The sequence below is a fragment of the Liolophura sinensis genome, chromosome 5, assembly GCF_032854445.1.
Source record: "Liolophura sinensis isolate JHLJ2023 chromosome 5, CUHK_Ljap_v2, whole genome shotgun sequence".
In the NCBI taxonomy this organism is placed as follows: domain Eukaryota; kingdom Metazoa; phylum Mollusca; class Polyplacophora; order Chitonida; family Chitonidae; genus Liolophura; species Liolophura sinensis.
This window is the reverse complement of record NC_088299.1, coordinates 14055185-14127273: the sequence shown is the minus strand read 5'-3', so window position 1 is coordinate 14127273 and position 72089 is coordinate 14055185. Positions and strand designations below refer to the sequence as shown.

The 72089-nt window shown below is 39.1% G+C and overlaps 2 protein-coding genes and 1 long non-coding RNA gene across 3 annotated transcripts in view; 1 reads left to right on the top strand and 2 right to left on the bottom strand.

The window, feature by feature from the left end:
* The window catches only part of LOC135465597 (uncharacterized), a 26207-nt gene extending 12545 nt beyond the window's left edge, over window positions 1-13662 (top strand). Inside the window, exons 2-4 of the long non-coding RNA XR_010444046.1 lie at window positions 6026-6112; window positions 7608-7742; window positions 13630-13662. This is a non-coding gene — a long non-coding RNA (uncharacterized LOC135465597). The remainder of the gene's footprint in view (window positions 1-6025; window positions 6113-7607; window positions 7743-13629) is intronic.
* A 2305-nt stretch (window positions 13663-15967) lies between these two features.
* On the bottom strand, window positions 15968-29978 carry LOC135466011 (cysteine proteinase 1-like). Its single transcript, XM_064743398.1, has 11 exons — window positions 29900-29978; window positions 27891-27938; window positions 27083-27196; window positions 26725-26832; window positions 26020-26108; window positions 25502-25529; window positions 24717-24821; window positions 21191-21257; window positions 20043-20255; window positions 18562-18694; window positions 15968-16297 (listed from the first exon to the last, which is right to left on the bottom strand). Exons 1-11 carry the CDS (start codon window positions 29950-29952, stop codon window positions 16122-16124), a joined length of 1134 nt encoding a protein of 377 aa, XP_064599468.1. The 5' UTR covers window positions 29953-29978; the 3' UTR covers window positions 15968-16121.
* Window positions 29979-32935: 2957 nt separating this feature from the next.
* LOC135465484 (uncharacterized) lies at window positions 32936-52735 on the bottom strand. The gene is made up of 10 exons (XM_064742725.1): window positions 52679-52735; window positions 45156-45563; window positions 43934-44075; window positions 43385-43481; window positions 42933-43080; window positions 36082-36238; window positions 35391-35561; window positions 34491-34613; window positions 33850-33963; window positions 32936-33240 (listed from the first exon to the last, which is right to left on the bottom strand). The coding sequence occupies exons 1-10, from the start codon at window positions 52733-52735 to the stop codon at window positions 32936-32938; spliced, it is 1722 nt and encodes a 573-aa protein (XP_064598795.1).
* Between the last annotated feature and the right edge of the window lie 19354 nt (window positions 52736-72089).

Here is a 72089-nt window from a genome sequence, read left to right as displayed (position 1 = left end):
AGTGGTTTACTGCTCCTGTTAAACCGACGGCCGTCGTTCGTATATCTGAAATGAATTAACGGAATTCCGTGCCAAACATCAAACCACGAATCAATCCACCAGCAACTTTGATAAATACCTAGGGGAAATCACCAGCTTTATTTATTATTTAAGTATTATTTCCTGCACATTACTTCGGCAAATGGTGATTTCGTTTGTTTTGAAAATAGGCCTTGCGTATCTCGACTTGGAACGCCCATTCACATTTACTAGTGGTTTACAAAACGTCTGACTTGACGCTTATATTCTCTTGAGTTAGAACTTCTATAGGTAATAAGCAGAATACGAATTGTTATTCTTACTGTAACCCATTGACTCGAGTTCGAATCCAGTTTCGTTGTTCCGGTGTCGGCTTTAAGTCAACATGCACGCTTGAAGAGTTTTTAAGGTCACATTGTAAGTAATTTAACATATATCGTCGTATAACGATTGTTTTTTACATAGATGTGACCTGCTTTCGTATAATAAAGCCGTGGTCAGATTTATATCCTACACTGTAGATAACTCGTGATTGTAAACAAGTGGTACAAATAACTGTCTACCCACTAGCTATAAAGGATTAGTAAAACTGTAGGTTTCAAAGTGTTGATCATTTCATTTAGATCACAGTACAGCGTTGTCTGGTATTAAACTGCCCGGGCATCACACAGAATCCGGCTCTGAAATGAGGCTCAGACTGCATATTTGTGGGAGAGGTGTTAGCCAAACCGTCTAGATCAGTTCGGATCTGTTCAGATGCGAGACTGGCGGGCGATTAGAGGCCTGACTTTGAGGCCACTTACAACCCTGTGGGTTATCAGTCAATTTTCAGCACTGGAATTTATATATTCAAGTTTAATTTCAAATAACAGTATTATTTTATATGGTAAAGATGGTCGCGCTAGTCAATAACAGTGACGTAACAATTCCATGTCCAAGGCCTGGATTGAAATCATGCCTCGTGTGTCCTGATGCACTTTTATTGTACGAGTTCGGCTGTACTCTACGGATAGATTTATTACTGTCCAGAATACGAGAGGAGATGACCATGTGATTTCCCGCATGTCTACTATAGTCCAGTCTTTAATACCGGCAAAAAGACAATTTGTGCTGAATGTCACTCTTATGAAATGATAAATTACCTGGTTTGTTTTCTTAAATAATAGTCCTACTCGCCGACCTAGCACCAGGTTATTGTTTTTAATAACCCGATGCTTGCGAACTTGTTGATACAAGGTCACGTTGAGTCGCTCGGAAGTGATGTCTGAACAGTTCAATTAACTTCCGGACACTGCCAGATCCTTTTATTAACACGCGAAACATCAAACAGGGCAGGGAAAAGCCATTTACGGAAGCTGTTTTCATAGTACACTGTGGTTGTTATTTTATTGATTATTTGCGTCATAAGAACATGTATTTTTCGCTGTACAGCATGATGTACGTAGGTGTATGAGGACAAACAGCCAGGTATCTGGATATATCAAAGTGTTGTGCTCACTACAGCCTTTCGGGCCGTGGTCAAACAGGTCACTGAATTCCACGTCTTGTTAGTTCGCTTTTGTCTCCAGAAAGTGTTAATTTTAACAGAAATCTTGTTATCCACTAAGTGATGCTAGAATGCATTTTCTTATACTATAATATAATACTCTGTCATATTCAACAGAATTTTCTGCGAGTTTAATACAATCTTTGTGGTAAATTAATATAATATGTAACAAAATAATCTGCTGCAATGACAGTACAATCTGCTACAGTAACAGAATATATTCTGCATTTTATTAACTGGTACCGTTACGTCCTTAAGCTTTCCGCACATTTGCGCCTGTAAATTGAAATTATTACATTAATACATAATTAACGAACAAACAGATTTAGTTTATCCAGAAAAAAGTAGGTATGTATATTATGGTTGGTTTCTTTTGACTTTCGCCTATATTATAGTTGGTTTCTTTCGCCTATATTCAACTGTTAAACATACAGTCTTCACTATTATTTATTTATTTATTTATTTGATAGGTGTTTTACGCCGTACTCAAGAATATTTCATTTATACGACGCCGGCCAGCATTATGGTAGGGGGAAACCGGGCAGAGCCCGGGGGAAACCCACGATCATCCGCAGGTTGCTGAAAGACCCTTCCACGTATGGCCGGAGAGGAAGCCAGCATGAGCTGGACGAACTCACAGCGACCGCACTAGTGGGAGCCTCTTGGGTCATTACGCTGCGCTCGCGCGCTGACCTTATTCACTCTTAAAATTGCCTTTTGTTTGTGACACGTAACTCCGCAAGCTCTACAAATTGGCATGTTGGACTTCCATATTATTGAAAGGAAAATGCAGCTATAGTACTATTTTTCTAATTCATAATGTTTGTTTCTGAATAATTATGATGGCACCCGACGCAATGAGTTTTCCAGACCAATTCTATGGAGTTTGGCATTATGAATCAGAAAAATGTACTTAAACTGCATTTTTCTTGCAATAACATCAACGTGCAGAGCCTATCGTTTTACTTGTCACCAAGTAAATACAATTTTGGTAGCGGGTATCGGGGTGGCAGGAGGGCTTCGTGCCAAGGGTGGTTAGCGTGCGAGCAGGGCGCAATGACCTAAGGGCCTCTCATCAATGTGGTCGTTGTGAGTTTAAGTGCAGCTCATGCTGGCCTCCTCTACGTCGGGATATCTGCCAGCAACCTGCATATGGTCGTGGGTTTCCATGGGACTTAGCCCGGTGTTCTTTCACCGTAATGCTGACCTCCGCCGTATAAGTGAAATATTCTTGAGTGCGACGTAAAACACCAATCAAATAATAAGTAGTGAGTACGAGTGAATTTACATAGCCGAATATAGGCGACAAGTTAAAAGACTTGTTTGGAATTGTTGTGCTATATGAATAGTTATACTTCCGTTGCGCTTGCTGGCATTTGTCATGCGGTCGACATATCCTTTTTTCAAGGATTTTGATAGTTCAATGAAAAATCAGGAAACCTATTGCGAATCCGCTCTGTTAGACTTGTTATCATCTAGTTTTAACTCCATCTGTTCACGATCGACTGGGGGCGTTGAATATACCAGTGTAACTAGGAAATATAATTTTGTGGAAACGTTTTGCTCTAAGGTATTCAACGTTCGGCTTAACGTAGAACGGAACTAGAAAATGTAGTACGTCACCCGATGTTATATGACCTACCCCTTCAGCACATACGTATATCTGTGCAATCTAAACCATCAATTAGTAAATGAATAGTGCAATCAATTATCCAACTTTGTGTTTAATGGTTAACTCCTTCTTTAATATAAGCTGAACAGCCAATCAAGCAAATCTAAGGGTCTACTTACCAAAATGTTTACCAATTCATTTACCAGTCAATGAAAGCAAATAACCAGTCAATTTATACTGGCCAAGAAAGCAAATAACCAGTCAATTTATACTGGGCAAGAAAGCAAATAACCAGTCAAGTTATACCAGCCAATAAAACCAAATAACCAGTTGACCAAATAAACAGTCGAATGACTAGACTACCATAACGAGCAGTCCACAAAATAATCTGTCAATTTACTAGCTGATTAACTGGCCATTCATAATCATTAACCAACCCGTCTAATAGGCCGACCGAAAAGGCTGCCTCTTCGTCGCATTGATGAGACAAACTTATCGGCCAAAGGTAAACAATGAAATACATTACCGTCAGTCTTTAGCCTTCTATGGGTACAGTTTTAACAGGTCATTTACTACAGCTGAGTTACTGTACAAGGGGACAGCAAAGCAAAGTGAGTAAAATTATTTTAAAAACTCGATGTTTTAAATAAGCCTTTAACCCAACAGAAACACGTCGCAAAAGGTGACGTCGAGTTTCTGGCCTCGAGGTCACGAAGCGATTTTAGACTAGTCAAATTTTTAATGATTCAATTTGGCACATTCCTTTCCGTTATTTTTGCTGAAATTTGTTGTACAATCACTTACCTAGAATATACGTTGCAATTTTTTGACTTGTTACATCTGTTACGACCCAAACTGTCTGTATTATAAAGAGATGGCTTGTTCGAAATACACGACAGTTTAGCCGTACAAAAAAGTAACCAAAACCAGCAGATTTTATTTTTCAACAATTTATTAGGTTTAACAAGAACAGATAACAAGACTTATACAAATACTAAAGTACTTACATGTACAACGGTGTCAAGTCCAAACGGACGCATATATTCCACAATGCTTAAAAATGCACAGAAGCAATATTTACAAGAGGGAAAATCCACAGTATAACTAAGTGTATGACGGAATATACACAAAATTCCACAGACAGGGTCCGTGTACTAATAAGCACTGTGTACACAAGAGCACAAATTAAATATACAAGTTCAAACTGAAACAAGTGCTCGGTGGAGGTAGGATATAACAAAGCCAGAGGCTATAAAGACACCAAAATTCAGCACAAAAGGCCCACTAAAGTAACACACAGCGAAAGCATCCAAAACTCTCAATAATTCTCCTTTCTCCTTCTTTGACCTGCTTTCGTAGGTCTTATATAGACTGGTGGAGTTTTCTAGAATAAGAAAATTCTTGAACACTTGTTGTAAACAAACAGGCCCGAACTGAGCGTATTCTGGAACATTCTAAGGCAGAGGCAGACAGCAGGCCCTGAACTCAGCATATGTAAACAGTGGCAAGCTAAATTTAGAAGCTGACGGCAGTTGTCCACATAACACATCAGAAATAAAAATGGTATAATGATCTGAAATTTGGACTTAAGTTTAAGATCGCTTCTTGATCCCGGGGCCAGGTCCGTCGAATTTGTTGGGTAGATACAAGTGCTTTTAGCCTACGATCAGTGCAGGAGTTTGGAGCTAGAATTCTTTTATCGCTAAAGATAAAAAAATCCTACTGTATCATGTAACCTGTGACAATGTTAAGTAACTATTTACGTTAACATTTACTATAACAAGAGCGTATGAAAAAGTTTCGCAAGAAGTAATTTATAAAGATGAAGAGGAGCTGAACATTTGTCAAATCGATAAGTTCCTAAAAGAAAGACCTGTGTCATTTTTTCCTCTGAAACACAATGAGGCAGGTAAGAGGTAAATCAGTGTCAACAAAGCTTATCTAACACTTTTCAAAGTCACATGTTACAGTTGGGCGGTTTTCACCTTTAACTACGAAAGAGTTCGAACTCGAAACGCACATATTGCCAATTTATCATGAGGTATTTCTGTTATCAGGCGAATGACCCTGGCTTTGGCCTATCTCAAACACTCTGGGTTTCACTCATCCCTAAACCAGACTGTCGTCGACTGGCATAAATGAAAACTTACTGAGAACGGCGTTAAACATAAATCAATCAAATAAATAAAGGCAGCGATGACACTCATGCAGTTTCGATGAATCATGCTTACAGTGAGCAGGTTTTAAAATACATGTACCTTCCTTCAATGTATTGAATTAAGTCACGTTGATTCGATCTGGTTTAATGTCTAGTTTGGCCTTTACAAGGAACTAGATGAGACTAAGCTTAAACAGGGGGTTCCAGTGAATGCATAGGCCTACTGCTTGATACTTACTCCACAAATATACAATGAAATGGGGAAAAAGTGAAATCATTCCACATAGAAAAACAATTTCAAACTGTTTGTTTTAGAGGTAAAGCACGGTTATTCGGAGAATTATCTTCAATTTATTTAATTATTTGATTGTTGTTTTACGCCGTACTCCAGAATATTTCACTTGTGCGACGCCGGCCAGCATTATGGTGGGAGGAGATTATCTCCAAAGTCAACTCTTGTAATGTTAGATAGAGAATACGAATTAAAGGGTATTTTCAGGAACGCCATGTACGCAGAAGACTGTCTCTGTTCTGATAGTTTCTTGGAACAATCCGTGGACATTGGACATCGTGCGTGTCTTGTCAAGAGCCGCAGATCACGTCGGTTCGCAAACGTATGATCTGATGCCCACAAGAACACGCCGTGAATTAATAATGAAATACCCACAGCTCATCTGTTATCAAATTTCAGAGTTTTTGAGAGAGAATGGTTCATTGGAAGGAAGTGGGTTGTATTCTGCTGGTTGGAATACTAGGGATCTCCTTAGCTGATGACCAGGTAAGTTTATATGATTATCTGATTGAATATCCAATGGTAGATTCTCCAGGCAAGTTTCAACATTTCGACGTGGTCCTGGGTATCTTTGGCTTGAATTTGGGGGGGGGGAGGGGGATGAATAGTGACACCAAATCTGCTTATCTTTCCTAAGGTCTCATTGTGCATTGCTACCATATACTCCGTAAACGTCTAACTGGCCTGGACATTTTATACTTGTCCACTTACGTGTCCATTTACGATCGTCATGGGGGGATATTTATTTATTGACTGATTGGAAACCCACGACCATCTGCCAACGTACTGCCAGAAAGGAAGTCAGCGTGACTTAGGCGCATACATTTTTACCATAAAATATACCCCAATCAAATGTATTGTACTTTTTCAGCCAATAGCAGGTTCCCAAAACACTTACAGAATTCCAAAGTTCCAGTTTTAAGTGATTTCGTTCCTGAAAATCAGGAATCCTGGCACGACTAATGAACTGCCTTGCCCTATTCATTTGAACCTACTGCATCATGTCATTCGAACACTTGCAGTCACCGCATGCATTGGACAGACAAAATGGCAGTTGTACATTACGACCTTGATCTATCAGGAGTCCTCGTTTCCGGAATCATTTTCCCCATCATAAATTCAGGTAAAATCTTACTTTGCTGAGCAAATGTTTGAATCTGTCATACCCGATGCTTGCTTTGCAGAGACACCTTGAACAAAAGATAAAGAGGACATGATAACGTATAATAATTTACAATTTTTATAAATACTGATTTATTCATTTGATTAATACCGTCCACAAGAATATTTCACTTATACGCCAACAGTCAAGATTATAGATAGAGGAAACCATTCACCAGCAGCGCGTGAGAAACCTTCTGTCTACAAGGTTAAAAAAAAATGGTCGAACCGGCGAGAGAGAGATTTGAACCTGCGGACCACTTGAAAATCTGCTGCGGCAAGGCCAACGTGACACACAAATAGCAGCCTTGACAAATATAATTGGTCAAACCATGAACTCTCCAGACGAATCCGGATTCCTACATACATACACAAACCTCACCAGCGCGATTTACTAAGTGAAAAATTCGGGAAGATGGCCTGAGAATTCATTAATTCATTAATTAAAATTTTTCATTCGTCTGTCGTTATAAAATGATGAATTACATTTGGGTCTGTATTTTGTTCAAGTACGGTTTATATATAGCTTGACAAACTTCCAAAAATATGTATATGTGTATGTGTAAAAAAAATGTATGTGTACATGCACAGATTCTTATACATTAAAACTCCTCTCAATTCACTAGTAAAGTTTCATTTCCAGTGCTTGTCTTTAAACGGCACTGTCATAATGTTAGAATGTTATAACGAGGCAATGTTTACGATAAAAACATAGATTTATAAAAGCTCATTAAAGAGAATCTATTCTGTGATGTAATTGTTAAATGCATATATGAACAGTCAAAGTAAAGATGACTTTTTGCCGACTTCCGTTGTGTAGTTTACGTGCTGTATGAAGGGCATCAAAGTCGTACGAGGAGAGGCATTATGCCCCGCCCCATGTTGTCCAGGTTACAGAGAACATCTGGCCACGCCTCCTTTTCTAGGAGAGGTCGTGTATTGTAAGAAAAAACAGGTAACTGTTTTATTTTAAAAATGTGTACAAATGGCGGCACAGTGCTATCACAGATCTCGTGGTAAATACATCAATGATTTTAAAATTTTATTGAGAGAAAATAATGATTTTAACTGCATCTTGCAATAATTCGGATCTATGCACTATATTCTTTAGACAAGTATCAGGAATTCGAAATGTAGATGGAAGTTAAATGGAATTTCATGTTGAACACATGGTATTGAAAACAAATGAAGATTGATTTCATATTGGTTACCACGGGACCTGAGCAAAGTGTGCGCATGCTCATATTATAATCTCAAAATGTGCCTTCATGTGCCATGCTAATATATAGTTAATAGATTATGTGTGAGGCATCCAGTCAAACTGATAAATCTACATCTCCCCCCCCACACCACTATGGCAGCGTTTGAACTGACTTATACTGTCGAAATTCTATATCGTTGGAAGCTTAATGTAAAAATGCAAAAGCTTAACAAAAGAAAAAATCAGAGTCAGATGCTACTTTTTGGATATAGCCAAATATTGAAAGAAAAGGTGATTCAGATTTGCAATTTGACTGGATTTTTACAACGCATGCGCACATAAGTCAGCTGTTGTTGCCATTTGTGTTACCACTTTTAACTCTCACTTATTCTCACCTTTTTTGTTCCTTGCCAGTTTTTGTGTTGTATGAAAGGCTGGAAAAGAGTTCGCGACATCATGTTGTGTCCTGCACCCTGTTGTCCAGGTTATGTAGAGAAGGTAGCTTTCCCTCCCAATCTACAGCCTATTGTTTATTGCATCAAGGTACAAAGTACTTCACATTATCAGTGTTATTTATGTTTGTGTACTACCCTGTCTTAGAATGTAATCGTTTGATGGTGTTCATTTCCGTGAAAAAGATACTAAAGTGTCTCGTACCATAGCATTTAATACTCGTATGGCGGTACGTCATTTGAGTCTCATTCACCTTCAAGCACTGCAGTCTTCTTGTGGAGGCTCTTATATTTCCTTCATTCTGTAAATATTTTTCTTTGTGTATCAACGCACAGCGAGATAATATGTCACTGACATCCCAGTCTCTGGTCGAGTACTTCCGCAATTGTCAGATTTTTAAACATACATTCTAACTATACTGTGTTGTGACTAACGAAGAAAATTTTGTAAAATACGTTCAATCCTGCGTTGTCAGGAAGGCACAGTCGACTTACTAAGCACACTAGCTGTTTCATTAGTTACATAACGAAGGCACATGATGTCGAGACCTCACAACTATACGCCCTTTAGGTAACATCATCCAGCAAATGTTTGTTCTGTTTTGCGTTACCCCACTTCTAGTGGATACTCCTTTTATAGTTTGAACGCATTTCGAAAACCACAGCAACAACACGGACACGATATCAATGAATTTTATCTCCACTTGCACATCTTGCAACCAGACGTTTTCTTGGGTTCCACTGTAAACAATATCACCTGAAGAAGCTAATCATAATCCATCAATTCCATCATTATTTTGATTTTTGGCCTCTTTACCTTTTCAAGTAGTCATATTTCTTGTGTAATAATCTTGAAAATATTTCCCTGAAATCCGTGTTTTTAGCCGATTAACTAAATTTAACAACTACAGCTTGTTTCCAGGCTGCATTTTTGGTACATCTCTTCGGATTTTGGTATACATTAAAGCTATGTCACTGCTGTCTTGGAAACACCATTGCCGGAAAAGTCAAGCTAACAGATACAGTCAAAAGAATCCGTTTCGTCTTGTTTATACCTCATCTCAAAATTTGTCTTACTGTGTCAGTATTTGATGATTGGGCATATGATTACTGTATAGCCCTAAACAACTGATGTCAATATATGGCCCGGAATAACATTTGAAAGCATGATTGTGGATACCGCCTTAGGGAATTACTTGATTCATAGATGTATAGATCCCCTGCATCGTTCAATCTAAACAAACACCCCCACCTCCCGAAGGCGAGAGTCGTAATTAAAGCCTAACATATATCACTTCTAGACATGACAAATATTAATACCTCTTTCCTTAGTCCAACGAGTGCTCGGAGGTAAAACGAGGTAGAGTTTCCTCAATATACCAAAGAGCGATATTAAATTTCCTGGTAGAATTGCTTCGAAACTGGAGGTACAATCAAGTGATATCTGTCCCACGCTTTCTTCTGGCAATTGGACACGTGTGCGACATAATGTACTGCTATGACAGTCATCATAGAATCTTCCAATTTTTATATACATAGCTATTATTAAATTTAATACTTGTTCAGTAAAGTAAAGTGATGACCCGTGTCATACACATGTGTCGCTCTGTGGAATCCTACCCATTAATTAAGATTTGTACAACAGCCTTCGAAGAAAGTTTGTAGAGAAACTATTTCTTTTGTACTTATTCTTTCATGTCCACTCCACGTTATTTTGTCATAGATACTACGAATTAACCTTTTGTTAATGTTTCTCGATAAAAACGAAACAAAGAACTCCTCAATAAAGTGTAGAGTTTTCCCAGGATAAAGAAATATCGACGCCGATTCGACTAATACTTTTTAAGGTTCTACATTTCTCACAAGCAACATGCTTGTTTTCTTGACAAAATGTACTCACAGCCTATAATACTTAATAGTTGCGCGCTAGACAAGGTGCGAGCTATTTGTCGAAGTTCGATAAAAACACTGAAGAAATCTGTAAAAACACTTTGGGACGCGGTCTTTTGGGACGCAGAGAGAATCAGTGACGTCACGGCAATATTTTGGCCTGAAATAGTTCGTTTCAAGGTCCATTTGTTGAATGCATTCATTGCTCTAAATGAAGATGCATTTTGAATGATGAAATATAGCAATTAATCTGTTGTCAAGTGGCAAAAAAGCTGAAGTGACATCACTGGCTCTAGTATGGTCAGAAAAGGCCATAGCACAATTCAAAGTTTTAAATGCATTTTACTAGGGGGAAAAATATTCTAAAAAAAATAAATCAAACTATTTTCCCGGACAATATTTAATGGTCTTTTATCTGATAGGTATCTCATGTTTTGCCTTTTAATTTCAAATGGCGTGTAATGTCCTTATGCAACTGAGTTCATAAACCAGCACAGTTCATATAGCATACAAGAAAGAAATGTACGAGTGCGGTAGCCATTATTAACATTAGTATAATTATTATTATTGCCCGTATTATGAAAGTTACTCGCGCAATGTTGAGCACGGCATTAAGGAAATATAATCGGTCAAGAGGGACACTGTATCGTTTCCCCTTTCTACCTGCTTTTATTAATTCGCATGTCATATGATATATGATCCGTTTTAACCCTTGATTTAAGCTTTGGTCTTTTTTAAATCAACAAATGATTTTTAACTACATTTATGTTGCATGTTGTATGTTGTATATTACGCCAATGTATACGGCTAGCTGTTTCCTGTGTGCGAACGTTGTCTGTCTTTCGTGTCAGTTCCAAGCCATGTACATATATAGCTCACAGTTTGCATTTGTCTTAACTAAGATTACATGTGTCCCATTCCACGCCTTCAAGATGTGTTAGTGTCGCAGCGTTTTGTATTGAATATCTGTGTCACATACCAATAGCGGCAGATGTATTTGTACCACAGCGTTTGTATTTGTCTCAGTTGTACTTAGATTTGTTTTGATTGGCGAGTTTTGTGCCACATAATATACCATTTAGATATTGTTTGCGGATTTATTTGTCTTAAGTGATGTCATATGTGTCAAATACCATGTTTCCATGAAGTACCTGTACTTTGTAGCCTTTGGTTTTGTCTTAATTGAAGACTTAATGTTCCAAATTCCAGGATTTACAGATATATCTGTTGTCCGAGTGATGCAAGAAAGTATTCTGATATTATAGCACAATATTATGTCAACTTCAGTATATTATTCCGTTAGTCTAATAGAATCGTTAGGTTCAATCAATAGGATATATGTGACTTATTCAATCTGCTGCAATAACAGAATACATTCTGCTTGTGTTATGTGAAATAGTTTCTTTTCTCGCAAGCAAACATTAAGCAAATGTTAATCGTCACCTTTTTTTTTGCACAACAAATTTAGATTTTCTAATACACGCATATAGAAAAGTAAACTTTATCTCGCATTAACTCTTTGAAAGATCTAATCCTTATTTAACGAAGTTTTCTCAACCAGTCAAACTGTCAGTCACCCATATTGAGCAGATATTGGGTAGCGCTATATCTGTGACAAAATACGGTTACATAGACATCTAACCGATCCATGTGGATATCGTATTTCTAATTAATTAAGTGATCAATGAAGCGACAATACGGCCCTGGGATATTTGACCGTTCCCACATTGTTGCAGGAATTTGCTTCGGATAATCTGTTCATTGCATTACAAATTTCCTTACGGTGTAGCCCAGATGCATATTGAACATTATAGCGAATAACTTGAATTATACATGCAATTCATACCCACACGCACAACGGTACGTGTTAGTGGAGATGCAGTGCTCAAATTTTATCTTCACAGCTTGTCACGAACCTGAGGAAGGTGGCTGGTTTGCTCCGGCACTTTGGTTTCCTCCACACATGCACAAAACCCTGATGGCCGTCATATGTAAGCGAATCAATAAAGTCACGTCAGTCTGCCCTGTATAAAGCGCCAACATTGCCATTATCATTTTTTTCCTTCACCATCTTTTCCTGGGCCAGACACCTGATTGTGACTGTGTAACTAATGACAGCATACACTTAGCAGTTTGATGGTCAAAACCAATAGTCACAGGTGGGGTGCAATCACATTTTAGATTTACATGTATCTCCAGTCTCATACAAGGCAATTGCCAGCGGTTCTGGATGCGATTATGAGGGCTTTATAAGAAGTTAGCCTATTTATGGCTGTCTTCACCATGCACATCTCCGAATAATTTCCAGAATATCGAACAATGAATTGCATAATCAGCTGCTACCCGTGATCATCAGAAAACATGTACAATGACTCAAAATCAACTGCAAGGCTTTCAAAGTTCGCATAATTTGTTGTCAAAGGTCTTAATGTCCTCCTGTTGTATAGGATTGTGGAAGTTTTTTTGTGAAAATAAATCATTAAGTGTTTTTAATATAAATCTTTATAATTGCAATGTAACGTTGTACGGAAATGTGTATCGCTTATCTGCCCTTGTTTTTCGAACGTCGTGGTGCGCGTCATTGTTGTTTTGCAAAATGTAGCTTTTTTTACGTCATTAACGGCTAGGAGACCATATTAGGGAAAGGGTGTAACTTACGTCATTAACGGCCAGAAGACCCTATTAGGGAAAGGGTGTAACTTACGTCAAGCATTACAGCCATGACGACACACAGGCCCATTGTAGATATATATCGCCATTTTAGGTACGCTTGACGTAACGTTTACGGCACTTTGTAAATGAACTAGGGCTACCGGTACTTTGACACGATGACGTTCCAAAATCCAACCAGAACATACCATGACGTTTTGAGCAAATTATGTACCGCCCAGGTTTGTGCGGTTTATTTCTGGCCAGTCGTACGTTACAAATCGGATCCAGGAATACAAAATGGCAGAGCAGTGTAACAAAATCGTCATTTCGTTACACTGACAATTTTTAATTTAAAAAAAAAACCTTTGCACTTCATCTTAAAGTATGTATCCAAGGCGCAACCGCACTAGGTCACAACTGAACATTCATCTAGCATCCAGGTGTTAACCTCACCTGCCTTTTATTCGTCTCCATTTTGTTAGAAGTAATTATCTTGTTGATCTTCTGTGTTAAGTACTACACAAGTCGAACCATATACCGGCACATTCATGATTTTGTAACAACACCACGCTGTTCTGTTATCTTGTGATATAAATGTGTGATAGTGTGACAGAAGTTCACAGAAACTTTCGTTCTACCTTTTGCAGGAAAATCCCATTGAGCCCCCACTTATCGTGTACGAGTAATGGCGGATGAATTGCGATCACCTAAAATTGTCGATAATTTATTATTTCTGTATTGCAGTCTAGATGAAAAATAAATCATTTATATTGAAATGATTTCGTCAACTGTTTTTGAGTTCTCTTTTTAGTATTTCTAGTCTCATGAATTGCAATTAACATGACTGCATTTTTTTACCCAATTCTGCTTAAGTCATGGTGTTAGATGACGTTTAATTGCTACTATTTATGCATTTACATGAACACTTAGAATAAAAGCCTAACTGAGGTAAACTGACAAGAGACCGTTTTTCACCGGTTACCATGTGACCGTTTGCCAGCTATCACACTGTCGTGACCGCCCTGGTTTTACTCTTTACGCTGTGCGTCTTTAATTAAACTATATCTGTGTGGGACTTTGTGTGCACGGGTGTGTGCTTCAGTGGTGAACGATATTAAACTGGGTCACGTGTTCGAATCCAGATTACATGACTTAAACGTGGCTCATTGTGTACTTACTTGTAGAAAAGATTCCCACTTATCCGGAACGCATCATGGGATAGAGTTGCCCTTATTTCCTGCTTGGAGGTCGCGACCATGTCATTTAACATGGGAATTTTGAGTCCCCGTGAATTCACGCCATGTGCTCAATGATTTCATGTTTAAATTGAACATGGGGTCGCTGTGAGTTCAAGTACAGCTCATGGTAGCTTCCTTCCCGGCCGTAAGTGGGAAGGTCTGACAGCCACCTGCGGATGGTCGTGGGTTTTCCCCGGGCTCTGTCCGGTTTCGTCCCACCATAAAGTTGGCCGCCGTCGTATAACTGAAATATTCTTGAGTACGGCGTAAAACACAAATCAAATAAATAAATTAATAAATCGAGCGATCCTGGATTTCAGTGGTGAGTTTCGGACGCTAAGACATCTTGAAACCAACATTGTGTATTTTCTATTATCGTTGATTTCTCTCTATAACATTCTAAAGCAAAGCTGTAATAAATTTGTGACGTACAAATAAAAAGAAAATACGGTGCATTCTAAGGTTCGATGAAGTCCACATGTCTCCCACCAGTAACGTGTGCAATCTGTATGTCAAATGTGAGAAGTTTGTCGACAACTTGCGAACGTCGGTGGTAAGTTTATCCCTAGCACTTCGCTTTCCTGCACCCATGCAACCGACCGCCAACGTACATGTGAAAAATTCGTGATCATGGGACAATCAATTAAATAAAAGTGTCAGCAAATAAATTATGATGGCCACAAAAAACTGCTCAGGAATTGTAGTGAAACCTCGATCTTTCCCGAAGGCTATACATGTACTGTGGTCGTGTAGGACTGATGACTAGAAAAGGTGCCAATGTTTTAGCCTGGGGTTCAGGGCGTAATCGTCATGGCAGCCTTAATGTCATAGTCAACTAGCAATTATCAAACAGAGTCATGCACGATCTGCAGGAAGACTTTTACAAAATAATGACCTTTTTATTTAAAAACTAAAAATTTTAGTTCATTGAGAATGTGTAGTAAAAACGAAAAGAATTCTGTTAACCTGACCTACATATAAAATTAACGCTACTTCCCGTATTTAAAATATTTAAGACTACTTTCTCTGCTACAGTTCAGTGACGCCGTAAATTAGTCTTGCATATCCCAGTATATTTTCAACAAATGAAAGTACTTATTTATTTATTTAATTCCTGTTTAACACAGTACTAAAAACTAACACAGATTGCCGAAGGTGGTCAGTTTAATGGGTGGAGGATGCCAGTGTCGGGAGTAAATAGTCTTTCTTTGACAAGAGAATGGTTAACCATCCTAAGTGTGACATATTCAAAGTGAACGCTATATTTGTGGAAGGTCGCTGCCTGGAATGAAGTCATGAGGTTTTATCCTCTACAAATGATCCTGACTGCCCTCAATGTAAGCAAAAAAAGTCATGAGCACGCCGCTGTAGCCACCAATGAAATAAATAAGGAGACCATTGGTGTAAGTCATTTAAAGTAAGTCTATGCCTGGTTTACCGGAAAATACTGCCCTCTCTCTCAACAGTCTGTTCGAAAGGCTGACAACAAAGGCAGGGTATGCCTACTTTAGCAAATGATATATTACAAGAAATGTGAAAGCCAATAAAGGTAATTGTTATATATGTGCCGTATATAAGAAGAGACTTTCGTCACACGCTAAAATCTGCTGTGTGTGTGTACTTCATTTTCCCATAAGATGTCATCGTTAGAAAATGTGGGAAATTCCGCACTAGAACACACGGGGTAAATTACAGAACTGAAATAACAAGTATCGAATAATTTTTATCATACATAAAACGTGCCACTTGATGACTTTAAAAAATACATAAAACATATTTTTCAATTAACTACACCTGGATTTAAAGCGTTTTAGATGCATGTATTGTTAAACATTACATCAAATATATCTGCTTTCAATCTGAATGTTGCGCAGATCGAGTCACAGCGGTTTTTTCATTGGTCAAGCCTTAAGAATAGCTGTAGTGACCTGCGTATTGATACCACACGTGCCGCCTCCACGCTTGATGAAGAAGTATCCGTCCTGGCCCCATTTTGGGCCCCATGAATTCTTGATGATCCAGTAGGGTTTCTTTTCAAACAGTCCTTTTTCAACCCCGAAACCAACCAATAGGACAGCTGCAAGAAAGACAAAAAGGCGACACAAATCGCTTGGTAGAACTAGACATTCGGAGGTAAATAGTGTCTATCGGACTTTGCACGGAAATCAACACTAACTAGACACGAAAAGGATGGTTACTTATCTACAGTAGTCTTGGTTGATTAAAGCTAGGTAACAGAAGCTGCGTGATCATTCTCATCAGATAGCTCTTCCAACAACCGAGGTCTCTACATAGCAGGGTTAATGAGTTGACGAATTAGTTGTGATATGTATGTGATCACGCAACTATCACTAAATCTAAATCTAAATATTAAATCCCCGTGGTACCCACGCAAAGTTCACAGGGAACGGCTCTTCCGATTTCCTCCCTGCGATAAAATGGCTAAAAATACTCGGCACGTGTATGACAACTCGTGACGTCACTGAAGGAAGCGTGTAGTGACTTAACTCTGGTGTGATAATCCAACACCCGCCCCAGATCCAAACAGACCACCTGCTATCTTCACATCCCCACAGTGCCGAAACAATACATAATTATGATAAGTTTATTACGTTATGTGACAAACCACAAGTCTTTGAAAACATTTATACTCAAATCAAATATGGATAAATTTGTCAGAAACACCATCAACATTCATGAATATGACCAGGTTATAATTGTGTTCTGTGCAAAATTCTTTTCCAAATTACCGACGGGAAACGCAACAGTAGTTATTATTTAGCTTTTAACAGCAAAATGCTGTTATACTAGGTGCAATCGATTTAAGGGTGGCATTTCGAGCACAAATCTAAGATATTTCGAGCAGGCCGCTAAGACATTTCGAGCACAACGCTAACACGTTTCAAGCCCAATGTTAACAAATTTCCAGCACAACGCTAACACGTTTCGAGCACAACGCTAATATGTTTCGAGCACAGCGCTAACACATTTCAATCACAAGGCTAACACATTTCCAGCACAACGCTAAAACATTTCGATTTCAACACTAAGACATTTCAAGCACAACGCTAAAACATTTCCATCACAACGCTAGCATATTTAGCTCACAACGCTAACACGTTTCGAGCACAACGCTAACACGTCTCCAGCACAAGGCTAGCACGTTTCCAGCACAACGCTAACACGTTTCCAGCACAACGCTAACGCATTTCAAGCAGAATGCTAAAACATTTCGAGCACAACGCTAAAGCATTTCGATCACAACGCTAAGACATTTCGGGCACAGACCTAAAACATTTCGAGCACAATGCTAACACGTTTCGAGAGGAATAAAACATGATGGAATTTCCGCTATTACTTGAAGATGTAATAATTATCCTGAGAATTGTATAAAACATAAACACAAAATAGATATAAATGCATTACGAAATAAAGGGATCTAACAGAATGAACGCTTGGGCGTGATCTAATATACAGAACACGACTTTGCCACAATTTCTATCCATTGTCCATGAATGCTCTCTACCAGAACAAAAAGGGTTAGTTCATTCTATATTGATTTTGGCTTCTTTCACATGTCCCACGAGGGTTTCCTTAATTCAGTACGTGATCAGGAAGAAGTTAATCTGAATTTATAACCAGAATAAATTTCATGTTTAGAGAATCGGTATACTTTCCCTCAATTACACACATAATTGTTTCGAATGGGTTTTCATAACGAGAGACTGTAAATTTACAGCATCAAATTGTAATATAAATATTGTTTGTTTGATTTAATACACAGTTAAGACACTATGTACACTTGTCAGACTTTAGGAGAGATTATCCTTAGTTCAGTCGTTGTGCTTAGATTTCTCGCGGTCTACCACAATGTTTGGTCATTGGAGCTCTTTCTTCAATGACTCTTCCGGTGTTGGGAGGTGAAAGTCAGTCTTTCCCTAACGCGAATCCCCAGTAAAAGGCTATGCTCCGTGACGTAAGACAGAAATATGCTTTACACATTTTCCGACATTCAGTTTGTGCAGAAAACATCTGTTTCCGATGTGTGTGATTAGACGAGATATTGCTTTGGACAGTTGTATGCTAATTTTGTTCCTCGGAATAGACATTTCAGATCATTAATGGCACGGCAAAATTCTAAAAGAAAAGCTATCGGAAGAACTTTAGAAAGCGGTCACAAGCTGCGGCACGTGCGCATTTCTAAAACGCAACTCACAAGAAAAATACCATGTCCAACAACAACAACTCCGTTCTCCAACAGGGTTGTTTCTCACGGCAAAACATTTTCAAGGGTTCGGAGAATAAAGTGACGCTTAGAAAAGTAAAATGTAAAGCTCTCACCATGGTCAAGTGATTTTGGGTCACAGAATGGCGGATTAAACACTCCTCGGTGATAGAACTGTAAGAGAGTGGCGTCCAGAGCAACGGACAGGGGACCAATTTTCATCAGTTGATCCGCAATCACAGTCTCATTCTACAAGAGAACATGCATAAAGATGTTTCAAGATATTTAATACATTTGTGTAGATAAAACAGAATCAAGGCTGTAGTTTTTCGTGGTTTAAAGAATCTGTCACAAATATATAAGAGGGTTTACCTAAAATATAGAAAACAGTGAAGAGAGGAAAGACTCAGATATGGAAGTGGGTTTGGATCATATCCAGAAACAAAATGGTAAAGTGAGGAAACAAACAGATTTAGAAACGGAATCATCCAAAATCAAGAGGAGCACTCGATAGTGTGGAAACACACAGATACAGAAAGGGTGGTACCCGATATCTATAAAAAAGCTTAAAGTGAGAAAACGAAATTACATAGAATAGAGAAAAGTAAACGGTAATGAGGATACACACTAACATGGACCCAAAGGGAGTTCACACAGATCTGGAAAAATAAACAGCGATAAAGAGATCAGGTGGATAATGGCCACAGGTACATTAACTACGCGATCCAGAGATTCTGGTTAGTTGGAACCGATGACAATATAAACAGGGGACAAACTGCGTTTTATTATTTTGGTGACTTACGCGAGATTATATAAGGTTTCAATGGATAATGTAACATAATGGTAAATGTAACATATTTGGATACTACATAACTTACAGCGTTGTAAAGGCAGGTCTTAATATGAGGCCATGCAGGCCAAAGGCAGCAAGGTGACAGTATGGTTCAATGAAGAAACGCTGTATTAAATGATGTACCTCTGGAAATGTTGCTGTATAAATTGGACCTTCGGGTATAATTTGGCCAATGCGACGTTCTTTTGATCTCATTTTAGCTATCAATGTTTTCATCAGATCGAAGCCATTCACTTCCCTCTTTTTTTACATATTCTCGCCAGGATATGGCTGAAATATTGCCGATCTGGCGTGAAAACCTAATCATTCATTCATACATTGATTAAAGTTATCAACTCATATAACTGCACCATAAAATTTATTATTTATATAAAAGATTTCCAGAACAGATAAACAAAGCTTCTATTTCACGTTATTATATACGATACTAATTACAACATTAGCTCTATTCCATCTTCAGGTAACTGCACCTAATTAAATTGCCATTTGACACTTTCGCGTCTCGTTTATTTTGTTTTTTGTTTTTTTCTTTTTGTTTTTTTTTCTCTTTTAATTTACCTTTCACGTTGATAAAAATGTTCATTTCAATAAAAAGTGCGCTTACAATGGAGAAAGTTTCAAAATAAAGCTTGATTATAAAGCTTCACTGCGCAATATCATCTTACCAAAAGAGGTGAACGAGGCGTGAAATAAACTTCTGACGCTTTTTTCGCACGGTTCATGAAAGAACAGAATGATGCACACCTGGCTGATGGCCTTCCAGTCAACCACCTGAAGACCCGCCACAAACTTGGACCGGTCCACCTTCGCCTCACAGCTCTCGTTCTTCAGGCACCACGTGACCGGGGGCCCACACAGAGTCTTATTGTAGCCAGGGGCCGGGCAGATGTAACAGGTCCCCTTAGCCCCACCTCCACCGGAGCAATATGGGTAGTCCTCCTCGGTTTCAAGTCCACCCTGACGAAAAATGCTGATTAATTCATTGGTTGATTGGTTGCTTAGGTTATTCATTGGTTCAGATTTAAAAGTTAACTTTACTGAATGAATAAATGAATCATTATGACAAAACGTCGGCAATATTTCATCCATACCGTTGCAAGATAGCTGCTGACATGCCTGCATACTAAGTGAATGGAACGAATGATTGATGGATGGATTGATAGACATATCTGTTACACTGATGCCCTATTGATAACTTAGTTCGTTAATTTACGGGGTTACAGCTGTAAGTTGGTGAATTTATTTGTCCATTTATCCAAGACCGTCAAGACCATCAAGACTATCAAGGCAATCAAGACAATCAAGACCATCAAGACAAATGACTTTCCACAACCTAGATCATGTTTTGTGAGCGAGGAAAACTGGAAAGAAGCTGGCACTCGTTTTACAAAGCTGTCGAAACACAACACCAAGCGTGTTTGCCATGGCGACGTATCTCTTTGCTATATGTTGTCATGGAAATTCGCCAGGAACAATTTTAGGAATGCTTCGTAAAACAGCCCCTGAAGGAAGCAACCATACATCTGGTTTCTCACTAGCCGTGTATCGAAATACAGGCCTCCAATCTGTACTGTTCAGTCACATTTATTTATGAACACTTGTAAAGTGTGTTGTTTATATGTTTGTGAGTTGAAAGGGTAATTACCCAGTTTAGCCTATAAACCGAGTGAACGGCAGAAGGAATTGTTCTTGGATTGCCCCGATGTATTGATTGTCCAGATGGATTGATAATGTTGAAGAAAAGCAAAGGTGTATATATATAATCTGACAAGTATAGTATATAGTGAACAACAGCACAAAAAGCCTATAAGTTGACAAGTGTGCATCCGTGTGTAGCGGACAAAAGCCTACATGTATTTGGCGTAATTTAGTCCTTGGTAGCAGTTACATACCGTTTTCTTCACATATTCGTACGCCAGATAGGGCCACCCTCCAAACACGCCACAGTCTGCCTTGTTACTAGCAGAAATATACAAGATATCAGTCAGAATCATCTAAACAAGGATTGTTACGTCTCTACCTCGAATCTACGTGGGTAGTGGGTCGTGGCAGCTCTGTTAGATAGTGGTCTTCCAGTCCCTCGGACACACAAGGTTTACATTTTCCTAAATTGGACAGAGAATTTCTAAATTCCGCATTCTCCCATGTTATCAGACAAGTCTGTACGCCACACATGGTAAAGTTCGTCAGTAATTTGTCATAAGACGGGTGTTTATTCCGGTTAGTACGGTAAAAAAAATGGCACGTAAAAAATTCTTGAGCAGCGGTATTGATATGTTTATGCCAAAGCAGAAACAGTGTTTAAAGGATTAGTGTCCAGATTTATTATTTATTCATAATTGACTACCCCTGTATATATTATTAAAATGAATGTAAAAAAAATATTGCAAAAGGGTACATTAGTCTGAGTAATATGGCACTTAAAATCATTAGATGATGGGTATGGTATTATGCACTTTTTCCACCAACACTCGGACTCAGTCTGCGAATTTACGTCATACAAGTCCAACCTTGACCAGCTGTCAGAGCTTACCAATTTAGTTCAGTGTTAAAAAAGCTACAAGAGTGACAACAAGCATATCGAATTTCTTCACGAAATGGTTCGCTGTTCTGCCTACGTTTGTAAAAACGGGTCATTGAAGAACCCTGCAGTTATTTTTTTTCAAGTTTCCAGACGATTTGGCTCTAAGAAAGGTGTGGATTACAGCACAAACATGAAGGATTTTGTACCCGCCGCAAGCAGCCGTATCTGCCCTCGCCATTTTACAGCTGAAAGCTGATATGGTAGTATATTTGCTTCTGAGTAGCTAGAATCCATGTCGAAAATGAGATCGTGTTGATACGAATCCCCAGGTCATTTAGGCCACCTGATCTTGCGTGGGCCATCTATGACATCACCCGCTGGGCAGTACCAGGCGGCCTGCTGTAGATCGGCTAGGACAATTAATCTATTGTTTTTGGTAGAGTTAAAGTCATTCTTACGCTTCCCAGAAGCCCTCTTCGTAAGATACTGTTTAAACAGGTTATAATCTTTATAATTAGGGCCAGTAGCTAAATCTGGACAATAATCCTTTAAGGTGAACTTGATTCATCAAAAAGGTACCAAAAGTTACGTCACAGCATATTACATGGTCACCAAGGGTTACCTAAACAGCCTAATCCAAGGTGCTGAGAAGCGGGGGGTGGGGGAGAGGGGGCTGGGGGGGGGGGGAGGGTTGAGGCGTATAAGTTACTATATTTTAAGCAATGACATCAACAGTTAGAATAAGTAACTGAAGTTTCACCTGTTACGTGTGACGATTTGCCAACTGGTTTTATTCTGCATGCTGTTGTATATTATATAACAAACACTCAATAATGAAACATTTACATGGCGTAATCATGACTGGTCAGGTCCGGACCGCACAGGCAATTGAATAGATAGCTCTCCCATTACTAGCAAAGTGACCGGATCAATATATAGGCTTTCCCATTAGATCGCGCAGTTCCTCTATATGCTTTTCCATTTAACATTTTTCTCCTGTTACTTCTTTGTAGACCACAGACTTATACCAGAATTCTACTGGTGGACTAAAACTCCCCTAGGCCTGGTCCCTTTGCATTATTTTAATCGTAGTGCATGATAAATGTGATGACAACACATCATTTTGAGGTATTCTGGACCAGTAACGTCTAATAAATAGCAATTAACATCATTCCATTTTTTACCTAATTCTGCTCAAGCCATTTTTCTACGGGGGAGTGCAATTTGCTACTATTTGTACACTTACATAAATAGTTAGAATAAAACCCTAAGTGAGGTAAATTGACAAGAGGCCGTATTTCAACGGTTACGTGTAACCATTTGCCAGCTGTCGTAGCTGCTCTGGGTTTTCCCTCTATGTTAAACGTCTGATCATATTATATGTACTTTGCCTACATGTTCAGAAATTTTGTCGTGAAAGTTCATTCGGACACTAATTCTACGTTGTACTAAAAGCACCAACTGCCGTGCTTTGCCACAAAATGACTTATTCTTTACACTAACTACGTGTTTATCCCCTCTGGTATCAGCACAGGAAAATACTGACCTTATTTTTCGCATCCTTCTGGTGCTAACATGCCTATAACCAGCGATCGTCAAGGATCGGAGGTGATTTCATACAGGTATGCCTCGTTTGTGCTTTGCCACCAGACCGATGTTTCAATTTCCGCCGTAGCTGCGGCTTGACTTCCTCTTTGGAACAGGCACTTAATATCTGTTCAGTGATCTTTACTAATTTGTAGCTAAGTAAACCAAGTAGGCGAAGTGATTTCCGAACTCCATTAAGCTCGCCATTTAAGAACCAGTGACCATATTGCTGGCTATTTTAAATGGCATAAGGTTGAGCACATTTGCAGTTGGCCATTTGTTTCTCGAGACCTACAGAAATATGCTATAATATATACCATCGCCGTGACACTGCCACTGTGTCACTCACAACCACAGTCAGAAACAGTAAACTATAAATATATTCCTAAGAACATAAAACTGTGGAGGCTGATAGCGGCCATGCGTGCTTTCGTAATATCTGTTGACTATTTAGACCAGGAAAAAATGCGACAGGAGGAAAGATCGAAAGAACCAGGCAAAAGTGCGAGGCAAAACTGTGAAAGCAGAAGAACGAAAGGACGAAACAAAAGTACAAAAGAGCGAAGCAAAAGCAACGAGGTCTTGTCTCCTTTTCCTTTTGTACTTTCGCTTCGCCCTTTCGTGCTTTTCTTTCGTCCGTTTGTTTTTTCGAGTTTTCATCCACATAAAGACATATGAAAGAGCGAAACAACCCTAGAAAGAGGTTCTACCAAACCTCGCTCTTTCGTACTTTCGCCTGCCGCTTATAAATCGCTGTGTGCTTGGCAAATTGGAAGGCAAAAGTACAGAAGTGTGAGGTTTTATCCCTTTGAGTCGTCTCGTGAGAGTCTCGTCCCTTTGACCTTTTGCCTTTGCAAAAACAGAACACATTTTAGCATCACTCCGACAACAGACATTCTGGTAAAATTAACAGACTTTTGGCGGGGTACGGATACTGAGAGGCTTTAAAAGGGCACCAACCAGATTCACGTGGATGTAATTCTAAACGTCTGAACCGTGTTGGAGTGCTCATATGTTATCATTACACAGTGGGAGTTATCGTGAATAGTTGAAGTTATCGTGAACAGTTGAAGTGCATTCTAAAATCTTACATCTATGCAATCGTATTTACGAGAAATATCATCACGAGCTGATAAATTACGACAGTGTGATTATTGGGAAATTGTCATACATTCATTGGGAAACCGGTGAAATACAACCTCTTATCAGTTTACCTCAGTTAGAGTTTTAAACAGTAGTAAATTATACACCTCACTTTTTTACCAAATCCCTTATAACTAATTTTAATGTAGGTATCAGGAACTCACTTTTTGGTATCCTGGAAGCCATCACATTCGACAATTTGCTCCACGGAGAAGCTAGTGAGTGGTTTGCCCATCATTGCCCACTGACCTTCAATGTTTCCTACCGTACTGGAATAAAGAAGTATATAAAGACATGGGTAAGACAGCGAAAGGAAGAGCCCTCTGATGTTAGCATACGTACATGCAGTTTATAAATCATAAATCTGTACATCCTAAACAGTCACGCTGGTTGCATTTTTATTCCTTTTTTTCTCTGTCTTTTTTGATTTTTACAGATATGTTAGAACATCAAGAAATTAATTTTCTGGCCATTGCCAACGGCAAGTTTATCTGTGTCTTCTACATACTTCACAGTTCGTCTCCAAATTATCAAATGAAGAAGAATCTATCGGAAGACCCCAATAATCATATATATCCAGAACTACTTTTACCTGTTTTTTTTTTTTGTTTTAGATTTTATTTCACTTTTGCCACTCAAAATATCCTATCAGCTATTTTTGCTTCCTTTATTTCGATGAGTATACATTAAATGGATAAATTTCACAAGAATTAATGCCAAAAAGGAAAAGTAATGTACCACAAATTCTTGGTTTCACGCCACAGGCATCTGTAACATTATCGATATATTGTATAAAGCTCACTACAGGGTCCAAGCATTGGACTTTCGGGAATTCACTCGGTAAAATCTAACACTAAGGGGCAAAGATGTTTCTCCTGTAGTTTTCAATGGGTTTCAGTGGTCGCTGACACTATTTATCTTTTTATTTATTTTTTTCACTACATCGTACCTGAACGCCCAGCATGTCCCGGCGCTTCCTACAATGGACACAAAGCATTAATTTATGCATGGAATCTGCCCCTGATTGACAAGCATGTATGTACACAGTTTACACCAAGAATCCCGACTACATCCCAGGAATGAAAACTGTAACCCTGTTGGAGCAGTGGTTAAGAGCAAAGTACTTTTGCTCACTCAAGCAGTGATAAAAACTTCCCAGCGTATAAAGTACAATAAATACTGGTGAACTATTTCTGATCCGGTCAAGATCCCGACTGCCGTCATCTAAGACACATGTATAGTGAGTATGGAGGAAACCAGCAGCCACAAAATAAAGAGTTCACTCGACAAGAAGAAAAAAAAGAGAGAGAGACTATCTCCCTTAGTTACAGTACTCTCCTTTACACATCTACCTATTATTATCACTGCACTTCATAGCGTTGAGAAATCTATGAAGTAGTCGTTTGCAGTCCAATCCTGCATCATCTTTTTATTGATTGTTTAATTTCATTGTTGTTTAACATGTACCTTGATTCTTCACAGAAGTGATGACTTTCTTTTCTTGTCTCCAGTCGAAAGCTTCCGGAAGGGGGTCAGTGACGTGCTCCTCAACATACCTCAAAAGGTAAGAGTAGAAAGGGATCATGAAATGAATATCTCACAAGCTCTGTGTGTCCAAGGCTTCAAGATATAAGATAGCAATCACTTTGTTTTGAACAACTCACTGAGAGAGTCAGTGTCGAAAAAACGTGGGGTGATAATATGTTAATGCACTGATAAGTTGGCACCTCCGATCAAACGACGTGCATCGATCGAAGTGTGACGGTCAAAAAAATTTAAAAGCGGCGGTGAAGTTCCTGAGCGGAGAAACCTACAATGACCAGAGTAAATCACTGACCTTTAATGAATATAGCTGTTACACATTTTCCACAAGTGACGTACAAATTTATTTAATACTGGTGGCAGGCAACTGATCTACAACGAAATTTATGTAAGACCAACCTAATAGCCAAGCGAGAGCCACTGACATTTTGTTAACTGAATTTGAAAAGCTTCCCATTATCTGACAGATTGACAAAATCTTCAATTCCAAGAGGAGCTTCAGTGATCCAATGAGGTGAAGTGACACTACTGTAAGTATCACACACAAGACGATACCGCTATCTTGTTACAAAATATAGTATTTATCATAAAAAGGTACAATTCCATGGAAAGGCTTCATACGTATATTACCTATGAGATTTAAACTTTGGTGGTGTTTTTTTCGGCATTAGAATCATCGTTCGGAATTCTGTGGTGCTCAGATCAGCAAACTGATTCAGGGCGAACTCAGTTTCTCCACTAAAATAAAGTATAATTCATTACAATTATCAATTGGTCATTTGTTTACCTTTGCTCGTTCAATAAACAGATATTTAACGATGTATTGGCTTTTTTCTAGTGGTGAGAAATTTTATCACCAACTAATATCTTTTCAAGATACCATGGACTGCGGAAGAATCAAGTATTATGGTTAACTGGGCCTTCATCACAACACAATTTTTTAAAAAATTAAATTAAGAAGCAACATAAAAAAATACAAGAATCAAACCTGTGCATTCTGTTGAGCGCATTGATGATCTCAAGGTTCGCCTTGAATTTACGGAACTTTCCTTCTGTCTCATATGCCGTGCGGTATGCCTTACCATTTTCGATCTGCCAAATTCTGTGCAAAAACACAAACAAAAAATGACCTATGTGTGCTAAGAATCTAGCCCAGTTCAAATGCACCCCATAATTAAATACAAGAACCACGTCATCCCCTGAAACAAGAACAACTTCGAATCCATTTCTCGCTGTTTTGATAGCGTTAGGAGGTTTGCCAGGTTCCTGGTGAAAGTTGGTCGATTAATCCGGGCACTCCGTTTACCTTCATCATGGGCATGTCCCTTTCCATTTGAATGGAAAATTCTCGAACATGTCGGTAAAAACCAATTAAATATAGAAATCAATCAATTGTATCAATAAATCTTTTTTTTTTTTAAACTGTCTATTTTTGTATATTTAAAGGTGGTTTAAAAACAGCCGAGAAATTCATGCCGCAAATTCGATGATTAGACGTCTGCATTGAGTAAAAAGAAAGTATTTATTTATTTTATTTGATTGGTGCTTTATGCGGATTTTAAAGATATTTCACCTGTGGATTGGCGGCCAGCAGTATGGTGCGAAGAAAACGGAAACCCACGACCATCCGTAGATTGCTGACAGACGTTCCCACATACGACCGGAGTGGAAGCCAGCAAGAACTGGACTTGAACTCATAGCGACCACCTTGGTCTGTCTAGGCTCTCTAGCTATGCCGGAACACTAGCATGCTAGCCACTCGGCCATAAATTGGATGTACAAAAGAGTTCTCTTACCTGAACAGGCCACGTGCGGCTGTGTCTTCTGTAGAATATTCGACAAGCCTGTTTTACAAAAAAGACAGATTTCATCCCTGTAGTTTTCATTAAAACTCAAACTGCTTTAAAGGGCTTATGATTTGATTCACCCGCCTTCTAGAGTAAAAGTAAAATATGCGTATTGCCTCAAAGTCATGGGCATGCTTATAGCATTGTGTTTACTCGCGTGGTTTGCACGTGCTTCATGGTGTGTTGAATAATCAAAATGGTACTGATATCGTAATGAGATATGACTCATTTTGCTTAAAACGCTTAGTGAAATCTTTTATACACTGTTATGAAGAGAAAAACCCACGGCTGAAACATAAACACACATTGATTCGCACGCTTTTATGTGGTCATGTACCAGTTATCACACAGTCGGTGCTGCTGCGTGGTATTGAGTTCTGTTTGTTGTTGGGGTTTATAAGGTAACGATTTTCATTCAACATTGAGGGCACTGACGTCTCCTAGAGATGACGCAGCAAAGAAATAGATTTTATTTTACGACACTTCGACAAATGGAAATATTGTGTTTCAGAATAAACTCTAGATTTATTTATTTATTTATTTACTTATTTATTTATCTGTTTATTTATTTATTTATTTGATTGAAGTTTTACTCCTTACCCAAGAATATTTCACATATATGAAGTATAGGAAACCAGGCTCGGATGCCAGAGAGGAAGTTAACATGAGCTGGGCTCTGGTTCACAGTGATCGCATTGGTGAGAGGTTACTGGCTCATTGTGCCACGCTAGCACGCTAATCACTAGGTCGCAGGGGGATACAGCAACCTACTTTTGTGTTGCGCAATAAATTCTCTTCTCTTGGTCTTGTCTAAAGATGTATATTTATACCTAATGAGCTGCATTGCCTCACGCTTTTTCGACTGTGGGTTTAAGTCAAGACATTTTTCACTTATAACTGGGAAAAGTCGGGGCACTGTGGTTTCTTGCACCCATAAATGTTACCAAATTTTTATATTTTATTTATTTGATTGGTGTTTAACATCGTTTATTAGGGACTTTTTTCTATTATTTGACGGCGGTCGGCTTTATGGGAGGGGCAAATCGGAATGCCCGAAGAAAACCACCGCCCAAAAACCTCCTGACGCAAAGCCGCAAATGTGGCATTTTTTCCACTGTGAAAGAAATCGAATATTTTGTGTAATTAATGTCGTTGTAGAGAGAGCAGATTGTTTATCAGTTTTAAAATACTGCCTAATAGCACTACCTACATACCTCTATATACTACCTACATACCTCTAAACTATATATGCCTATTTTTACCCTCATTTGAGCAAAGCTGTCTCTCTCCAAGTGAATAAAAGGGTTAGGGCATTGTGCTACAAATCAAGTGAGCTGACCACATATTTCGAAAAGGACTAGTTTTAATAATTGTGATGCTTTCTTTACATTCGGACTACCAGGTCTTTGACCAGTAGGATCGTGTGTTCAAATCAAGCTCTCGCTCTATCGGATGAGGCTTTAAGCAAGCAGGTTTGTTAGGTATCTCTGTGGCTCACTCCGGACACACGGGACACCCCTGACACACCGTATACTCCGACATTCCACTTTCCTCCACTCCTAAACCTGACCGTCGTGAGGACACACCTGTTTCCTCCTGTCCTCAACCTGACCATCGTGAGGACACACCGGTTTCCTCCACTCCTAATTAAACCTGACGGCCGTGAGGACAAACTGTTTTCGTCCACTCCTCAACCTGACCGCCGTGAGGTTAGTGAAAATATTCTGGAGCACAGCTTTAAACACCTATCAAATAGATAATAAATTTAGTTGCGATATATGGTAGCCAAGGCTGCGCTTCGTGAAGCACTGGTACATTTATATGCTGACGCTCCTCGACAGCATAGCTTTATATCTTACTTAGACAGCAGATTTTCCAGATCTATTTAATTCATATATTCATGTACATATTGAGTCCTACCGGTTGTTACACTCTCTGCGCATGTCAAACCAACTCACCCATCCACACAGTAAATAGTTAAAACCGTCAGGAACAGAATTCGGTAATCCATGTTGAGATGTTCAACAGAAGAGCATAAAACTAGAGCAGAGCAGGGTAAATGTATATCCCAGTTTTATATCTGCACGCCTGCAACCTGTACTGTTACTGACTGCGTATCTTGGTCAAGAGAGAAATCAGGTCAATGTCCACAACTGTATAAGCTGATAACACTTTCAATATCTGGTGATATGATATAGTGTGATGTGTATAATGACAGGTGCGTTGAAGGAGAGCGGTCAGAATAAAATATACATACAAGGTTTTTTTGATAATGAACGGTAATGAGCCATATACGTAGATGTAAGAAGAGTGGTTCATCCTTCATTGGAAGTTATACTGTATACGCCGTACTTTTAAAAAAGTGGGAGCGAGACGTGGCCGAGTTGTAAAGGTGCTCGCCTTTCAGCTGTTAGAGTCTTTCGGATTCAGTTCTTGGACAGGGATCAGTGTAGGAGTCGTCCGCGGTGTCTTCGTGAAAGTAAGTGGTCGACTACGCTCGTGTGGCTGTTTGCACTGTCTAACGTTCGTTGAAGACCACTTGTCATCCATCAATATTCTGCGAGAGGGTTAACCAGTAATTACCAATACGTCAGTAATTTATTCTGGGCACACCAGTGTCCTGACTAACTGTACCAAAGAACTGATCGCTATCGTGAAAGTGAAAAATTAGTATGGCGTTGGCAAACAATTAGATCAACAAAAACAAAATCACTTGAAAGTTAACCAAGAGCCTACCAATGATTTGTTTTAGTTATTTTTTCTTGAGCAGTGACATCGCTATTAACAATATTTCAGTCTAAACATGACAATGTCTCCTTGCACGGGCCGGTCCCGTTACCGATGTTCTGTCATGCCTAAGACACAGCAATGGGAAACAATACTAAATTATGGCTTATGAGCAAGATAGCCATAGAGCCATCTGGATGTTGTCTAGGGGACGAAAACCCAGCGGTATAATTCGGTGGGGGTATATCACGCAGTAAAGGGTTGTATCACTGAGTTATCTTCCCTTAGACAATATAATGATGGCGTTATGCCTGTCTTGGTCATGCGCCATAACCGAGTAATGTTTCCGATTGACAGCCCACATGATGGTCGCACTCATACCAGGCAGACTAGTGCTCAGACTATCTATTAAAGTCCGATTTCTAGGTCTTAGATGTGACGTGACGCAGGATAGAAGTGTATAAATACTGTAACAAAGAAATCACACAATCGCTATAATAAAGTAAAAAAAATCAGAACACTTCGGAAACTTCATGCAATTCTTTCTTTATATTCTGACGCCGAACTGTACATAAACATAGCGAATACTAATGTGTTGCCATTTTCTTAACAGCCCAGTGTGTATTCTTCTATCATCAGATGATACCTGAGTGTGGGGTATAAAGTGATTACATACTACCCAAGGGAGGGGGATACGACCAGAGGATAAATGCGAAGGTACGGGTCCTGGGGATAAGATCAGGGAATACTACCAGACGGAGGCCGTACTCCGGAGGGTGCCGTCAAGGGATACTACCAGATGACAGGGGATACACCAGGGGAAGAGGTCAGGGGCTAATACAAGACGGCGGGGATACGCCGAGGATGAGCTCAACGGATACTACCAGGCTGCGAGGTACACGTCAGGGGATGAGGTGTGGAGATAATACCAGAGGGTGGAGGAAAGGATTTATGAGCAGGGGATGAGGTCAGGGAATAATACCAGAGGGTGGAGGAAAGGTTGTAAGGGCAGGGGATGAGGTCAGGGAATAATACCAGAGGGTGGAGGAAAGGTTGTAAGGGCAGGGTATGAGGTCAGGGAATAATACCAGAGGGTGGAGGAAAGGTTGTAAGGGCAGGGGATGAGGTCAGGGAATAATGCCAGAGGGTGGAGGAAAGGTTGTAAGGGCAGGGGATAAGTGGATGATACCCTCAGGGAATATACGCTTGATTACTAGAATAACTGATATTGTGATACAACCACAGACCTGCCAATCTCAATTTGAACTGGAAATACTAGATATGGCTCACATGCATATAAAAGCTATACTTTCACAGAGAATACTGATTTACAATTTGTAAAAGTTACAAAATTTGATCCTTGTCATATATACATATTTACAATTACAAAGATTCTGGATAAGCATAAAATGTTTTTCAGTCAGAGTAAGGCATTGTTGTATTTTACTTAGCGATAATAAGTCGCAGCCCATGGCAAAAGTCTGCAGTCTTTAGCAGAAAAACTATTTCTGCGAAAATAAACTAAAAAGAAAAACTACACTTTCTTAAGAAAGATATTCACGCTGATTTGGCTAATGTACCTATCTGGTCCGTTTATGTTCGTATATAACGCTGACTTAACATAAAAGATTATAGCTTGGCAAACTAACATTTTGCTCTGAACAAATACCACGTATCATGTACATGTACTTTTTACCACTGCATAAAAAAGGGGTTGTGCCACATTTCGTCAATTCATTTGTAATACCTTTTCGCGCAATGATTGACAAATTCCATTTTGATCTAACAAGGCCGCACAGAATTCGAAACTTTGGGAAAGCGTTTTTTTTTTTGATAAAGGCAAGTGTGGTGGACGTATTAGGCGTTCCGAAAGACGACCCCAAATTTCGGAGGGAAACAACAGTTATGCCCCTTGATCTTGACCAGTTAAAGAATCTTAAGACAGTTGGAATTCAACAAGAAGCCTCGGAGTAGAATGGATCAAAACCACATGCCACCCTGTGAAAAGGGAAAGGCTGGTTATCAGGGGTTGTCCAACAGGGTGAAGGGGTTATATTTACCGTCACTGTACAGAAATGCTTTTTATGTTTTGTAAAGTTCGGGAGGATGTCAACTTAAAAAGAAAGAAAAATTCAAAATCACTGAACAATTATGACCTCAAAAGCAATGGCCCTGTAAGGTATTTGTACTGTCTCCTAAAGCCATGTGTTAATTACTATAGGCCAGGAACACGAGAAACATCTCACGCGAGAATACGAGAACATCGATCAGACGATCTTATGCTCTAGGTGTGGGTGATGACCCACTTCGTAATCGAGGTGAACGAAGGCTCTCTCCACATCCGGTAAGCGTTCCAGTTTTTGTTGCAGTGGTTCGCCAATGTCATGCGCCTTCTTCAGGGTCAGTTTTTCCGGAAGTACCACATCAACCTCGACCAGAAAGTTGTTGCCGAAGTGGAAAGCTCGTACGGTTTCCACCTGTTTTATCTTGGGGTGATGATTCATGCAGATCCAGGTAATCTTACTCAGAAACTCCGGAGAGGCCGTGTAACCCGTTAACATCTTGATTTGATCTGCAACGAGACACAAGAAGATTTATTTATTTATCTGATAGGTGTTTTACGCCGTACTCAAGAATATTTCACTTATACAACGGTGACCAGCATTATGGTGGGAGGAAACCGGGCACAGCCCGGGGGAAACCCACAACCATCCCTTGGTTGCTGCAGACCTTCCCACTTATGGCCGGAGCATGAGGTGGACTTGAATTCACAGCGACCGCAAAGGTGAAAGGCTTATGGATCAATACGCTGCGCTAGTGCTCTAACCAACTGAGCCACGGAGGCCCCCAGAAACAAAAAAGGAAAGACTGACATGGGATCACATGCTGCGACGCATGCTCATTTCAAAAGCTCATCACAGGCTCAAGAAATAGAAGAAATCTCTAAAAAAAACAAGAACAACAACAGCAACGCCGTCTTCAACATAGAACTAGTCGACGTAGCCAAAAATACAAAAAGCTAAATTGGTTTTGTATTAAATATTTCATGACAGAACGATAAAATACACACGCTGTGGAGCGGACTAGCTCAGGGACCAACATCAAGAGATACGTAACGACAAATTGGTTTAATATATCCTATATTGTGTACCTTAAACCAACTGAGAAATATCAAACTTACCATAAGCCGTATTACCCCAGTTAATGATAATGTAGAGGGAAATTAAAATGGCACCAATGGGGTCAAGGTGCGCTAACTGCAGAATCCCCGACTTTTCTCGAAGTTCAGCGGAACCTGTTTATCAAAACGGTTAGATGATTACAAATTAAAATACGTTGAAAACACACTCACAGTAGTTCATATACCTATCAAATGGATCACCAAAGATGCTAGGTTAATTAAAACTGGATACTGACACGACTGCCTTCACTCACATGCAGAAACCGACGGTTACACTTTTCTTTTGTTGGCTTTTTTAAGGCTTGGTTCTATTTTGACGAATAATACCGTAGACACCTAATTATAGCAAAAAAAGATTTAAGTATTTGTTGTTCTGCCCAGCTGTTCCTGACGGCGGGCATCATTATGGTGGGGGGAAACCGCTATGTCTGTTGTAACTATGTCTGTTGTAACTGTGCATATTGTAAATATGTCTATTGTAACTATATCGTGACAGCATGTCGTGTATCCAACCCAGTCATGATGGTTACAATCAAATAGACGACCACTTTGAGAAAAAGGACCAGGGAAAATTTCACCTAAGGTCACTACTTAAGGACATATAAGTACAATTTATACTCTAGGTATGGTTATATACCTACCTATATAACCGAAAATCAGGGCGATGGTGTTAGAGAGAACATCGTTTCTGTGATCCAGAGCTAAAGCTTGTATGCTAGGACTGTCCACTTTACGACAAACCATGTACAGGATAAACTTGACCACTGGCGACAACAGAACAGAAATACAATGATTGAAATGTTATAATTTATTTATTAATGACTTATAGATGCCGTTGAGCAAACAAGAGTAGGATTCGAAACTGCGCCTGACGGACAAAGGTGGGTATTATATGTTTACAGAAAATCCAGATGTTGATTTTTGACCAATCCTGGAATTACTTTCATCTGGGCAAGCTTATCCGCATTTGTTTTTCTTTTTGAGATTGTATGTAATTATGAATTAGTTTCAATATGAAATATATGACCACGACATCTCAGCAAAAAGAGGTGTTTCAAATTTGAACATGGCATAACTTAAAGTTCTACATCCAAAATAGCTCATCGATACGATAAGCGGTATTACACTTCCACGGAAATCACGCGAGATCATGTGATTTTGCCAGTAGAGGATAAGGGATATAGCTGGAAGATCTGTCACTTCACACTGGATTTGAAGTGATCGTTCTTACCAGTTATGAACTCGCATCGAAAGGTAAATCATAGGTCTTCAGGCTGTATGTGTCTTGACGAATTTTTAGGAAAGAACGCATTCGTAAGTGTCGAAATAAATCATTAGGAAAAGGTGCAACTGTCGTTCATGTAAAGTAACATGCCTTTATGTTATTTCTGTTTCTTTACAGCTCCTTTTAATTCTGTCACAGGTAACTTATGATACACTCTAGCAGCTCTTATAGAAACATCCGTATTTAATTCATGTAATCCGGGCGAAAACCAAATATATATAATATGTGTAGAAATATCTATGCAAACTAGACTAACCCACGGTTGACAGAGCAATAGCGATCGTGGCAATGTCCATGTTTGGCAATGAATCCGCGCCTCCCGCCAACGAGATCATCTTAGTCACGGATTCCTTGATAATCTGCAGAGATGCTACCGCCATCACCACCGCCAGGATAATGATTCCTACAGGTTCCAGACGAGTACGACCTACAATTGATAGTTCATGGAAATGTGAAACCATCGAAAATTCCCAAAAATTTTCAAAGCTTTATGGGAATCTCTCATATTTTGTGGAAATGCTGGTGGTATTTAACGATACAAAATGTCGTTGGAGTTTTTAACGCTAGCCTTCGCAAGGGAGCATCAAGTGATATAATGTAAATTCAGGTGTTATCTTTAAACCCAAACGGAACTCTACAGAAGATTAAAAAAGAACGTGCTTTATCTCCTTACCATTTTATTTGTGTAACGCGAAACAACCAGTAACGAGCTTTACGCCGTAATACTTAAAATTAGATTAATGTAGAAGTGTAGTGACTAAATGCACAGCCAGTGTTGTCAAACATACACTGTATCTGACATCTCAGCTCACGTTGTAGAATAAACCTCTGTGTCCTGTTGATCAAAATCATATACCGAGTTAAGCCGGGTATTACATTTTAAGTTTTTCATAAGAATTAGACAGGTTAGTTCACTTTTGAAAACTCGGTACCATGCAGGGCCTGACCTTGAGGGTATGAGTATGGGTTCCTCTTGCGAACGGCCCGGGAGGTCCACCAGATGACTGCCCCAGATACAAGGTCCATGGCACTGTCAAGGAGACTGGAGATGATAGAGATTGAGCCTGATAGAGCCACGGCCACGCTCTTAGCAATCAGAAGCATCTGTAAACAACAAGGTGGTAAGATGAGCGCAGTGTGGACTAGTCATTCCTTGAAAACTGTGTATCACGCTGATGTATACAGCGTTGTAAACAGATTGACTCTAAACCCGCTTCCGTATACCATTTGTGAGTCGCGGCCACGGTGACAAGGGGTTTAGCACGCCAGCGTGGCGCCACGACCCAGGAGCCTCCCACTAATGCGGTCGCTCATGCTGGCTTCCTCTCCGGCCGTAAGTAGGAAGGTTTTCCAGCAGCCTGCGGATGGTCGTGTGTTTGCCCCAGGCTCTGTCCGGTTTTTTCCCACCATAATGCTGGCCGACGTCGTATAAGTGAAATATTCTTGAGAAAAACACCTATCAAACAAAACGAACAAACCAATCGTCAGTCATAAAGACCGTTCCAGCTTAATAAGCGCAAGAGCAAATTTTTACAAGAACGTCAAAGATACACTATAAAATAACTAAGGTATATAAATAAATCAGGACGAAATCATGTAAATAGATGCTGTCAACAGTTTTTAGTTAGCAAAGAGGCATGGGATGTTCTAAAACACGCGTACATTTCATCAGTATCGAAATCAGACACAATGCTGTTGTCATTTAACCAAAATATACATTTAAATATTGCCCTTTGAGAGCAGTTGTTTGTATATCCAACGTGGCTATATTATTCAACTTGATGCAGACCCTAGAATCGCGTTAAGCGAAATTATGCACCATTATAAATGAATGAATGAATGCATAAATGGATGATTGGCGTTTAACGTCACACTTAACAATTTTTCTGTCATGTGACGACGAGGAGTGTGTGTACACATACTGTGTCTTCTTGTGGCAGGGCGAGTGCTGCCCTCACTGAAGTATCATGCCGAAGACACTAAGCATGACACCCCCCACCCAGTCACATTATACTGAAGCATCCAACTAGTCATGTTTCCTTGCTCTAACTTCTCAGCGCTGAGCGCCAAGCGAAGTAGTAACAAGAACAATCTTTAAAATCCTTGGTATGAGCCGACCCGGGGTTAATCCCGAGTCTCCTGACTTTGAGGCTGGAGGCTCTAACCAACAGAACACGAAGCGGTCCCACTCAATTATGAAACAGAGCGCTAGAGATTCTGGACACCATGAAAAAAAAAAAACGATTTTTTTAAAGCTAAACGCTTGTGAACATAGAATGCACAATTAAAATTATCTCCCTCAATGCAGTCGATACGTTTCAAGACAAAATGTCCCACGCTGGCTGAATGACTTCTGCGGGAAATTCCCTAGACCTTAGCCAGAGAGGTCGCATGTTCGAATCCAGTGCTCGTTGACATCCTAAGCCAAAAGGTTTGTCAGGTTAATGCGTGTGGGGAATGCTTTCCAACTGGCTCTGTCAGGTTGACTGGCCACAGACCTGACTGCTGTAGTGTTATAACAGTGACAGATTCTTGATTAGGGCGTTACACTTCAATCAAATAAACTGACTTGACTGATATTAAGCGCTACAACAATTACGCCTACATTGTTTTATTTCAAACATAGATCGAATACACTGATGAAAATAACTGATCCATTCATTAATTGGGTCGATGCACACGTTTAGCATGAAGATTAGGCCATTATAATTTAATATATGGTTGCATGAACTTCTAATTAAAAGTATAATAGCTTGACGAATATTATAACCTCCGATATAACTGATAAGAGAAGAACCCTTTCCGCCATTATTTAGACCCGTGAATAATATACAATCTAAACTATCGAAGAAAAGAATTGTAGTTATTCATATCATTGGATGGATATTTATGACAGTTTATAACAGAATAACAGTACAAATCACTCAGCCTTCCTTAAGATATCTAGGTAAATTAAACCCAAGAACGTGCAGCCATCAACGTGACTTCCGGAAAAGACTGTCCGCCATTGTTCGGTTCGGCCTAGTGACCTACTAAACGTGATTTTGCGAGAAAATGGATTGGTATAAGTGTGTGAATATTGCCATATAACTGACACGTGGCAAAAAAGACACTTACCTCAAATGATTGGGTGTTCTCTGACCAGACATATTAACAAGAGCCTCATTGTCTCTTGAACCTCTTTAAATTAAAACTTCAGTGAAAAGTTTTTTTGCTTTTTCAACAGAATCCCACAGCCGTCAAATGTAGGGTGACATGAGAACCCAAGGTACAACAATGAAACGTTTGTGATGTATTGAGAGTATGTATGTATGTTTCAGAAAGTTGTGAAACTGTTATTAACGGTTTAACTGCGTACAGTTTTGTCTGCGTATGAATATCTCACTGAGAAACAATGCTGTTCTTCTGTTTTCCCAGATGACAATTATTATTTCACCTGAAGAAAATGGCTTATATTAAACTCACAGTAGCTAATGTAGATGGAAATAAAGCCCCAAAGATGGACTTCCATCGTAAAGTTTACTGAAGTGTTTTGCAGCGGATAACCCAGTAAATACTACTGTAACTGGATAATACAGATAATGTTTTGGGGAAATCTTTCCGTTATTTGCAAATGGTATGTGAGAGTTAATAATGGCTTTGTTTAATCGGCGATTCAGCTATTCTTGTAATACAACAAATGTTTCTGAGCGCAAAACATAGAACTTTCTATTACGTTTTCAGCATAATCCTCATCGAATAAAGCAATACAAGAACATTCATTGACACCAGTTGATGACCTACACCTTGACTTACATGTACAGACCTGCTTATAAGGAATCAGGATGTGAATGTGGGAGGAGTAAGGGGGAGGTACAGCAGTGGCCGATGTTTGTAGGTCAAGGTGACACACAGTTGTGGTCGGATTTGGACAATGTCCACTGTGAGACTGACATTCAGGAAAACGATGGCCTTCTTTTGTCCGCTGATGAGTTATGTACAGACTATATGTGCGAATGGCAATATGACCCGTCAGTGCCAGCTACTGATAGAAGACAAATGAACCGCAGAATTTGTCCGCCATTTTGTCTGTTTCCTTCAAATATGAATACAATAAAACTTTTAACTGCTCGCACAACGTGTAATGACGCAGTTTCAAAATCATATCATTTTCTTTTTCACCATAAAAGATAAACTTTTTGAGCAGTGAGATTTTGCAAAATATCCTCAATTCCCATATCCAAAAACAAGTGGCGTTAAGCCATAATTATTCATTCTCCAAAAAAAAGGATCATAATCTGTTCATTTGATTAGTGCTTAATCAAAGAAATTTTTCACCTTAACATCGGCAATTAGGTTCAAGGGTGGAGGAAACCGAGGTGGCTGCCGAAAATCGGAACTGCTGCCGGAAACCAGAGTGGCTGTACGAAACATGAGTGGTTAGCTGTTGATCACACAACGTGGGATGAACTTTTTGAGCACTGAGATTTGGCTTAATAAATACATTTCATTTACCGCCTGTGTCGATATGTAACGAAAATCTGAAAAATTGTAGGAGAACTATTTGTTTTTAAGAAAGAGTTCCGTTAGGTTATTAAGTAAAATTTACACTTGAAAATAGTTTCATCGAAATTCTACGTCAACTGCTCACAATGCTATAAACCTTTATAATACTCTAAAATGTAACATAACCACAATCTTGTTGTCTCTTATTGCTTGCTGAGCTCATGAACTGTGTCTCGGTACATTTGTATCGGGTTATCTTTTCAAACTTCTGTTAGCAAATTCTGGCTGAAATCAAACATACATTCTAGCACATTCGCAATTGTTCTTTTGGGGACTATTTTTACCCGGCACAGTCCTTTGTGAAAAGAAAACACAAACGGATCAAAGTCACGTGATACTGTTAAGTAACAAGTATTCATGACGTCATCGCTTTTCTTGTCTTTGACATCCACTTGTCTGCGCCAAACGTCTTGCGGAAGTGAGCGAACGTGCTCCTAACGGTATTACAAACCACGCAAACAACTCGAGAGATCACGTTTTGTTATTCTCTCTGCCGCAACGTTAAACCGGTTCACTAGAGAGCTGAAAATATTTGCGGATTCTTGTCTATTCTCCACAATATAATGTTTCTAAGCGTACCGTTTGTTGGTGTCATCCCGTTAACAAAAGATGATAATAGTTTATTTGGAGATATCCCCCAGTGATCAAAAAATTACAGACAAATTTATATTTAGGTCAAGGTGTCATATTACAAGCCTGAAGCACCAGAACTAAATATAATGACTATAATCAAATGAAGTGTTAAATTTTGCCTGGGTTTTCAGTTATCAGCCTAGGTGAAGCAATTACTCATGATTTAAAATTAAAGTTGAGTAAACGTAACAATAAAGTTATCTATAGAATTACAAACCGTTATTTTCTGTTCTGATTTACTGATTTTGATTGATAATTAAACGCCATCCTCAATTTTAACCGTCTAGAGGAAAACCGAAGTGCCTGGAGTAATGCAACAACTCATTGCCAGATACCAGATAAACATCCTGATTCAAGGGTTCCATTTGGATAAGAACAGAATTTGAATGGTGGCATCAAAACCTGGCTATACATGTGTCTCATGACCTTTCTTCATCAACTGCTATACCCAACGTTTATTTTGCAACTTTGTCTCTTTATATGACACTTGAGTAACTTTTTTCTGTCTGAAAAAAGACTTTAGTTAATACTGATTTTAGTGTACGATTCATAAATTTAGGAAGGGAAAATATCTGACGTCAGCAATATACAGCTGAAACGTTGCCAACTGGCACAGGGTTGTTCATACAGGTATGTTCGTTGTCTTACCTTTCTTTGCCCTGAATACATGAGTATATTTACTGAATTGATACTAACGACTGAAACGTTCATAAGGCATCTAATGTGATCACCCCCTGGACAATAAGGTTGAAGGTTCGAATCCAGCTCTCGCAATAACTAGATTGCTGTTTTTAACCTAATCAGGAGTTTATATACCAGCCTAGTGGCGGTGGTACACTCCGTTACTCCGGTTTCCACCACTGGCCACCACTGTATGAGTGAGTACGTCACTCATACACCTAATTAAACACCTACCAGTACATAAATAATTACAAGAAAATACAACACTAAATCTAATGTGTATATCTATCGATACAGTATCCCACACAATGTTTAAAAAGTATGTTTTTTTTTAATCTTTGCGACGCTTCTTACCGAGATACCGACGCTCAAAGTCAGGATAGAGAAAGTCAACAAGCAACACCATGTTATCGAGCTTAACCAACGAGTTATTGCTATAATCCAGGACCACAGCTGTATGAGCGTAGGGTTTTAAAAAACTCCGTCTTTTAAAAACATACACGTGAGTTTATACCTATACTCAGTCATGTTTGTAAGGCATCAGCCATAGGTAGAATAGGCAACTTGAAGTATCGTTACATTAAATTTCATTTAATCTGACTTGTTCATATGTTTGAAAAAATGTATACGGTAGTTAATTATTAGATGACTTTGTTTACGTGTCTCTACATGTTTACGATGTAGTCAAGAATATTTCACTTATACGAAGACGGCCAGCATTATGGTAGGAGGAAACCGGACACAGCAAGGGGAAACCCACAACCATCGCCTGGTTTGTGCAGATCTTCCCAAGCATGACCTGAGAGGAAGCCAGCATGAGCTGGACTTGAATTCACAGCGACCGCATTGCCGGGAGGCTTCTGGATCATTATGCCGCGCTGGAGTGTTAACCCCCTCGGCCACGGAGGCCCCAATGAAGCAATAATTAACTGAATAAGTAGATCGTTCAGTTTCCATTTGTTTTGTTCAGGTTAATCATGCATGTACATACGGTTGTGAACAAAGTTATTCTGAGACAAAAGGTTATATTAATAGATGACAAAATTTGTCAGTCTTCACGAAATGAAGACCATATATGTTTTGCGCCAACCACACATTTCTATACCTGAAAGTCCGACATCCATCGTGTTAAGCTAATTCACCCATAAGGATATGACCTATAAGTGGATAACCCCAACTTTGTAATATCATTTATCTGAATTGGTAATGTCACAAATCGCCACACCAATTATCAAATTAGCCATCAGACACATAAATACAGTTATTTTCGGACTTAAGACGTTTGATAACTATGTCCCCACGTAGACAAACCCCTAAATATCAAGCGCAGTAGCACAGAATGATAACATGTGTATCGTGGTACTTTCAGTGATTTTAGCCTCAAGCAACCGCCCGAAAGTGGGCCTTAGCTTATGTTCTTGGGACGAAATTGATTGATTTACGTGGCGAAACAAAAACGTGATAGGAGTGAGTGACTGAGTGGCTGCTTGGGGTTAAACGTCGTTCAGTCATATGACAACGAAGGAGTCCTTAGAGTATATGTAATGTGCCTCCTTGTTGCAGGACAGATTTCTACCGCTCTCTTATCTAGTGCTGCTTCACTGAGACGACTTACCGAAGTCTGGCCCCGCCCGAGACATTTTACTGATACGGGCCAACGAGCTGTTGCACTATCCCCTTAATGCTGAACACCAATCGAAGAAGTTACAATTTCCGCTTGTAAGGTTTTTGGGTGTGACCCGACTCAGGATTGACCCTGGATATACCGCTCCAGAAGGGGACGCTCTACCAGCAGAGCTTTCAGGGTCGGCCAGAGCACGATATGGGACAGCACAATTAAAGCATTAGGTGTGTTATTCCACAGTGTTTAATACCACTTTTTCTACTAGATATATTATTTCTACATTATATATGTGCAAAAAATCATCCGTGTACTCACCACATTGACGGCCAAAGTGATCTTGGCCAAAAGATTCACCCGCCTTTGGAGTCGCAATTTGTCATCTGCGTTCTCCATTGCGTCGTCAAGGTCAAGATGGACGTCCTCAAACGACGTGATAAGCTCATCCTGGGCCTTGTAGTAGGACCTGCCATGGAAGAACAGACATGCTGATAATGCCGTTCAAACAATAGTTGGTTGACTGATTGACGTGTGAAGTAACTTTCAACATTACTTCGATCGTACCACTGCGGTGCATCTTTCTGGCAAAGTACTAACGTTTGTGCCTCACTGAAACGTAATGCCGAGGGTACTATGTAGAACAACATGCTTAATCCAATTTATTTTTATTTCTGGTTGATACTCCGAAAAATTTGTGGTTACATGACTAGAGAAAGTCTAAACATTGCACGTTATTCTTATTTAGTGCACCAGTATCACAATGAACATACTTGATACGTTTTGGGGCTTTGAGCTTTTTGCTGTTCCCTTTCTTCTTGGACGAAAAGTGGTCGATGGGAAACTTCCACTCTTCGTCTGCAAGGTCGTCTGTAAAAGTGCAAATTAATGTATAGAAGTAAAATACATCACTCATCAGTTTAAAGCTTTCAACTGTCGAGGTACCTGTATATAAAGTCGTCGTTTGTTCTGGGCATTGTATTAAATCAGTAGAAAACCCCACAATCAGGTTGCATGACGAGATTGACAAACAAAATCTAAATGGTGAAACAGTTCGGACGTTTGTCTTAGAGTTGTCTAGTATAAAATACTACATTTTGTCTGTCTTCAGCATGCTTTTAGTGTTGTGTAAGCAAAAATGTCAAAATAGGCCTAATAGAAAAATGTCCAATGCGCTGTCACAAGCGGATCATTTCCAAAAACTACCCTACTCCCAAGAATAATCCTTTTATCTGCTGTATACCACGTGGGTATTCCCTGGTCTGACCATATAGACCAGTCAGACCTGCTATTGTAGTTATGACTTGACACCATGAACTTACCAATGCTGGCATTGGAAGGCGCTACCTCTGTGAACAAAATAGCGTCTTTGGCATGTGGCGTTTCCTCCAGAAAAGGTGGCACGTAGGCTTTCGCTCTTCCAAGTAAGAAATCTACCCCTTCCATGTCAGGATCGTCATTTTGCTGCAGAAACGAAATAAACGGTTTGTACTCAATGTTCATTCTCATTCAGCACATTGCACCACACGAAAATGCCTTTAGAATTTATTGCGTGTACCAGTAAGTAAGCAAATTGTCACGAATATATTGTGAATATAATATGAATATATTGTCCGGAAGATTGTTTCAGTTGACGGATTTGCAATTTGTGTTCTTCCTGGAAATTTTTTAAGTCAACCTTTCTCATATATCAAACAAAAATCCCTTTAAGATTGTATATAACTCTTTTCATTTAAAAGGCGACGAAATAATTAACATCTTACAAAGCACTTAAACGAGACAATTTAGAAGTTTTAGTAAATAATGCTGTTTTCTTCTACGCGGATATAACATTGCTCGTTCTTGAAAAATTTATTTGTTTCTGCTGGCAATATGGCACATTCCCTCGCACATAAACCAGGTCTACATGTACAAATATTTCTGTACACTTAAATTTAAAAACTGTTAATAGAGATCATAATTCTTTTTCATCAGCACTATTGACAAATTTTTGCTTTGATGCTCATTGCACTTTGTAGAAACAAATGACTCGCGTTCGAGACAGGATTTAGCAAGGCACTGTACATTAAGATGATTGAAACTATCATGGCAACACATGTTAAAGACAGATGTTGTGATAGTAGTAACAATCAATTAAACCTATGATTATTATTGGGGAAAAGAGTTACGACATACCAGTAGTGTAACAGGCCTAATTCATTCATGAGTTCCAAGACGACATGTCGTATGTCAGTGGTGTAAGTAAAATAGTCTGCTTTTTAACCCATTAATTAAAATGCATAGTGATTCTACAATAAAATGCATAGGTCTTTCGTACAACATGCATTATGCTTTGCTTGTTGACTGGGAGAGGGGGAGGGGGGAGCGTTAACGTCATTTTCAGGATTATTGGCAAGAGATCGAAAAAAATCAATATGGCGTTGACAATCATTAAAATAAACACGCATAATTAAATCCCTCATTAAAACTTATAGTTTTCACCCACGTTGAGCAGGTATATTTACAGAAACAAACAAGACTTTGGCTGAAGGCGTGGATACAGACCTCATGTTCCACGAACCAAGGTGGTTTGTCGCCGCATGAGAATCTTCTTGACGACAGCCGGCGTGGACGGATCTCCCAATCAGCCTGCATCAAGTTACTTCCGCTCAGTTTGAGCTCAGCATGAGACGACCGCGGCGTGACAGCTGCTGTTTCAGAGTTTTCAAACTCTCCCCGACTCTGCTCCTCAGAGCCAGATTCTTTGCTCTCTTCAACTTTCCCATTCTTCAATATCCCGTTAGGCTTGTCTAAACCGTTCTCGTCCACTTTTGTGTCGTTGCTTTTCTCCTCCGCATGACCATTCTCGTGAGGGTGTTCGGGGATTGTCGGTTGATAAATGTCGTCTGCTGCATCCAGCGCTGGGTTGTCGATGGCGTGGACTGAGCCGGTATAACGGAATCTTCCATTCTCCTGAGAAGAAAAATACAAAAAAATGTCATTTAAGGCATACAAACGTCGCCCAAAATAACTCCATTAAATATTTTGAAGTTCATAACCATACAGATTGTTCATATGCAGACCTAAACTATTCGATCATTTTTGTACCTTTATTTAATACTTCTCTTTTTTGACATTTTTTCCCTTTAAAGTGGTAGTAAAACCAAACGTAAATTTTTTCCGAATTTGTAAGCCATCAGTTTTCGATCCACAAATAATCTATCTTAAAATATGTCTGGAAATAAGATCTCCGTTAACTACTTCTGCACATATCAATCATTGTTAAATAGTGATGTTTAAATATTTCTGCACATAGGCCTATATATAAACTAGGGTTAAATGTTTCGGGAAATATGAGCCAGGGAAAAACATATTGGCATATATTCCCATAAAGCCGCCATTTTCCTTCATGTCGCTTAGTGAAGTCCTTTACGAGGACGGAGGATAAAATGTCCATGATAAAGTCCTGAAGAAATGTCTCATCTTTGAGCATAAAACAACATGGGTCTATAGGGTAAATCCAAATGCAAGAAATCATCACTAGATTTATAGATAAGAACCGACGTACTTCCTGGAAACTCTGGCTTACTTCAGGTCGACCTAGTAAGGACCAAACAATATCTGTTATAAATCCGTACGTTTCCGACATTTCCCGAGATGATCAATGGCGGTAGGCCATCTTTGAATTTCCGAAAACAAACTGCTCTTCAATCCCCGCCATCAGGAAAATCCACTGAAAAACTTAATCCTGTGGCAACTTGATTCCTGTTGTTATTTTCACATCGTTGACTTCTGCACTATACTGTCGTGAAAAATTTTCGACTTTATAAAATCTCAAATATGAGAGATTTCCTGTCACGTGGTGTCGCTATACGACTGCCTCCGAGGTACGAGGAAATGTAAAACAGTTGTCAACATGGATATCACTTTGGCGATAGAAGATTACAACTGCCCCAAGCACGTGCTTAGTTTCATAAAAAACCATACTTAACAACATATTTATATCAAGGAATGTAAAATTGACAAGTTCGTCTCACAGCTTAAGTGTTACTGAGCACGATTTACAAGCTGTTCGGTTACCAGTCGAAATATGTCGTCCTATACTACCCCAGTCGACCTGAAATAAACAGTTCATTAAAATTGTAGGCTGGCAATATGTGAGGCACAATAGTTCACCTGAAATGTTTGTTAGCAGTTCAATTTATAATAGAAACAGTTTTATTATTCACTGTAGTTGATTATAATTTACTTATTTACTTGATTGCTGTTTCACGCTATAGGCCTAATCCCATAAAGAGTCAACTGATTCATTGACTGTTTACAAACGTGTGATAGAAAGAATGGATCGATCGAAGGTTTGTATTTAGAACGACAGATTTTTTTAAATGATTTATTGACAGATTTTTGTAGATTGATTGATTGATTGATTGAATGAATGATTCATTGATTCATTGATTCATTCGTTCTTCTACCAAGTAGGTTATACTTTCTCGGCAAGCTTCCTTGTGATTCGGATCGGGATCACCGAACAGTTATTTTTAAACGCTTCACCATTAACGGATATGAAAGAAATTTAGAGTACGAAAATTTGTACAGATTTATAGTCGTTGTGGTTTGTATTCTCAAAGTACCTTGGAGTTATTCATTCTTTGAAAGAATGGTTCCTAATCTGGCCTAATGGTATAAAGAGTTAAGCTGAAAACAGTTTAAAGGATACATGAAAAGGAATGGTAAAACAAAGATAACCGTTTTCAAGGAAACAAAGAAATAATGGAAAAAAAATCATTTTCTTGTTATATCTTTTAAAAACCTTTATCTGTCTTCAACTGAACATGCATGTATTTTCACCTGGAAAGGAACTGACCACTTAAGGGAAGTTCTGCGCTGAGACACAGGTATAAACTTAACTCAGCCTTTTTGTGGACTTCCGTGTGTTAGCTATAGCAGGTAGCTACTCCATAACAGTGCATGTGTTAAGTGAAAACAAGCGGCGCAGTAACATGGACTGCATGTATCTCTACACGGTTTATGTATGAGGAAATTCGCTTTATTACCTTTACACATAGGCGTGAAAATAAAAAAAAAATAAGATCAAATTTCCGCCTCTGGTCTTGCCACTGGGTCGTTAGATATTCTGTAATGTATAGAAAGGTGGGTTGCCCCATCGCGGCCGTGTAAATCCAGTATTACTGACCGCTAAGTCGTGAAGTCTGTTCAGGGCTGGTAATAAGCTGCTTTAAACCAATTACCTTTTGTTAAGATTTCCCTAAACCTAATTGAATTAAAGGTAGAGATGTGAAAATATACTGTCGAAATAAAACAGACTGCGTGATGCTACCACAATATGTTGTTGTATTGGCGAAAAATGCTCAAACATGATATATGCATTTCAATTCATAGAAATATAAAGTTCATAATGTTAATTTGAGTGAAAACAGATAGCGCAAATGGATTCTGTCCCCAGAATGCTCACAGTAATGTACCGCAATGCCGTACGATAGGTCAACATGATATATATATGATCTGAGCTTCACTGCCTACAGATAATGTTTGGCATCATCTGAATCTAAGTATACAGGTTACAGTACTGGTACATTAATCATAGCTTCATCACCGTCGATGCATCAAAGGACCAGTGGTATAGGCCATATATATGATGCAATATACCGCGGTTCTGTTAAAAATCATGTACGTGTACGCATATTTGAAAGATGCCATGAATGAAACGACTAAACAGCATTAAAGAAATACCAAGAAAGTATATAAAAAGTTGAAATTTCTCATGAATCTAAAAAACCTATCTGTACCCCGCCCTTTCACTATTTATATACAAATTCATCAAACTTACCAAATTTCCAATACTATATTCATTTGTTTTTATATAAATCACTGACAATGTAAAAGCTGATGTTAAGGTTCTGAAGTGCGATCGTCAAGAAATACCCCGTGAAGAAGCGCCCTGCAAACTTGTCCTCGCTGACACGATTATCCGTCAACATACGCGTGTGCATCACATTTTGTTTGGCCAGCTTTGCAGGAGCGCTTGTAAGAATCCAGGCCTCCCGTAGGCAAGTAAGGCTGTTTACTTGTGTAGCAAACAAACTGGTTTAATGATATAAAACCGCAACATCAACATATATATTAAAATCCGCAGAGAACATGCAGAGAGGCAGGATCACGTCCTTGAGAACGAGACATCCCGGGATTTAATGTCCTGTAACATCTTCTCGTATGATCTCGCCTTATCCTGGATTTGTTCTGTGGATTTTTAATGACATTCCGTATGTTAAAGATGACATTCATGGTTGTTAATGCAATAGCCTTGGAGATGTTTTTATGTGCAAAAATGAACCAGACGTAACATTAAAGGAGAGATTGGATTAACTGAGCAATATCAAATAAGCATGCCCGTATCAGTGTTGGTCCTGGCTTCTTTATTTCTACAAAGATAGTTTTCAAGAAAAACAGTTTAAACATTCGTCCATTCTAACCAAGCAATCAGGTTCGGAATTATAACTGCCTACCCCGTAATAACAAAATCGATGACATTTTTGCCGTGAGTTAAGTTCACGTTTGTGTTTGTCTGTACAGTTTTTTAAGTTAGTCTTTTATAGTTTCGTACTTTGACGAGATTTAAATGTTTAGATCTTACAATTCCTTCCTTGGGGTTCAAAGTGCATGCTTTTGAAGAAGTTTCAAGGGGAGTGGGGTGGGGGTTGAGGAATTATTCGTGATGCAAAAATACTAAAAGTACACACCCCAACAATTACAAGAATGTGGAAATAACGTATCACCTAAGAACCCGGATGTCTCACGCATGTCGAGAGGTTGACGAGATCACCTGATTTAGTCGGCCATAACACAACTTCAAACTTCAACACTAATACAGGTTTGATGTCCAGTCACGACAAAATGACGGGTATTGTTGACTGTGCAATGTGACGTCACCACTTCCTAGCTCAAACTGTGAGTAACAAGGCTACAATTACTTGCAAATTCCAATGCACGGTTAGTTAACTGTAAGGACTGACTTACTACAAACAGGAAACATAAAACGTAGTAGAGAGATGTGAATTATATCAATGTAGCAAAACGAGCGTGGTATTTGTTTGTCCCATACCAATAAATCTCGCTGTGATTTGGCTTTGTGATGAAAAATAGTCAATACGGTGTCAGGTTCCTGATCACATTTAACAAGTGTGGTATTTGGTTTTCTGATCACACTTAACACTTGTGGTATTTGGTTTTCTGATCACACTTAACAAGTGTGGTATTTGGTTTTCTGATCACACTTAACAAGTGAGGTATTTGGTTTTCTGATCACACTTAACATGTTTGGTATTTGGTTTTCTGATCACACTTAACACTTGTGGTATTTGATTTTCTGATCACACTTAACAAGTGTGGTATTTGGTTTTCTGATCACACTTAACAAGTGTGGTATTTGGTTTTCTGATCACACTTAACAAGTGTGGTATTTGGTTTTCTGATCACACTTAACAAGTGTGGTATTTGGTTTTCTGATCAAACTTAACACGTGTGGTATTTGGTTTTCTAATCATATACATAACGATTCTTGTATTTTATTTTATTTCCTGTTCGAACATTAACCTGTTAGGTGTTCACACATACCCGGTGAGGTATTTGGGTTTCTGACGCCCTATACGCCTTCTTATTATTATGAAAAAAAAGTGTCAGTAGTTTCAGCTGCGTTTTACAAAGCATCAATACCTAAAATCCGACATAAACTATCGGCCAACAGGTCATACGAAGAAGATTTTGAATCGAGGACTGGAATGAAAACTGGTTTAGATGCTATGTACTTACATGTGTCTGTATGTAAATATACAGACACATCTGACATCATCATAATGTCTTTTCGAGCTCAGGTGTTACAGAGAAAGTGAAAATGTGTGCTTTATATCGCTAAGCGTGTACAACACCGATCGAGATAAGCGGACACATGTTGTTACTTGTAGACACCATGATAATGTGTGCTTTATATCGCTAAGCGTAAACAACACCGATTCGGATGAGCGGACTCACGTTGCCAGTTGTAGACATCGTGAAAACGTAGAATTTACATTGCTAAGCGTATGAAAATCTATCATGATTGCTAGTCGTTTAGACAGGGCTCGTTGTGGTGATGTGAGCTATATATCACGAGACGTATATATCACAACACCGAGAGGGGAAAGGTGATTCACGTTGCTACTTGTAGACATCGTGGTAGTGCGGAATTGATATACGCTATACGTACACAACACCGACCAGGATGAGTTGCCTCACGTTGCTATTTGTAGTCATCGTGGCAATGTGTACTTGATACGGTTAGGCGTGAACAACATCGATCGGGGTAAGCTTTATATCGCGAAAGGTTTGCAAAATCCGCTTCCATAAGCTCACACAAATAATTATTTTCATTTCCAAGAGACGTATGGAAGAGGATATCGTGTAAAGCGTACGGCAGGAGAGGATACGTAGTCATGATGACGACTGTAGGTATCTGAATCTGCATCAAGGCATGACCTTGCCAAAATACATAGCCTACGACAGTTCACGAAGCTGTCGTATATGTCTCAATCTTTTGTGTCACCGCCATTTCAAGGATGTATCACATCCGTTACTATAGTCATCAACATGGTGCTAAGTCGTTAAAACAACCAGCCAGCTTTGTACTGGAGACAAGGGGTCTCGAAGCACCTGATATGAATATATAGTGGTAACAGAGAACCGTCATTAATAATGCGATGCAAGATTATTACTTCCTGTGATGGCATTTTGTCAACGCATATATAAATAAAAATTTGTTAACAATCACATTGTTAGTCCTAACATTGTATATTCGTTGACCAAAAAAGTATATTTGACCCAAACGATTAGCGAACAGGCGGGGCATTTGTTGAGATAGCAATAATGTGGAAAACGAATACAGTATCAGCATCAGTATTCAAAATGTCACGTGCTCACTACGTGGACTCAGGCATGTTCAGCAACACTTAACGATTATATCTATATACTCGAAAAGAAAATTTTATCACTGTTATGAAATATGAAAGCGTAACTCAAATGCGCCGCTCTGTGTATGCGTCGGGATACATATGATCAGATAATAATTCTGAAAAATCCGATGAGACCGAAAGCTTTACTTTGGTCATTTGTTCCGATATAGGAAGATTAAAACAGTAAGAAACGTGTGATATGGGTCAGGTTTATAACTGCGTGAAAAAAGCGCACATTTCCATTTCTAAACTTTGAAAATGACCTTTGTTTTATAAAAAAAAATAGCGTTTTAAATGCATTTTAATCATGTGAGTTCAAAGCCATGCTCAAAGAAACCTTTTTGTACCAGGAACAATTCGATTGCTCCCCCGGGTACGAAAATAATGCACTTTTGGCCAGAAAAAAATAAAATGATTGGTCAATTATACCAGGCACATTAAAAGGCAGCTATTAAAAATTAAGCCAGTCCATACTCCTGAACATTTTCTAACCTAAGTCTCATTTTAAGGCGCGAAGTATCTCATGGATGAATATGTTTTCCGAGAGAAGTCTTGCGTTAAGCGTCCAGCTTCATTGCTAAAAAAAGGATATTTCTTATCCAAGTCTTGCTTCAGCGGGAGAATTTTCCTATCGTAAAAGATATTTTCTTACATAAGTCTTGCTGTAATCATCGACCTAAACGTCTCCGGACATGCTCGAATATAGCATTCTATCTTAAAATACCACGTATATCTATCCCTACGAACATTTCAGATGGGAAATCAAACATTGTTTTATTTTTATTATTATTATTTGCTTTGGCTTTGCAAGATGTATATACCCGGTACGAATAAAAATTCTCCACTATTGCTTTGATAAGCTAGATTTGTTCGACAATTATCACCAAAATCTTGATTATTGATTAATTGATTAACTGATTATTGATCAAACGTTTAGTATAAATCCTAATACAAATAATCTAAGCACAAAACATATCGATCCCCTCACTGATACCGAGAACCGTGACTTCAGTTTGCTTCAGTTCAATGTTTGCAAGACAAAATAAATTCAGCCCTTAAATGTTAATACAAAAAGGGACGACCCACCTGATTTAGAGACCAAATATCCACGCTGTTCCCCGTGCTGGATCCTTTGTTCCCCATAGTGAGGTATGGCTGAATCCCGGAGGGAAAATATATATAACGGTTTCGATTTCAGACGATCATATCTGATTAAATTGAGAAATGTGTCTTACTTTGTAGCTCTAGAAAGCCCAAGACACATGAGTATACCTAGTCAGTCTTCTTCTTTATCAGTCCAGCTATAACCTGGTGAAAACGGTAGGGCGGTCAAAACATGTGATCACCCGAAAACAAGAGCGTCTGCCTTCGTTATGCAGCCTTAAGCAACTCAGTTTGGGTTTAACACAATGCGAACGTGCCTGTTGTACGTCTTGTAGGCTTCTGGTCACAGATTGAGATCATCCGCTCTAACCTGATGAACACACTCTCGTGAAACCCTTATCTGGTTTATAGGTCCGCGTGCAATGGCATTCTTTATACTGTTTTAATGTGGTCACTGCTTTATAACATTGAAAAATGTGTCTACGTAAATAGGTCAGTTTTGTTTCCCTGGATAAAAATGTGGACTTTCAAAACGTAACAATTGTGACACGTGGTACTGCCCTTATAACAGCCACCTTCATTTTCACGGAGGTTAATGACTTAAAGTGCAGAATTATGTAATGAGAATCTGTAAATGTTGCTGTAAACTATAAATGTTCGATGAAATTTCAGCCAGTAATTAAGGTAACTGATAAGTACGCTAAACTGGTATATTGCCGATTGGACGATTGTCTTTGTTCACGTTCTGTTAAATTCGTTTCTGATCTGCCTGACTGTCTGATTAATTAACGTTTCTTTGTCTTCGCTGAAATTTAAAGTTTCGGTTTACAATTGGCTCATTATTGGCTCTATACTTTATCAGAAGTGACGTTTCTCAGGTTATTAGCTCTACGCTACGCTGTATTAGCAGTGATGTTTGTAAGGTTACTGGCTCTACGGTTTATCTGACGTTTGTAAGGTTATTGGCTCTACGCTTTATCAACAGTGACGTTTGTAAGGTAACTGGTTTTACGCTGTATCAGAAATTACGTTTGTAAGGTTACTGGCTATACGCTGTATCAACAGTGACGTTTGTAAGCCTACGGTTATTGGTTTTACGCTGTATCATCAGTGATGTTTGTAACGTTACTGGCTCTACTCTTTATCAATAGTGGCGTTTATAAGATTACTGGCTATACGCTGTATCAGGAGTGACGTTTGTAAGCCTAAGGTTATTGGTTTTACGCTGTATCAGCAGTGATGTTTCATCATCAGTGTTGCTTATTAGCTTATTGCCTATAAGCTTTATCAACAGTGGCTTTTAGTAGTTTATTACCTGAAAGCTTTATCAGCAGTGTTTGTAATGTCATTATTGGCTCCATACTTTATCAGAATTGACGTATATAAGGTTTTTACCTCTAAGATTCATCAGCTGTAACATTTGTAAGACTATTGGCTGTATTTTTATCAGGTGAAACGTTCATAAGGTTATCGGTTCTATGTTTTATCGGGTGAGACGTTCATAAGGTTATTGGTTCTATGTTTTATCAGGTGAGACTTTCATAAGGTGATTGGTTCTATGTTTTTGTCAGGTGAGACGTTCATAAGGTAATTGGTTCTATGTTTCATCACGTGAGACGTTCATAAGGTAATTGGTTCTCTGTTTTTATCAGGTGAGACGTTCATAAGGTAACTGGTTCTCTGTTTTTATCAGGTGAGACGTTCATAAGGTAATTGGTTCTATGTTTTTATCAGGTGAGACGTTCATAAGGTAATTGGATCTCTGTTTTTATCAGGTGAGACGTTCATAAGGTAATTGGTTCTATGTTTCATCAGGTGAGACGTTCATAAGGTAATTGGTTCTACTGTATCAAGAACAAGCCACATTCTCGGCGTAAAACACTAATTTACGGTACTCAAATGACACCCGGTTTTTATGTAACCTGATTATTTTTATTTCCACTTTCTCTGATGTTGATAATAAGATAAGAGCCACTCATTCTCACCTTAGGTGTTATGTGGAGTGGGGTGGGCACCTAATCTCATTCCCCAGAGACAGAGTGATTATTTCCTGAATAGCTTAAGTTCGTCACATGATCAATTGTGTTAACACTGACTGACGACTTCCTGGTCTGGTCTTTGTTATGAGTAAAGGCCTGTTTGAAGTTAATCACAGCAATGAAGGAAGTGTGAGGTGGACAGCGTGACGACAACGCTTATATTTTCATACGCAAAAATATTATAGTTTATGTAAGAAACCTTCATCAGTGACACATCATGTCAGAAAATAATATAACATCGCATTGCGCATAATACTGTGTATGGCAATAAACCCAATATTGTTTGAGTACTTAATGTCTTTCCGAGAAAGGCGTGAATTCTGACAAAAGAAACTATATATGCGTAACAATTAACACTCAACTTATTTAAATCGTTCTTCTTGTTAAACTTGCTTTCCAAATACTACATTGGGTTCGTAAGATTCGTGACAATAAACATTCGATGGTGCGCGTTGCGACGTTGTCTTGTCTTTCACCTTGGTCACTTGTCTCTCACCAATACGGCGTGCCTATCCGTGCCTACCACGATGTGAAAATTCGTCAGTCACCCAGACACTCCGGGTCCCTGAACCATTAAAAACCCTGGGCCTTGCAGTGAAAAATTCTTGAATATCCCGTAAAACAAAAATCATTCAATCATGCAGTCAGGCCGACAATAGTTATTAAGACAATGTGAGCGAAAATAATCAAATCAAATTAAAACGTCGTTCTTGAAACCGGAGAGGGAATAGACAGTACACATGGCCAACCTGCTAAAAAGTTCCTGGGACATGTTCTAATATATATTTTAGTCTTGCTGTTCTAAAGCATGAGATTTATGTAAACAGTGCTGAGTAGAAACCGAGGCGATGTTGCTCTATAGGCTCATCAATACCCCTACTGTAATAACGTGTCTAATATATTTGTCGGTTAACCTGTACTGGATCAAAAGTATGTACTATAGAGCTTAAATTGAAATGTTGGGCATTTATATATATTAGATGAATTAATATATTTAGAAGTCGTGTGTAATAACCGAAGTAATAAACCGTGATATTTGAGGAAGAAGGCTAACTATCTCAGCATGAGTGGAGATGAATGTCAAGTTAGAAGCCTTGTTATAAGCCCGCCGGTAGGGGGCGCGGTAAGAAGTGGCCTACCACACGAGTGGCTAATAATGATCCAAGGATTTACTATGCCCTGTATACGTCGTCATAAACAGTAAGGCCGTCCCTTGATCGAAGAGAAAACGCTGTGCGAGAACTGACATCGATTCAGTGCCTCATCTTATCTCCAGGAAGATCTCCACGTGGGGAAATCTGGGAGAATCTAAAAATACAGCTCAATATAAATCTATACTCAGCGTGTAAGCCTGTACCTAAGTGGGGAGAAGGAAGAAAAAACAACCCCAGTTGGATTTATATTGTTTGTGTATTGAATTGTCTTATTTTACTACATTTATTTAAGTAATTTGTCTTAAAGTAAAATAAAATTTTTACTTAACCACGTTCCATTCGGACCGATCCTTTGTCAGTGTTTATTTGTTTTGTAAGTCGTGTTGTAAGGATTATTTAAAGTAAATGAGTGTGATACATCACCTCGGGGATTCTGCAACTCTATAGGGCAGCCATATTTGTACGCGTGTTCTTGTCTCATGGAGCGTGACAATGTCGTGCCTTGATCAGCGACACGTAATACAGGCCGTCATAACGCCCCCAAATGTGGGAAGCCGGTTAAGGCCATATCATCGTCCGGCGATGGAGTGAGTGCTGGAGGTTTAACGTCGTACCTAACAAATTTTCCGTCACATTGCGACGAAGGCGTCCTTAAAGTGCATGTAGTGTACCTCCTTGTTGCAGGACGGATTTCCACCGCTCTTTTATCTAGTGCTGCTTCATTGAGACGCCTTACCGAAGGCAAGTAAGCGGCCCCGCCCGAGCCATTACACTGATACCTTAGTCGTTGCACTGTCCCCTTAATGCTGAACGCCAAGCGAGGAAGTTACAACTTCCTCTTTTAATGTCTTAGGTGTGACCCGATGTAAGGATATTGTTAAGATCTGAGAAGATAGTACGATGGTTGGAAAATGACCATAACCGGCTTCCATATCCATGGTGCCTCATTCACCTAAAAACTTGTCCTCACCTCACCCACTCAGCTCCTGACAGTATTAAGTAGGGACTCACTATTTAAGACAATATTCAGTAGGGATTCTCTATTTATGACATGTAGTATACAGTAGGGATTCTCTATGGCTGATGGTATTCAGTAGGAATTCTTGATAGCTGGCAGTATTCAGTATGGATTCTCTATTGCTCACAGTATTCAGTGGGAATTCTCTATTTATGACAGTATTCAGTAGGAATTCTCTATTGCTGACAGTGTTCAGTAGGGATTCTCTATGGCTGACAGTATTCAGTATGGGTTCTCTATTGCTGACAGTATTCAGAAGGGATTCTCTGTTTATGACAGACGGCGTAAAACACTAATCAAATAAATAAATAAATAAATTTATGACAGTATTCAGTAGGAATTCTCTATGGCTGACAGTATTCAGTATGGGTTCTCTATTGCTGACAGTATTCAGAAGGGATTCTCTATTTATGACAGACGGCGTAAAACACCAATCAAACAAATAAATAAATTTATGACCGTATTCAGTAGGAATTCTCTATTGCTGACAGTACTGAGAATGGACTCTCCATTGCTGACTTGCTGTGTTCAGAGAGGATTTACTATTTGAAGTGTATACTTCATATGTTGCTTAAGGAAATAACTGATAGATATCTATGGTTTGATTACACGTGGATCAACATATAGCCTGTCAGTGTAACACTACAGTATCCGGTACTGGCATTTCATAGAATCAAGAAAATACTCATTTGGTCAAAACTATGGTCTTAAAATATTCACATGGAGCAAAAATAATATTAATACCGGATTCAGATCAAAGATTTGCGTCACTCTATGGCCCTTTTGACTATTTATTTATCGACAGGTTTACACTGACGTTCTTGATCACCTGGTTTTGGCTCAGACTGTGGTTTTGATACTGAGCGTGAACGTTTCGTGACGTCACTGGGGCGGAGGGACGGGGGGGGGGGGTCCATGTCACGTGATGTTGGTATCGACGTGACAAGAATTAACATTTGCCTGGTAAAATTAGACGGGGCTACTTGACGTCATTTGAAGTAAATGTAAATATTCATGGTCATGGTTTGGTTTAGAGCCGATCGATTTGCCGTCGGGACATACATAAGCCACAGCACTGCGTAAAGTACATTGGTACAATCAAATTTTAGAGAAGCGGTTTGCAAATTTACATTATTCAATGATGTCACTGAAAAGTGCGCTTTGATTTTTATTAGTTTTCTTTTTTTAACTGATGAAAGGGTGATACAGTTAGGTTGGAATGTGATGTTTACACGTGACCTATGTGAATGCTCTGTGGTTTATATCGTCAAAGGAGTTAGAATACACACAGTGTAGCTTCCTTGAAGTATGTAGCATATATGTCTCATATATTCCCGTGTGATGGTGCGTATCTACCGTTGTGCGTATTAGGTAACTACATGGCCATATAAAGCACTAAAACATCATCAGTAAACGGCATAAATCATGGGGTGCACTGGCGCATTCATCACATCACAAACTCTTCATTAATATTTTTTATCTTAATTTTAATTGGTCATGTTATTGAATAATTTGGTTACAAGCTATCACCAAAAAAAAAGGCAATGGCATCACAACAAGCTTAGATAGATGTTCAAATATAATTACAACTAACTAAAATCTGATTGTTGCAACTTCATGCAGACCTTGAAATTCATGGCGCTGAATATCCACATCGTTCAGTTTTACAAATATGCTAAAGCCACAGGATAAATATATAAAAAAATATTATCACATGATAAGCGCAAGCAACTAACAAATTATGGAAAGTTGTGAAAGCAGTCTTTGTCTGAGTGAGTTTTCCTCCATGGATCGGAACTCTCTAATGTCAAAGGAAGAAGTGGAAATGGCCTCAGTTCCCCATTAATTCTCCATAAGCGACAATGTTAACGTTTAGCGCTGTAGCTCAGTCCCAAACATTCCGTGGCCAATAAACTTTGGTGCACACCTGGTCTAGTCTGTGAGAAAGCAGCCACAAAAATCTTGACATAGGCTGACCGTCAAAATCTGGACCTTTCTATGCCGGCAGCTGGGAGGGGTGCCTAGAAACACCAAGGGGACTTCACTCACAGCCTCACCACCTGTCTCCTTGTGTCCTCTCGCCCAGAATTTCAAACCTTCATCATTAAAACTCATACCTGCTTAAAGCTTACATAATTTCCATCATGACGATAATGAGCATGCACCTGTACACCAAAATTCGCAGGCTGGCAGCGAAATCGGACTTTATACACTAAAATACACAGAATCACATTTTCCCTCCCGAGAAACTGTGCCGATGGGGCGCTGATTCCAAATTCACAATAGCTGCGACTTCTCTCAAAAAGTATATACTGTCTTGCACTAAAGCCCCTAGTTAGCATAATGAAATGTTATAACATTTAAACATAGGCAAAGAAAACACTAGCGTCAAGTATATGTCAGATGAAAGGCCAGTAACCACTGTTTATAAAAAAAGTGGGATTTATTTAATTAGAATAGTTTAACCTAGTAAAATGCAGCTGAAATTTGGATACTATCGTGACTTTTTTAATCACATGGAATCTTTGCGTTGAAATAGACATTCGTATACCAGCTATCAACCAATAAAGACGTTCGAGGTCAATAATCGTAAGGCCAGTTCCTAAAACGACGTGTAACACAAACCACCAAAGAACTAAGAAAGTATATAAAGTACGAAAATAGGAGGGAATTATGCAAAGAGAAGCAGGCAACAGTTTTCAGTGATGTTGGAAAGACGCAAGATACACTGTATGTTCTATGCGAGTGAGTGAAATCAGTATTGTATGCCATGCTAGAATATAAAATGACTATGACAAAATATATATCTCAGTGGCGCTTTGATTGTAAGTGTTCATATAACCATCGTGGCGATCTAATTCAGAGATTGTGGACGCTCAGATCAATGACGTCACATCCGGCTTTTTGCCACTTAACACACACAGGCTGCTAGATTTTATCATTCAAAACTGCCTATACACATAGACGTATGAAGGAAACCCCCTATGGACGCTCAAGCCATAGCTATGGATGTGACGCCAATGACACCATCTGGGCTGCAGACCACCGTGAAATCTGATGTGTTTTAAAACCAATTTACCCGGTTGGACACATTCGAACAGAATGTGTTCAATGGTCTTTCATTGAATATTACTGCACTTCATTTATAGAGCTTCTTGTCACAGACAAACTGAAATGGTTTCGGCCGACATAATAAAAATAACACATCAGCTGAGATGTGGGTGTCTACTGGACCTCTCAGTGCTAAGTCTTTGGCATGATCCACCCGGGTTTGATCCCCGGTATCCCGGCTTCAAGGCGGATGCTTTATAACCATTAGGCTACCGAAGTGGTAGTGTATACATGAAGTTATTATATGAGATTACTAGGGGTCATATGGAGACCCAGCAACATAGCATAATTTACGATTATAGTACACACATACGTGAAATTCTTCAGTTGTCTTCCCCCAATTATGTTCTTTCATATTACCTACCCCATAAAAGTTGATAATTTATGACGGTATTAAACGTACTACCTTATCAAAGTTTGTTGTCAACGTTTTGGTCGCCACCTTACATTTGTATGATATGCACGTGACCTTTGACCTATGGACTCTGACTTGATTTTAAAACATGTTGATCAAAGACATCATCACCACAGTGACGTCACTCTAACCAGTCACGTGTCATGGCGTGGATGTTAGTTCCCTGTCAACTGATCAGAAAACCACAAAACACAAGGGGTCGAGATCCCTGATGACTAGGTTAATTTCGATCGCCCAGCAATGAATTTAGCTTAATTAAAGTGACATGATTTAACTGTGTGCTAAAAAAATAACAAATGTCGACTGAAATCAAATTCTTCCATTACATTTGACATTAATTTGGCTTGTTGGTTTTGATTTGATTAATTAGGGTATTCTGACTTTCGACCCAAAACACATTGCCCACTGTGTGACGAGATTCTATAAATGACTCTTTAATAATGAATGCAAACAATTAATTCATCTATAAGCTTACAATGAAATGTTTCAATATGCATTAATAGCTAGGCCCCTCACTAGATTATAGTGTAGGTACACAAAAAAAAATTCTCTGTTAAGATTAATATTTTTAAAATTCAAGAATATTTCACTTACACGAAGGCGGTCAGCATTATTGTAGGTGGGAGGGGGGTAGGACAGAACCCGGGGGAAACCCAGAAAGCCTGTTGTCTGAGTGATGCTAAAATATAATATTTTATTATAACATAACAACGTGTCATATTCAACATAACATCACGCTGATCTAATATAGTCTTTATGTTGCGTGAATAGTATATAAGTGCGCTATATTTAACCGACTAATCTGCTGGAATAATAAAATACATTTTATCATCACACAAACAACAGACTTTTGGTTAAATTTAACTGATTATTTTTAGAGGATTCTCCCTGCGGACGTTTCCCAGTTCTACCATGTTTCTACCCACGGAATGTGTTGATATAATACACCAAGGTTACACGTACGTACGTGTGCGTACATAGCAAAAAAATCGTCAGTTCATTCTACGGTCATGAGAAATAGGCCCGAGGTATTCTTACAGTGGTCTGGAGAAATCTGCCGTAACTTATTGCAAAACAGAAGCTTCACGGTTAACATAGCTTGCATCAAGTTTACTAAGTATCTGAATGATGAGAGGCGATTCAAGGTAAATGTCACAATCAGTATTCAGTGGAAGAATTCTAAGCAACATTGTAGAGAAAAGCAATTGAGCTGTGGTTGAAGACATGGCAATTGTCAGAGAAAAGCAATGGAGCTGTGGTTGAAGACATGGTAATTGTCAGAGAAAAGCAATAGAGCTCTGGTTGAAGACATGGCAATTTTCAGACAAAAGCAATAGAGCTGAGGTTGAAGACATGGCAATTGTCAGAGAAAAGCAATAGAGCTGTGGTTGCAGACATGGCAATTGTCGGAGAAAAGCAATGGAGCTGTGGTTGCAGACATGGCAATTGTCGGAAAAAAGCAATGAAGCTGTGGTTGAAGACATGGCAATTGTCAGAGAAAAGCAATGGAGCTGTGGTTGAAGACATGGCAATTGTCAGAGAAAAGCAATAGAGCTGTGGTTGAAGACATGGCAATTATCAGACAAAAGCAATAGAGCTGAGGTTGAAGACATGGCAATTGTCAGAGAAAAGCAATAGAGCTGTGGTTGCAGACATGGCAATTGTCGGAGAAAAGCAATGGAGCTGTGGTTGCAGACATGGCAATTGTCAGAGAAAAGCAATGGAGCTGTGGTTGAAGACATGGCAATTGTCGGAGAAAAGCAATGAAGCTGTGGTTGAAGACATGGCAATTGTCAGAGAAAAGCAATGGAGCTGTGGTTGAAGACATGGCAATTGTCAGAGAAAAGCAAATGAAACTGTGGTTGAAGACATGGCAATTGTCAGAGAAAAGCAATGGAGCTGTGGTTGAAGACATGGCATTTGTCAGAGAAAAGCTATTGAGTTGCTAAAAAAAAACACTGAACTAAATTCAGGCAAAAACAAGAAGTTTACCATGAATACAGGACTACAGTCACAGGTGAAAGCCAGCAGTGTTATAGGGAGCAATAATCTGAAAAGTATAGATAATATATAATTGAAATGGACCGTGGAGTGACCAGGAGTGATCGAACAGGGCATTTAAAGGGCATGGAAAGCCAAGCAGCGGCAGCAAAACACAACGAATATTATATATACTTATTCATTTGGCTGATGTTGAAAACCTGAAGTTATGGCGATCCGGTTTGTATGAGTTGACGTAACCAAAGTAAAACCTTCGACATTCGCTAGGTACCTGACAAACCTACTGTTTTAATGTCACAGAGAATTAACCTGATAAATGGAATAAATATGAAAAGTGCCTCGTAACGCATAGTGAATGGAATGCAGCGAGATGCACATGATTTGTTAAGAACAACTCTGAAAGAGGCCAAATACTAGTACCGAAGATATTACCAAGATATTTGGTAAAAAAATCCACATTTCCCGCGAATAATTCAAATCATTGAAAAAGTTACAATGAACTCCACTCACAAATTTTAGGAACTATAGTACCGAATTTGAACGACGCATAGACAATAGAATGATATTTTTGAAACGCAATTATTCGGGCAATACCAAAATAATTGCAAAAATTCAGTTAGATTTGCGCTGATCGATGTTTTTTTATTTGGTGGTGGTGGGGGCGGAGAGAGGTGTATTGCATATTTCTCCGGTGTGGCCTCTTTTACACGGTTAATGCAAGTGTGTCACTGACCGAGTGTATGTCCTCCTAGGACCAACCACCCACGACCAGTTTCCAAATAGGTCCGTCTGGCTCCGCAGTGGCCAGGTGGTACGAGCGGGATGTGTGTCGTGCTCCCACACTTATCCATAAAATGATCATCTGAACACACCCACATACCTTTATTACTACCATAAACAGCAAATCAGTAAACAGTTACAAGTTAAAATGGCAAATGGCTATAACATGAGACATAACAGAAAAAGATTGATAAAATGAAATAACAGCAAACATTTCGGGACAAATATACAATTTTATGTATGTAATTCATATGCATTGAATTATTATGAGTTATTAAACATGTCTTAAACATGTTGTGCAAATACTTTTTTCCGTTTAATGCAAACAAGGTCGTTTATGTATGCAATGCTAACCAGACAGTGAGTATGGAGGCCGATATTGTCCACTCGCCATTTCCATGCAAATTGGACACAGACCCCCATTACAACTTCCGTTTTTCAGTAGGGACGATTGTAGTTCTGTGTATTTTAGGGTGTAAAGTCTTTTTTTGCTGCCAGCCTGCCGTTTTTGGTGTACAGGTGCATGCTTGGTATCAAAATGATGGAAATTGTCTAAGCTTTGGGAAGGTATGAGTTTTAGTGGTGATGAGGCTGCGAGTGACGGCATGGAAAGGTCCAGATTTTGACGGTCAACCTATGTCAAGATTTTTACAGCTTCTTTCTCACAGGCTGGGCCAGGTATGCACCAAAGCTTATTGGCCTCGGAATGTTTGGGACTGAGATACAGCGCTAAACGTTAACATTGTCGCTTGTGGAAAACTAATGGGGGTCTGTGGCCAATTGTACGCAAGAAGTCCAAAAATTTCGCTCGCAAGCGTGACATTCTCTTTTGTATGCGAGAAAATCAAGCCCTGTAGTATACAAAAACTCGCGCAAACGGCACAAATATGCTCGCACTAGATTTCTTCGAACTTCATGTTTTCTCGCATGCTCTCCAGATTTCGTCAGTTTTTTGTACATTTGCGCGTGTTTATTACGCGACGTCTTGCTACCGCGCGAGAGTTTATGGCACGTCATGGAAATTTGCTACATGCATGCAAAGGCCATTTTCTCACTGCTTCCTCGCGTGCGGTAAAACTACACGATTTGCGCGTGCACGCCTGAGAACGTGCCTCAGCCCGTTTTGGTGCATATACGGGTTCATCGTTTTTCTATATGGTCTCAATGGGGAGATGGCGAGTGAACACCATCGGCTACTTCCATGCTATATACTATATACTATTTTCTGAAGCCGACAGTGTCCACTCGCCTTCTGGCTTGTACAAGAGAAAATAAAATATCCAAAAAGCTCGCGAGAAAAACTCGCGCAAACACATGCCCTCCTCACCAGTGTACGGTAAGGCATACTGGGAAATGAATGTTAACAACAAACTGAAAAGAACTGAAAAATCCCTGCATTCCATTTAGATTTAAATGCATATTTATATTTTGCATTCGGTAAAACCATACAGCGGGAATCATTCAGTTAATTCCGTGCACATTTCTCCACCCACATGAAATCGTATATATATAAACTTAAAAAAAAGGGATTGAGCCTTATGATAAAGCTTGTTTGTATCATCGTGCCTTTTGCGCTGTACTTTTTTTTTATTTTATCTCCGGTTGTGGTTTGTGAACAGCATGTCGCAAATTATAGCTTAAATTATTTGTAAAACAAAGACAAGTTTTTGAACAATCGCAAAAACTTTTATCTTTTCATTTCTTCTTTTAACGGTGGCCAATTCATGTATTTCGTTAGGAGATGAAAAATCTAGCACTGCGTGTCGTCGCCTGTCTATAACGTGCCGAGGCCTGTCTGTCCGGAGTGAGTCGGCGATCGTATCGCCACGGGAGACAATATAAGCCGTTATTGTTTAAAAAGCAGTATTAATCTCAAACAATAAAGAAAATTCAGGTTGTTCACCATCTGCTCATTTTTAACTTTTCGTCGTTAATAGGTCCACTGGTGCGAACTACTTTTGTCACGTGCATGCGGTTTTGATCTGTGCTTCGGTTACGTAACACCGGAACATTGGATGGTCTGGGATGTTCTGTACGCGTGCATGTTACCCAAGTCAACTTGCTTACAACCTTAGAAATAAATCACTGTTGCATTTATTTATTTATTTATTTATTTATTTATTTATTTAACGCAAATTTATCACGTCGTGTTTAAGTGAAAATTCCCCCAGTATGGAGTCAAACACCAATCAAATAAATAAGTAAATAAATATACGACGGTTGTCATGTTTATATGAGTGAAGAAATCAAGAGTGCGCGTTGTAAACCAGAACCCTTTACCTGAGATATTCCTGAGAAAGCTGCCCACAGCTTGAGAACCCATTGGCCAATGGTCGATGGGCATGAAGGAGAAGAACGTTTTGTCTGAATGAGTTAACGAGAACCCCGTGTTGTGTATCTAGCCAGATGCAGTTATAGATAATAAGAATTAATCAATCATGTAAGCACTTGACCTCTTTGATTAAGAAATAATGATTATTATCTAGTCTTTGTTTTAGTACAGTAAATGTGGAAGAACAGAAATTTTACAATTTAGGCGCTAGTATATATATACTTTGTAATTCCTGTAGGATCAAATTCTCCTTGACACGTAAAAAGTGGCGGGCTTAAGCATATCTAGGCCTCACCACTTGAAAAACACCACGTTCAGGTATCGGCAGTTAAGAGTCCTTGCAATCGCCCGCGACCATAGAACTCAGCTCACTTCCATTAAAGGTTTTAGGGTTAGCTTTAATTATCTTTGTATCACAACAGATTAAAACTGAAAGTATGTTGTAAAACTGGGATTAAAAATTTTGTCTTCGCTCACGCGTGGTCTAAGCATGTATGTTTCCCGCACTCATGAAATCTTGTGATATGACAGGTAAGATGCACGTTCAACCCTGGTCTTGGACAAGGATTTTATGGATCTCCCCGCTTTCACTGTTAGTGGGGCCTTGGTGACAAATTAGCGGTCGACGGAGATAGTTGATGCGATTAGCGAAATCGCGTTAATCACCACATCGAACCGACCACGACACAAACTTATACCGTTACACCTCGGATATCCAGCTGAACTAAAAGGCATGCAATTTCCACAATGTAGCTATGCTGCTAGTTTAAGCATTATAAAGCTACTCGTGTTGCTACACCTGGTCACGTGGTATATATATCCTTATTTGGAAATGGTTTAGAGAAAAGACCTTGGCCCCAGTGATAATTAAGTATCTTAATATGGTCAACCACGCCCAGTCTACCCTTTAATACCAAATAACATCCACCAAACGTTATATTTATTACGTTATGGTACATTTGGCATCATACGCTTCGGTGAGGCAGAATTATATAACTTTGTGATCGCAGGACATAAGTGATATGTGCGAAATATTGATAGAAACGAGTTAAATGGAAAGTTAACATGTGGAAAACGAGTGGACTGGTGAATACAGCGCCTTAAGAGTTACCTCCCTTGAAACGACTTGATTTGTAATGCTGTATTTATCTGCATATCTTCAGTTTTCATTTTATCCGTGTTAACTTACTTCTAATTTGTCTACTACATGCCTTAGATCTCATATAATTTTGCACGATAAGTGTGCAACTGATAACACACTAAATTCGTCATATCCATACATCCTGGTCAATTCCGACAACTTTCTTTGGACCACCTTTAAACATCTTATTTAGTTGAACGATTATAGCGATATGTAATATGTTAGCAATATATATATTGCTAACATATATTGCATATATATATATGCAATTCACTGAAGTTTGATGCTAAGACGATATTGTTCTTTTACTAAAAGCAATAAGAAACAACATCAGATGGAATTGTTTTATTAAATTTACATCATCAATTGGTAATCATGCATTAATATTAATTTTACAGCTAAGAGTTTGTCGGTGTTTCTAAACTGCATGGCCAACGTTACCCAAATATTTTCGCTTTATAGATATCACTCGTCAAATGAATCATTCTTTCGGCCTTTGACAGATTCTGACTTTATGTTTATATTACATGCACGTTGACGCCCTGACAGATATAGGGTGTCGCGAAGACAGTTTACCAACATAAGCGTGGGGGGTCGCCGTGACCGAGGGTGATAGTACGCCAGCACGGCGCAATGACCCAGAAGCCTCCCACCAATATGTTCGCTGTGAGTTCAAGTCCGGCTCATGCTGGCATATTGTTGTAACTTACAAAATTCTTGACATTGTATTATTTAACATCAGATAATTATAAAGAAAGGGCGAATGCTTGGAGTTTTACGTCGAGGCAATTATAGGTGGCATTTCAAGTACTGAGCTAAAGTTTGACAACGATGTGTCTCCTTCAGGCGGACTTGTTATAGACTTGATACTAAATCTATTTTAACGCACAGTTAGCCTAATACCTAAGAGATTTCCTTCAAGCAAAGCAACCCAAAGTGCGTTGTCCCTGCTTGTTCCTGCTAATTTACCCCGGATGCGACATGACGACACAGAGTTCCCTATTTATAGCACTCACACGAATACAGGTGTAATCTTATAACACAAGTAGATAAGTTTTAGTTCCTTTAAAGAGTCTATAAAGTTTTAAAAGCACAGGTACCACACGACGGTGTGAAGTCAGTAAGAATATATGAACACCACCAACAATATGCACTGAAAACATGATCGACGTTTTCTTTGTTTTTTTTTTGTTTTTTTTTTTGTAACCAAGGTTTTCAATACATCTATTCAGTTTGTTTTGATCTCTACTGGTACTGACGAAAATCGTCTCAAGTCACCATTGTGGTACAATACATTCAAGCGATATTTTAACAGACCGTAAGGAAACACAGTCAAGTCTATCTGAAGACTCTAGACACCGCTACCAATACGAACATGGGCTAAATTCTGGTCGGCCTGGTGTCAGTATAATGTGACTGGGTGGGGGCGTCTTGCCTGCATGGTATCCTCGGCATGGCGCTCAAGTGAGACAGGGGACACTGCAGATGATCGCAGGTTTTTCTACGAACTGCAACCCTCAGTGGGTAACGGGTTTGCGGCACTCTCTAAGCACAAGGCTGATGTTTTGTTTTTTTCGGCTTATTTCAGTTGTCTGTCCTCTCAGTGCGAGATTCCAAAGGATTGGGTTACATCCTAACGGCCTTTGTGAATTCTGTTATATGGGGGAAACTGTATCTCATTATTTACTCCATTGCTTCAATTTTACTAATAATAGATTCGTTTTACAGGAACAGGTAACCGCTCTGGGTGTAAAACGTCTTACTCTTGAAGGGTTACTACGTCCTAATAACCACCGACTGAAAATTGTCCAGGTTTCAATAATTCAATATTATGTGTAAATCTCTCAGTTTTGGTGTAAATCAGTCCCGCTTGGGACTGGCACAAGCCAACATTTTTATTAATAATAATAATAAAGTAAGAGAGCACAATAAATGTGTCCAACATCGTGATATGTCCGAAATAATTTTGAAAGCCACATTAAACCAATCAAAACCCAACAAACCCAATACTGACTTATCGCTAACTAGATCTCAAGTATAACAAGGTCGTCGGATATGCATCCAATCGGATTCTTGTTTAAGTCGGGAATTAGTAAAGTCAATTCTTCACCACATTTCACTTCTGAGCAGTAAAGTGAGGTTTGACCTCTCCATTTGAATAGGTCCCACTGGACGTCACATCCATGACGTCACCGAAAGACTCCATTGATTCTGCTGGTGAACTTAGCATTTGCGAAGTCACAGAGCCATTTCAGACTTGTCAAACATTGAAACCTTAACACAACGCTTAGTATTTGGTACTAAAAGCTGAAATTTGCCTGAAGGTAACTTTTATGAAGTAGTCAAGATTTTTATTTCTGGGGTCTCGTAATAACCTCTAAAAGCCATATTTCAAATTTTGACTTCAGAAATGGCTTAGTGGAATCACTTCCAGGACTCTTTGCATAGCTTTCGTGTGATTTTTAATAAATGTGATTCAACGCAGAATTCCTCAATAATGCTAGACCGTGTAGTGACATATAATAAATTTCAATGAACAACGCAATGGATTTTACTAATTTTGCTTAAGCCATGTTTCGGGGGGGGGGGGGGCTAAGTTGCTAGACTGTTGAGGTATTTACCACAACAGCCGGAAGAAAACCGTACGGTAACTGAGGTAAATTGACAAGAAGTCAACTATCACACTGTCGTCGCTGCTCTGGTGTCACTCTCTATGCTGTACGTCTATCACACTGTCGTCGCTGCTCTGGTGTCACTCTCTATGCTGTACGTCTATCACACTGTCGTCGCTGCTCTGGTGTCACTCTCTATGCTGTACGTCTATCACACTGTCGTCGCTGCTCTGGTGTCACTCTCTACGCTGTACGTCTATCACACTGTCGTCGCTGTTTTGGTGTCACTCTCTTTGCTGTATGTCTATCACACTGTCGTCCCTGCCCTGGTGTTACTCTCTACGCTGGACGTCTGTCACACTGTCGTCGCTGCTCTGGTGTTACTCTCTATGCTGTACGTCTGTCACACTGTCGTCGCTGCTTTGGTGTCACTCTACGCTGTACGTTTGTCACACTGTCATCGCTACTCTGGTGTCACTCTCTACGCTGTACGTCTACCACACTGTCGTCGCTGCTCTAGAGTCACTCTCTACGCTGTACGTCTGTCACACTATCGTCGCTTCTCTAGTTTTACTCTCTACGCTGTACATCTATCACACTGTCTCTCTGATCTCACTCTCTATACTGTACGTCTATCACACTGCCGTCACTGCTCTAGTGTCACTCTACGCTGTACGTCTATCACACTGTCGTCGCTGCTCTGGTGTCACTCTCTATGATGTATGTCTATCACACTGTCGTCGCTGCTCTGGTGTCACTCTCTATGATGTATGTCTATCACACTTTCGTCGCTGCTCTTGTGTCACTCTCTGTGCTGTTGTCGCTGCTCTTGTGTCACTCTCTACGCTGTACGTCTATCACACTGTCGTCGCTGCTCTGGTGTCACTCTCTATGCTGTAATGTTTTACATTCATGAATATACCCTGCTGTCAGCTAAGCAAAAATTAAAACAGAAAACGTGACAATTTCAGAATATATCATGTTAAACAATGAATACAGGAATATACAGTGTTGACAATGTTGAGCAAAACTATACATACAAAAAATGCGATACTGACGAATAAAATAAAAGCTGGCCAAGACTAGATGGGTCATTCTAGGTCACACAGTCCCCTCAGAATTGTCTGATTCTTACACATATGAAGTAAAATGTATCTGATAGAAAAAAACATTACTGTCGGTTGAAGAATATACCCTAATGAAGCGAAAGAAGGGGGGCAGTTTTGCTGCTTTGACGAACGTTTAAATTTTCAGCTATTTTTAAATTTTTATAAATTTTGATTAATAAAGATAAAGACCTAAAATTGTCAACATTAATTTGCATGTTGATTTTGTATAGAAAAATATAAGAAAAATCTTTATTATATTATTCTACCCAACGGGAAAAGTCAAACTGACAATTTTACACTCGCAATGTTACAAAATGCCATTTGTGACCACCAGGAGCTCTGGGGCCGCTTTCATGAAGCCTACTTAGTGTAAAGTTGCCCTTAGCTAAGTGCACTTTATGTCTCTACAACATACGTTGTCATGGTAGTTAAGGGCATACTGAGCTAAGTAAGTTTCATGAATCCGGCCCCAGGAACACCTGAAACTTAGCACGCTGCGTCTTGGCAAAGTGGTGAATTTTATATTTAATATAACTTTATTCGTGGGATGCATGTTGAGTTAAAATTTTCAAAACATGTCCGCATTCCGAGGGTAATAGTGACATGTGCCATAGGCAGTATCCAAAAATAAAAAATATTACGTGAAAGTTCAGACTTTACTCCTTATTTTAAACCAATTTCATTTTCCTTCCGTGATAGTTATTGTCGAATTCCACCGCTCGTGACACATATTACATGCCTGCTACTCACCTGTAATGAAGGTCATATCTGATGACCTTCTATATCTTGTACTAAATTCCACACACTGAAATAACTATCTCGAGACCGCTGCCAATGCTGGCTAGAGTGAGACTCGAACTCACGACTTGTCTAGCGCCACCTCTCTACCATCTGAGCGACCAAGCCATTTGAAAACACGGCTAGCCAGTTAGAGCCCGTATCTTACACGCAAACCGAAGTTAGATCCTGCAATATCCGCATATGGCACACAGAATCAAGAAGTAAGAGAATATCCATATAGCCACGCTGAATGCAGAAATCATATAACCGTGGGTATTTTACGTGTAACCATGGTATACCAGGAATTCTTGGACAGTTCCTGACTATTTTAGGCAGAACTGCAGAACGATTACAGTGCCCTTAAGCGGACATTTGCTACTGTTTCCTTGTTTTATTTTTTTTCTTTCTTGTGTATTTATGATAACGCATTTTTCTCTTTTTAATTTTTTTAGGAAAAAATAATTGGGATTATATAGAGAAAAATTATTCTTTTATGAGAAATATTTATTTCGGTATTTATATTAACAAAGGCTAGTTTTGGTATAAAAATAATGTAACAAATGAACATATTTTAGTTATTTATAGCAGGAAAGACTATTTTAAGTAACAAAATGATGTGTGTGTTTACATTTTTGTGAACAAAAACATTTATCTCCGGTCTTTATAGTAACGAATGATATTTTAAGTTATAAAGAGTTGTGTACTTTTATATTTTCACCCAAAAAAATAGCTATTTCTGGTACATTTAGTAACAAAGTCTGTTTTAAGTTACAGAAAAATATTTACTATGGGTATTTCTAGTCCAAATGCTATTTTCTGTAACAAATTATGTTCTGAATTCTTGACCAAAAATTCATATTTTGGGTATTTTTGGAAAGAATGTCGATTTTAAGCACAAACA

What these genes read in the sequence shown, in the direction of transcription:
- LOC135465484 (XM_064742725.1), bottom strand. Translation starts at nt 52,735, where the DNA reads ATGGGGAACAAAGGATCCAGCACGGGGAACAGCGTGGATATTTGGTCT. An exon ending in CCCATACTCATACCCTCAAG is followed by an intron (nt 35,562 to 36,081) that starts GTCAGGCCCTGC and finishes TATCAATTGTAG; the next exon opens with GTCGTACTCGTCTGGAACCT. An exon ending in CTGGGGTAATACGGCTTATG is followed by an intron (nt 33,241 to 33,849) that starts GTAAGTTTGATA and finishes GTCTCGTTGCAG; the next exon opens with ATCAAATCAAGATGTTAACG.
- LOC135466011 (XM_064743398.1), bottom strand. Translation starts at nt 29,952, where the DNA reads ATGGATTACCGAATTCTGTTCCTGACGGTTTTAACTATTTACTGTGTG. An exon ending in GCCGCACGTGGCCTGTTCAG is followed by an intron (nt 27,197 to 27,890) that starts GTAAGAGAACTC and finishes GTTTTTGCACAG; the next exon opens with AATTTGGCAGATCGAAAATG. An exon ending in CCCAAAATCACTTGACCATG is followed by an intron (nt 16,298 to 18,561) that starts GTGAGAGCTTTA and finishes TCTTTCTTGCAG; the next exon opens with CTGTCCTATTGGTTGGTTTC.